General features: G+C 37.3%; 2 protein-coding genes across 4 annotated transcripts; one reads left to right on the top strand and one right to left on the bottom strand.

The window, feature by feature from the left end:
- Window positions 1–35,641: 35,641 nt before the first annotated feature.
- Window positions 35,642–37,593, bottom strand: ODA-Dnal1 (Outer dynein arm dynein axonemal light chain 1). 3 transcript variants are annotated; one of them, XM_073991402.1, is made up of 5 exons: window positions 37,441–37,593; window positions 37,315–37,361; window positions 36,321–36,480; window positions 36,141–36,252; window positions 35,642–36,079 (listed from the first exon to the last, which is right to left on the bottom strand). In XM_073991402.1, the coding sequence occupies exons 3-5, from the start codon at window positions 36,470–36,472 to the stop codon at window positions 35,777–35,779; spliced, it is 567 nt and encodes a 188-aa protein (XP_073847503.1). In that variant the 5' UTR covers window positions 36,473–36,480; window positions 37,315–37,361; window positions 37,441–37,593; the 3' UTR covers window positions 35,642–35,776. The 3 variants fall into 3 exon arrangements, with proteins under 3 accessions (XP_073847503.1, XP_073847501.1, XP_073847502.1); XM_073991400.1 differs by lacking the exon at window positions 37,315–37,361; XM_073991401.1 differs by lacking the exons at window positions 37,315–37,361; window positions 37,441–37,593 and adding an exon at window positions 36,541–36,642.
- Window positions 37,594–45,881: 8,288 nt separating this feature from the next.
- On the top strand, window positions 45,882–65,628 carry LOC141405233 (odorant receptor 85c-like). Its single transcript, XM_073989330.1, has 4 exons — window positions 45,882–46,687; window positions 60,464–60,665; window positions 60,739–60,894; window positions 65,427–65,628. The coding sequence occupies exons 1-4, from the start codon at window positions 45,918–45,920 to the stop codon at window positions 65,472–65,474; spliced, it is 1,176 nt and encodes a 391-aa protein (XP_073845431.1). The 5' UTR covers window positions 45,882–45,917; the 3' UTR covers window positions 65,475–65,628.
- The last annotated feature ends 6,461 nt before the right edge of the window (window positions 65,629–72,089 follow it).

The following is a 72,089-nucleotide window of genomic DNA, read 5'->3' as shown; positions in this document are numbered from 1 at the left end:
TATGTGGTCTGTTCAACAGATAAGTTCTACTAGTTTAGATCTACAATATTGCTAAAGACAGCAAGGCCAAGTTCCTATTCGTTTCTGAGATAAAGGCCTGATAAATGCAGTTGATAAATGTAGTTTTAGTCCGGTTTAGATGAGGCCATAAAATCCGAACTGGATCTGACAGGACAAAACCCAACTAGGGTTTTTGTAGTCTAAGTATGTACTTTCAAAAAATCCATACTAGAAATTTTTTGCATTATTAGTTAAACTTTTCCAATTTATTAACACCTACCTCCTTAATGGACTATACTATGCTCCTTCGTCTGAATGGCTTAAAACAAATGCGTGGGATGATAAAATAGCACACAGTGATGGTTAAACAATGCGGTTTGCGGTATTTTTTAGTACATACACACATGTATACACATGCATATTTGTTTCCTTCCTGTGTCTTTTCCTCTTTCCCATCTACTTTGCTTTCCTTCCTCTTTGGTGAAAATCTCAATTTATGGTGTATTCTGGTATTTTTAATAAATAAAACTGAATGTCACTTCCTTTAGCTGGAATATTTTTTATTTTTATTTTGGCAAAAAAAATATTTAAAAGTAGGAAGAACAATTATTTAAAATTTAGTATTGCCGTTTTGAATAAATGTTTTAATGGCTAATGCTTTCATGTAAGTAGCTGTTAAAATCGAAAAGCATTGTAAGAAAACTGAAAAGTCGAAATATTGGATGAATGATTGGTTATCTATCTTAAAACGATAATTTTTATGGTTATTTCAAAATATATTTCTTGCGGCAACTCTGGTACATGTACAATTTCTGCATCAGTTTTTTTAGTTTATATCTCTGAGTTGTATCCCTATTAATCTGTGATGTTAATACAGTTTGCCACATTTGAAAACCAACACAGGGTGCAATTTGCCAGTGTGGGTGTTACCAAAATCACCACCACGCTTTGTTTTGTTTTGGATTTTCTAGTCTCCAGATGCCAGCCATCCACCAGATCTCTGGCTCTGACTAGGTGTAATTTTCATTTAGCAAACAAAACATTGATACGTTTGGACTTGGCCATTTATTTCCAGTACATAAATTTTATCAATTCACTGAACCGTTAGCTAACCAGGATGGCTGGCTGGCTGGCTGGTTGGCTGGTTGGTTGTTGTCTTCCATTTTTAGGTGCACGCGAATTTTTTGCAAAGGATTTTGGTTTTGCGTCTTTTTTTGGGAACGTTTTATGTAGATTTTGTTAGCGGAAATGATAGCTTTGTTTTGTTTCGCTTCAAATGTTCAGGCATGACTAGAGAAAAGATGTGAAAATTTCGTTTAATTTTATTAAATAATCGCATTGAAACTACAACAGCAAAACATAATACAAAAATAAAAACCAATATGAAAAGATTCCCGGGGATTTTATACACCAATTGATTTGTGGCTGGAATAAAAGTGGCAAAACAATTCAAAGTAGATTAACTTATGTTTGGAAAAGAATTTGTGTGGGGGAGCTATTGAAGTGTGTATTATAAATTTCATTTTGGTTTCGTTGGAATTTTTTGTTTAATTTAGATTAAAAAACTACAGTACCTTTATTACCTATTATTTACGCCAAAGACAATAATAAGAACAAGATACAGATGCCACACTTTCATTTGTATCTATTGCTTAACAATATTATTCTAATCAAAAATCCTATTTACTTCTTTTGGCTTATTTCCACTAATTGATTTACATAATTTTTCCCCGATCTCAGCTATTAAAACTTTATAACTTTTATTTTCATTACAAATATTTACAAATCCTTATCGCCGCCCTCAAATCAAAATCCACTTTTGCTGTTGTTTTACAAAGATTTTCATTTTAATTATGTTTACCGTTTGTTAATTATGTTGTTATTCTTTAATAAACAAGAGCCATCTTGCCCTCCAAACGCTATCATCAATCCTTGAGAATATAAAATTTATACCCAAATCGAGATGCTGGTGGTGGTGGATGGGTGGAATATTAAGACTTACAAGTTAACATAACAACTTAATCATTCACAACATAATTTACCTACTCAAAAGGTTCTTTTGAATTATTCTGAACACGCGCACTTAACAAATAACAACAACAAACATACAAACAATAATCAAATGAATTGAAATATTAATTGAAATTTTTGTGCAAAAATTGAAATGAATTGAAAAGTTCAAAGTTAAAATGTATGATGTGGCATTTACTTAAAGGGGGGAAGACGAGAATGACATTCAAATACGCACTGGCACACAGTGCGAAATTTGGGAAGTTTAGTGGAACTTTAAGGGATTTTCAAAGTACATGAAATTAATTAAACTTTTATTGAAATCGTTAGCTAAGTACTCCACTGCAAATGGTCCATACTCAGTTTACCGATTTATTCCACGAAACGACTTAAAAATGCACTTAAAGTTGCACTTTTGTTTAATATTTTTTTTTTTTTTGTAAGAAATGTATTTTTGATTCATTAAATACATGGAGTGGCGCGGACAAATGGTAAGTCAGTATGCCATGATTTATTTTTCTTCATATTTTACAAAACAATTATGATATTTTACACTTTAAAAAATGCAAAAAACCCTTATTGTTTTCGTGAAATTTTAGTCGGAAAGAAGTGATTTTTCGAAGTTTTAAAAATTATATATTTTTATTTTCCGTGGACATTTCAAAAGTGAATTACGTACATTCACGTGTTAAGATATATATAATCTGAAAGATTGGATTCTCCTCTGTTCGCCAAGCTATAAAACTGCTGCGGTAACGCGCGGTCTTTGGAGATATTCAAGATTTTCTAAAAAGACTTCGGAAATTTCATTCAGTTGCATTTTCCAAAAGTGGAAGGTAAATGCGACAATGAACGCCATTGTTGACTGTGTTTTGAAGAAATGGACTCACTAATTCTAACAATGATAAATTCTGTAAAATTAAGAAACCTCTGGCAATTTTTCATAGTTTTGACCTCTAAATGTTGGTGATTTACATATAGTGCAACATTTTTAGATGCTGCGGTGCAAATACCAAAATACGTTAAAAATTGTAATGCAGTGCAGACCTGAACTTGATCTGAAAGGCATTATTAACAAAATTAATGGTACAGACCTGCTGAATGGACCAATAAACATTATAGATACAAATGAAAACAAAAAATATTGACATTTTACTCCTTAATAGATGTGTAGGGTTGTGGGGCTTCACCCAGAAGTGGACATATGATGACAGCTTTTGTGTGAGGAGGTTTTTTTATTCGCTAACATCTTAAAATTTACATTTGCATCAAAATTGGCTGCAATTTTTGTCTTTAACCTTTAAAATACCCAATATGAGGGAACCCGGCATGTGGGGGCTATTCCAAAACGCGAACATATATTGAAAATATTTTGTACATAAGTTTTCTATCCGCTGAAAACTCAATATACCAATTTGCATCAAAATCGATTGAAAAATGAATGTAAAACGTAAAAACGGCAGCCATTGTTACATGAGCGCTACAGGAAACCGCGGGTCTATGTGGCCCAATTTGAGCCCCACACTGCCCACTAATATAATAAACATTTGTGCAAAATTTTAGGAATCTGCACCTTTTCCTTTAAAAGTTATTAGTAAAGTTCCGCTAAAGTGCTCATATTTCGCAGTGTGTGGCATACACAAATGGTAAGGTAATAGAAATATTCTTTCCAAATATTTCTCTAATGAAAAACAATCCATTCCCCTTTTAAAGTTCTTCCGTAAAGGTCGCAAAAACACAATTAGTGGTTGAGCTGACCATGATCTAAAATTAGGTGAGAAAATGTACATATATGTAGTATAACAAGTAAGAACGGCGTTAAGCTCGGCAGACTGAACCTGTTATACCTTCCACCACGAGTTGTATTGAAGTAAAATAAAACAAGTAAAAAAGTATCAGTCGGCTTTGCCTCAGCCTGTGTATCAGAGATCATCAATGAGTTACTTGTCCCCGTAAGCCAATTGTGCACGCACAAGTTTTTTGGGCCTTTGCTTTTTTAATGCGTGTGTTTTCTTGCACTCTGTATTTTTTCCACCACCACCAAAAATACTTGCGACGCATCAAGACCGTTGCTTGTGCGTAATAAGTAAAACAAGTATTCATCATATTTTGCACTGTTACAAAACTCGCAATCGTAGATAGTTTGCAAAGTGACTTATCAAGTGGAAGCACACACACAACATTACAAAAAATAAACATTTCTAATTTTATTTTTTGTTGTTTCGTTTGTGTGTGATTTTCTTTATTTGCTTGGAATGTTATGCGTGCTTTTGAATGCTCTTCTAACCTTTGAAAATCAGTGTTAGAAAATTATTTTTGCTCTCATTCTCTCGGAGAACATAAGACAAACGGTTGAATTCAGTGTTGCCGTTCGAAAAATTTTTTTCGGCCCAAAATTTTCCTAAAAACTGCCCAAAACGACCTAAAACGGCCCAACATTAAAAATTAAAACAAAAATATATATTTCTCATAGATACCTTTTATTACTTTTAGAAAAATCGAAAAAAATATTGTCTATTTTTACGTAAAGGTAGTATGTCGCAAGAAATTGTCTGAGATATAGTGATTAGAAGGCAACAATTTATTGTGATTTGAATGTAGCATATAAACTTTAAGTGCGTGTTTCTCGAAACGGCGTTTTGAAGTAGGTGTCAACAATAGCTCTAAAACGAATTGACCGATCTTCATATGACCTTATTATATTATTCATGTGAGCTTATTAAATACATAAAACTCTTGCCTTTAAGCGAGACATATTAAAATAATTATTTTGCCAATTTTTTGACAAAAACAGTCAATTTGTTTTCGGTAAAGTCGAAATTTTGACTTTAACAGCTCAATTTTTTTTTAAGAATATTTTTTTTTTTAAATTCTGTTTTATTAGGTTCCTAAAACGCTTACAAAAATATACTATGATCGGCCTCAAAACGCTTATACAAAAAGATGGTTTCGCAGATAGCCATTTACCTCAAGAATATGCACTATTTTTCAACAACAAAAATTCCAAGGGTATTATAAGATGTGTTCTTTGAGATGAAAGAAAGTATAATTTCACCGAGTCTTCGCAAATTCCAATCTGTTACTATTAATTCGGGGTCACATTCTAAAAGTCTGGGAAAATGTAATACCTGGTTCATAATAGGCAAAACTTCGTTTGAGGTTACCTTATATGGAGTTATTGTATTTAGTAGTTTAAGGGCCATTATTTAGGCCTGGGTACATAAGCTGCCTCGGCTGCTTACCTTGCTTGCATCTGATAAAAGAATAAAAAAGAAAAGGGCAACCCACTTCGAAATTTATTTTTATTATGTCAGAAATGAAGCAAAAAAGCAAGGCAACCAGGCAAGGCAGCTTATGTACCCAGACCTTTACATCCTTTCTTTTGCTATTGGATGGATTTGAAAACGCAAAAAAAACAATTTGCATGCTTTAAAAGTGTACTTATCACAATAAACGTTAATACAAAGAAGGTCCTCCTTCAATTTTAATCATTACTTTCCACTTTAAGTTAGCCGAAAAGTTGTAAATCTGTACGCAAAATCCAAACTACATATAACAAAAGAAGATTTGTAATAAAGGGGGGTATTTGGGTCACTTTTATAGTCCATTCTCTTATTATTTTGATCTAGTAATTTATTATAAAACTCCAAAACAGCAAATTTTATTTCCAACTTTTCATTTTCTGTTAAATGTAATTGTCCGCTTTTGTGCCTACAAATATTTATGAAGTTTCGAGCTGGTAAGATTTATTTTTGTAGTCAATGTCAATATATTGATGCTCTTTTTTATTTATTTTTCTTTTTATAAAAAAAAACAAATTGAGTTGACACTCAGATATAAATAGGATAAACCTGAACTATCTGCTTGAAATTCATTCTTAAGATTGTTAATTATAGGTAAAATATATGCCAAAAATAGAAAAAAAAAAAAACTCTAGCTTGGCATGATTTCATTGCCACCAATTTATTATGAACTTTTTTATTTATGAACACAATGCATGAATCTTTACCAAATACTTTAGTATCACGAAAAATATAATTCATTTTTTTCAAATCCATCCAATAGTAAAAGTAAGCATGTAACAATAGCCCAAAGACTAATATTTAATATTTTATAAAATATTGTTTAAAATTATTAGCATGAAAACGGCCCAAAAGGGATTTGGGCCGACCATCGGCCCAAAATTAAAAATTATTTTTTATTCGGCCCAAATTTGGGCCGAAATGCCCAAAACGGCAACACTGGTTGAATTACAAGGGTTGAAAACAACACTTGATGTGCGATGAGCAAGAAAGTAAAACAGAAAATGTAATTGCGTATTTAAAACTACTTGGCAAAGCATACGCAAGTGTCAAAAAATATCCATTTTTAAATAACTTATTTTTTGAGTGGCTAGCCACACTCGTACATATTTCGAGAATGGCAAGCAACACTTGCATTTATTTTTTAGAGTAGCAAGCCGCACATACGCTTGTTTTTTTGCATGTGGCTTATGAGTGTCAAAATCAGCTACTTACGCAGTTCTCTGCTGTGTATATTGAAACAATTTTTTCCCAAAATACGTATGTATTTAGGGGGTTTTAAAAATGTTGGGCATTTGAACCGACAAAAATTTTGATTAGGATTAAAGATCAAAAGTTTTGCGGAGGAGATACTAAAAGAAATGGATCGACATTGACCGTTATGGAAGTGGATCTCCAGCCACAACATATGGTGCCATAGGGAGTTTTTACACTCTTCGGGCTGTTTGCTCAAGAAGTATGGACTTGCCCCTAAAAAAACTTTTACCATCGTAATTGAAGCAGCGAATACAAGTTGCTTCAAAAAGAATCAAAGTGATTCGATATTAGGTCTTAAAGTGAACCCGAAATTTTACGTGGGAGGTACCGGATGGAGTGGACCAATATAGTCCATATTTGAATCTGATCTATATCTGGTAGATATATTAGGATGTGTAAAGTATAGACCAATTCGACCACTCCCTTCAAGAGTTACCGTACGAACAATTTTTCCGAACATTTGTGGGGGAGGTACCTGAAGGAGTGGACCGATATGACTTATCTTCAAACTTAAACTATGTTTGGACAAAATATTACTAAGGCCATATGTTGGACCGAATCGGCAGATTCGTTCGAGAGTTATCTTGCGCTCCAACCACCTCACACGGTGTCATAGGGTTTTTTTGCAACTTTCATGCTATTTTCTCAGGAAGTATGGACTTGCCCCTGATGAAACTTGTACCGTCGTATGGAGGGCAGTGAATACAAGTTGCTAAAACAAAAATCAAAGCGATTCGAGACATGGCCCTAAACTGAACTTTTCCGAAATTTTGTGTGGGAGGTACCCGAAGGAGTGGACCAATTGAGACCATATTGGAACCTCATATCACTCTGGTAGAAAGTTTGCGCTATACAAAGTATGAACCAAATCGGTCACTCCCTTAAAGAGTTATCGTGCGCACAAACTTTCCGAATATTTTCGAACTTTTGTGGGGGAGGTACCGGAAGGAGTGGACCGATGTAGCTCATCTTCGAACTTAAACTAAGTTTGGGCAAAATATTACGAAAGCCAAAATTTTAACCGAATCGGTTCATCCGTTCGAGAGTTATCGTGCGCCCCAGCCAGCAGGACAGACAGACGGATGGACATGGCTAGATCGACTCCAAATTGTCTGAAACACAGTTCGTCCAAACATACTTGGGGTCTAAAACCATTATTTCGATGAGGCACATTTTCATCGTATCAAAGTGTATATGAGGAAAAGTCAAAATTTTTTAGTTTCCATGAAGCCAAGGTTTGCACTATTATAATACGCGAACTATTGTAGTTTGCCAGTAACTATGACTATTGCTGGATTAATTTAGATGTTTTTGTACAAAGCTCAAAAATTTAGCAAAAAAATTTAATTTACGTGGTAGTTACGACCGCGTAAAGGAAAAACCATAGGTAAAACACGTTGAATCTAAACAGTGTTTTTACATTGCTATTCGATTTCTGATTAAACCATTCAAATGACGGACATCTGTCCAAAGTAAAAGTTGGAGAATACAAAATGAAGATTACACTTCTAATGTATCACTTTCCAAAATTTCCACTGCATCCACCTTTTATGGATGCTGACATTTTGAAGCCGGATTTCAGGTGTTTTTTGTATTTTTTATGTAACTGGGACGCGCATTCGGATATTTCGAAAATCCAATTATAGGACTTAAGAACTCGCGATTTCGCATAATCTGATATGTATATTAAGTATGTAGCCCACACAGCAGCAGAGTAATCTACTGCCAAAGGCCAAAATTTAGTGCGATATTTTTTCTAAAAAACCTATTTTTTGGGTACAGTATTTACAATATCGTTTTGAGTGTGCTGGTACCCCGCGATATTTTAGTTTTTCGACGATCCGGATCATATGAATCGCAGATCGTAAAAATCCATCTACTAGAACGGCGGAAATGGCTACTGCAAAAATTTAAAAATTTGCGAAAAATGTTTTTCAAAATATCACTGACTAATTCGCGTTTTATGTGGATCGTTTCAATTTCAATGAAGAAAGTAAATCATCACTCGCGTTTGTGCGAAAAAAGCGGTTTGAAAAATTTAGTGGCATGGGAGCTGTATCCGATTTATCCAAAAAATACTGTGTGATGCTACATCCACGGTTCTTGATGGATTTTATTGAAATATGTTTAGATCGATGTATTTTTTCACGGTTGATAGTGAAATCGGATGCGCATAAAAAGTGTATGCACTTTGTGCAAATTATAAGCGTTATACAGTTTGTTGCACACTAAACTGCAGATTATGCTACATCTTAGCGGCCAAAGTAAATCCTGGCAAATGTGTACAAATTAAAAGAGAAGAATTCGCTGTATTGGTAAACCGCATGCGCATCAAGTGATTTTGAGGATTTCGCGATTTACACGCATTTCAAAATGAACATTGCCCGATACAATTTTATTTCAAGATTATACCCCATTTAAAGGAACCCAACATTTATTTGAAAGATATCCATATCTTCTGCTAGATGTTAGCGTGTTTTCGAGAAGTGATTAGAATAAAAAATGTGATTTATTGCGTGGAATTTAACTAAAATAGAAGAAAAACTCCGACCTATTTTTCTTACATTTTGTTCAACTAAATCACAAAATAAATTTTAATAAATATTTTCTCTTACAAAAATTTTATAAATTTCCTCAATATATTTTTTGTTTTTTGCTATAATATGCAAACCGCTAAACGGATTTGTATAGTTTTGGTTTCATTTGAATCTTCGCGATGTTTAGATGATGCATAAACAGCTTGAATTTTATTAGAACAAGTTGTAAACTACCAATTGTTTTGAATGCTTTCCTAATTTCCGCGAAAATTTACAACTTTTTCACTAAAGTTATGGGACCTCAGTAACCATATAGTATGTAGGGAGCCCCTAATTAAGAGAGTTTCTCAATATAATGATTACAGTCTTTTAAAGATTTTTTTCTTTTTATCAGAATTGAAACTGCCATAACTTTTGCGCGCAACAACCAAAATTAGTATCTCGAACAGATTTAAGAATGGGATTTTTTTCCCAATGTATGTACCAAAAATCATTCATGTAGCTTAAAAAAAATTTTTTAACTTTTTTTTTATGGAAAACTAAAAAATTTTGTCTTTTCTTCATATACCCTCCTTAGCCTAAGGGCTGAGGGTATAAAAATTAGTTTCCTTTAGTTTATGAAGAAGACAAAATACCAAATTTCAGCAAGTTCGGTAAAACAATGTGGCTAACCTTCAAAATATCGAAATTCCATGAAGGCTATATCAAAACGTTGATCTGTAACTACAAATTTCTGGCGGAAAATTTTTAGAATCAAGGAAGACTAAATATCAAATTTCCGATACTTCGATAAAACTTTAAAAATACCCCATAGAAGACTAAATAATAAATTTCTGTCTTTCGATGGGATATTGACGTCACAAACTTCAGAATTACGAAAATCGGGAGGTACCGTTCTATAGGGACTATATCGAAACGTGGACTTATACCGACGAATTTCAGTCAGATAGTCTTTTACGTCCATCAAAGGCTAAATACCAAAATTCAGCCATTTCGGTGGATCATTGAGGCAACAACTTTCAAAATACTGGAAATAAGGAGGTACCGTTCTATGGGGGCAATACTATTGCTTTGACCTGTACCGACACATTTCATATGGAACGTTTAATACCACAAATGAAGACCAATTACCAATTTTCAGCCATTTTGGTGAAATTTTGAGGATAAACCTTCAAAATACCGGCTATATCGAAACGTGGACCTATACCGACGAATTTCAGTCAGAGAGGCTTTTACCTCCAACAAAGACTAAATACCAAAATTCAGCCATTTCGCTGGAATATTGAGACCACAACTTTCAAAATACCGGAAATAGGGAGGTACCGTTCTATGTGGGCTATATCAAAACGCAGACCTATATAGCCCATTTGCAATACCAAACATCCTAGGAGTAATAGAAACTTCTATATCAAATTACAAAGCTCTATCTTAAAAATTGCGAGCTGTATCTTGATTTCAACAGATGGACGGACATGGTTACATCGACATAGAATTTTACCCTGATCAAGAATGTTTATACTTTATAGGGTCTCCAATGAAAATGTCCATGCATTACAAACGGAATCACAAATTATGGTGGAGGGTATAAACATGTCGGGCGGCAGCTTTATATGGGGGCTTTCTCAAAGAGTGGACCTACATATGTTCACAATTTTGGTGAAAAAGTTTTGTGACCACTCGGAACCTCAAATATAAAATTACTATATGTAATCAAAAAATGTGGCTAAACTCCTCAAAATACCACAAATCGAGAGCTGCCATATATCAAAATATGGACCTATTGTAACGACTAGTTCCCTCTCTACAGCTCGGATAGCTTGCTGGGGACCAGAGTCTGTCACAGAAATTTATCTTATAGTGACCGAGAGATTAACAACAACAATCGATTATTTGGGCTTTAATCAAAAAGTTCGAGTTTTATTAGGTTTTGTTGGTAGTTTGGTGGTGGATCCCTAGCGAAGTTCGAGGGAGGCCTGGCTTAGCACTCCCTATTGTCCGGTTGTTGGCTAGGAGCTGGGTTCGTACTCCTACTGACGTTCGAAGGAAACCTGGCTAAGTACTCCTTATTGTTCTGCTGCTCGTGGAGACCCGGATAAGCACTCCTAGCGGCGTACGGGGTAGGTTTGGCGAAATCCTCTTTATTGTCCAGCTGCTCACGGAGACTTGGATAAGTACTCCTGGTGAGGTTCGGTTCAGTACTCTTTACTGTCGGTTGTATGTACGTACGTATGACGGCAGTGGTCTGACACCAGGGGTAATGGAAGAGGTAGAACCTAAGGGACTTAACGGGGACAGCTTCTAAGAGGGGTTAAACGTTAAGGGCTACGAACACCACATAGGGATAAGCGCGGGGGCCGAGATCTAGATTGGGGACCCTGGGGCTACGAACACCACAGATGGTTAAACACGAAACGCAATTCTAAACCGAGGACCCAAGGATTACGGACACCTCAGAGGGTTACACTCGAGACGCAACTTTAAGCCGAGGACCCTAGGTTTACGGACACCTCAGAGGGTTACACACGAAGCGCAGTTTTAAGCCGAGGACCCAAGGGTTACGGACACCTCAGAGGGTTACACTCGAGACGCAGTTTTAAGTCGAGGGCCCAAGGGTTACGGACACGTTAGTGTGTTTGACGAGAAACGCAATACTAAGTCGAGGACCCAAGGGTTACGGACACCTCAAAGGGTTAAACGCGAGACACAATTCTAGGCCGATGACCCAAGGGTTACGTACACAACAGAGGGTTAAGACAAAGGCAGAGTTCTACGTGGGGGACCCAAGGGCTACGGACGCTACAGAGGGTATGGCGCGAGGGCGGAGTTCTACGGGGGAAAACCCAAGGGCTACGGACGAAAAAGAGAGTAAGGCGCGAGGGCGGAGTTCTAGGTGGGAAACCTAAGGGCTACGGGCGAGTGTGTGGGCGAAAACTAAAGTAGTGACTTTCGTCATCACACTATGTTGACTATTTTTTGTGTAGTTCGACCACTGGGAACCTCAAACACATGGACCTATGTTGACAAATTTTGATGGAAACTTTTTTGACCACAGGAAACCTCAAATGTCAAATTACATGTAGTTAGGGGAAAAATGTAGATAAAAATCCCCAAAATACCGAAACTCAGGAGGTGCTGTGGCTACACCAAAAAATGTTGACTATTTTTGGTAGAGATATTTTGTGGCCACTGACAACCTTAAATATCAAATTACAGGTAGTTCGGTAAAAATTATAGCTAAAATCATCAAAATACCGATAATCAAGAGGTATCGTTGTATGGGGGGTTATACCATCATGGAACTTGATCTGGCTATGGAAAAAGAAAATCGGGTGCAAAAATATGGCTTTCTAGCTTAATTATTGCGGACGCAGGGTATAAAAATAAAGAACGAGTAAAAACGGCGTTAAGTTCGGCCGAGTCGAACTTTTTATACCTTCCAAAACGAAAAATTACGTTCGTATTTCCTCCTTCTATGTAAATAGAATTTAAAAAAAATTCTTTTGAAAAAATGTATACCCCTAACGAAGACCAAATACCAAATTTCATCCATATACGGGAGGTATCGTTCCATTGGAATATACTTATTAAAACATGGACCTATAATGTGGCTGAAAACGCCAAAATACCAATACTCGGAGGGTACCGATCTATTGGAATATATTAAAACGTGGACCTTTAATGTTGTTTAAACCTTCAAAATGCCGATAATGGGGAGATACCATTCTATGGGGGATATATTAAAACGTGGACCTATACTGACAAATTTATGGGGGAAAGTTTTGTAGCCCCAAAGAAGATCTGAAACCAAATTTCAGCCATTCCGGTAAGTTAATGTGCCTGAAAACTTCAAAATATCGATATTCAGAATGTACTGCTCTATGGGAGCTACATATATCAAAACCTGGACCTCATCTGATCTGATCTGATCTGAAATACCTGTGGTTTTCGCGGACATGCTATCGAACGTTACATCCAATAGTTTGCGGTAAATTTTGGCCGGAATCAGGACACCATTTACCAATATGTTCAAGTGGAGCTTCCTTTTAGCCGTCCATGTGTTGAACAGTGTTGCAGTGAATTTTGCCGCGGATAATTTCATATTCCTTAGATGGAAGAACTACACTAAGCTATGTGGGCATTCAACCTATCAAATATGTAAGAAAGGTAGAGGTTAAACAGTCCCAGAGATATTACCCCTCCCTGTTTCACTATACGGGTCTTGGACTTGTTATTTCTGAATCCTACAAACGACTGGCGTCCACGCATACAGTTGATTATCCAACGTTTCAAATGCGGCTGGAGGGAAGTTTTCTCTATGTCCTCGAACAGCTTGACATGGTCGACGGTATGGAAAGCCTTCGATAGGTCAGGAGCCACCATGACTGGTTGGTCGCACGGCCTTTTCTGGTTCAGTCCACGACTAATATGTGTGGCTATGGCGTGTACGACTGTAATGGTATTGTGCATTTTCCGAAATCCATGCAGATGTTGTGCAACTGAAAAACTGCTTCTCATCATGCAAAGGACTAGTGTCTCTAGCATCATCGCAACAGGTGATAGGAGGGAGATCACCCCGTACGATTCGACTCTGTTGGCTGATATTGTGGATATTGTGGTACTGCGCATTTTCCGGAATTTATGGTGATGTTGGGCAACTGGGAAGTTGCTTCTCACCATGGGGAGGAGAATCTTTGTTAATAGCGACAGTTTTCAATAGCGGGACCACCCTGCCAGCTTTCCGTGCTGGATAGATTGAGGACACTTGTCGAATACTCAACTCCGGGTTCATCAAGTTGCCTAATCAATGGTAACATTGAGATTCAGCGTAGGTCCAACGATTTCGATGATTTTGCGTTTAGAATGACTGTTCAACATTGCTCATCGTAAATTGTGGTGGTACCTCCTGGGCTGAGAGGGCACCTATACGGGGTAGCACGCTCCTCTTCGTCCTATTACTCTCGGGGTGCTTTATAAATTGCCGATTAGAATAATAGCCATTCTTTCATTCTTCTTTTCCGCATCCAAGAGTTATTAAATTATTGTCCACAATTTACTGAGAGGGCACCTAGACGGGGTAGCACGCTCCTCGATTTCGATGATTTTGCGTTTAGAATGACTCTTCAACATTGCTCATCGTAAATTGTGGTGGTACCTCCTGGGCTGAGAGGGCACCTATACGGGGTAGCACGCTCCTCTTCGCCCTATTGCTCTCGGGATGCTTTATAAATTGCCGATTAAAATAATAGCCATTCTTTCATTCTTCTTTTCCGCATCCAAGAGTTATTAAATTATTGTCCACAATTTACTGAGATGGCACCTATACGGGGTAGCACGCTCCTCTTCGCCCTATTACTCTCGGGGTGCTTTATAAATTGCCGATTAAAATAATAGCCATTCTTTCATTCTTCTTTTCCGCATCCAAGAGTTATTAAATTATTGTCCACAATATACTCATTCCAGTACCGATGTTGCATCAGTTGCTCAAGCCACTTTTTCCGCCTGTTAACTTCAAGAGTAAGTTCCCTAAGTCTAGGGTCTTCTGGGTTCACTTGCCAGTTCCGTCGCCTCTGATGGCGAATTTTGTCTTATTTCGGGTTTTCGACCAGCAGATATGTAGCGAGCGGATGCAGCTGTGATACTGTCAGGGAAAGTTTTCTCAGTTAACCGGGGATCTAAGGGAATTGACAACTCTCTGAAGCGATGTTTGGTAAAATTCTCTGAACTATTCCATAATTCAGAAAAGTACGGAAGTTAGAGGTTATGACGTTGAGAGGTATGCTAATAAAGACGATGCTAAGAAGATAATCCGAGCTAAAAAAATGACGGGTTGCCAGGACAAGTCATTTATCAGACCGGGTGCCACAATAATGATGTCTGGCCAGCTGTGACAATATTCTCTTATCCTCGTAGATGCATCTGCGTTCACCGTACAAACTATTTGGTCCTTTGGTCATTGTCAAGGACGGAATATCAAAGGTCATGATGAAGTCCCCAAGCACCAGACGGTTATCGCCCTATAAAAGCAAACCAATAGAAGGCATATGTATATATTGTCCGACCGTCCAGAAGAGGAGTATTAGCTTCAGCCCATAAATCTCTGCTTCGAATAGTTGCAAAAGGTGAGTCACCAAACTCAGGTTGACGGTCAGTTAAGTTCAAGGCCTTCGCATGTGGGAAGTGTAAAATCAACACGTTCTTGACTCCCGAAGTCTAAATGCTATCCTCGTAAATTGCTATTGAAACAGTCTATGTAAAGGTTGCAGATCCAGGAAGCCTTTAAAGTAGCCTGAAGGTTGCTTTTGAATGCTCCGCGGATCAGGATTAACACAGCCCTTTGCATACTTAGTACATTCTATAGAAATATCTTGCCACCAGGCAAATCCACCATAGGTAAGGATGGACCACAGTGTGAAAATCAACACGTTATTGATTCCCGAAGTCTAAATGCAATCCTCGTAACTTGCAATTGAACCAGGTTATGTAAAGGTTGCAGACCCAGGAAGCCTTTAAGATAGCCAGAAGGTTGCTTTTGAATGCTCCGTGGATCAGGATTGACACAGCCCTTTACATACTTAGTAGTTTCTACAGAAATATCGTGCCACCCGTCAAGTCCACCATAGGTAAGGATGGACCACAGATAAGGATACACGTCATACACTGGTTGTTGTTGTTGTAACAGTGTTTATTATTATGTTTGTATGTTCCTTCCTCTGTTCAATCTGGCTATGGGTCTATCTCCAGTTCCAGGAAAGTGGCTGCTTCGATGGGATGTAACCACAGATCCAATGGAGTTAGATGAGTAGGTTTGGCGGGGCAGTTAAAAATGTGTTTTGTGTCTGCGGGTCCATGCCGCATACTAGGCAGATGTCTTGCACGGCGCGGTCGATTGGGGGATGTACTACGAGGACTTTATTCACACTATACTACATATTTGCTTATGACCTTATCAACTGCATCCGTGTGAATATTATTTAAACCTGCTTGATATGCCTGTTTATTTCGGGGTTCTCTCCTATATTGTTGGACCTTCCTCTCTAGAGCATGAATATCCTTCCTGATATTGTGTTGGCTCTCACGGTAACACCCACGCAAGTACTGCAACGTAAGCATCCCATTGTGTTGCTTTACTGGAAGAATCTTTGCCTCTTCATGTAGATGGTCAACTGAAGAATTGAGGAGACACCCTGTTGCTGTTCTCATGGCGGCATTCACATAATCCCGGGGACTAAACTGGCGCCGCATAGCGCACCACAGACCGACTTATCGCGTTGGATGTGGTCAACAAGGTTTCTTTATCTGCATCCCAAGTGCTGCCGGCTAGGGACTTGAGGACCTTGTTCCTTCTTTTCAGTATGTCGCAGATAGCTCTGGCGTGCGCGCACGACTTGAAAGTAGTGTCGAATGTGACCCCTAAAATGTTGGGGGGAATTCTGCTACCGTCGACCCTGATATTCAACTCTTTTTTATACTGCGGCGTCCATGTGGTGAACAGAGTGGCTGTAGATTTTGTGGCGGAAATCTGCATATTCCTCGAGTGGAAAAATGTGGTTAGATCGGTTAAATAGGTGTTCAGTCTCTCTCATATACTGCTTGCATGTAACAGTGGATAATGTTCCCAACTTTTGCCAATGAAAGGTCTCATTGCACTATATTCCTGCAAGAACTCATATAGTGCAATAATACCTTTCTTTGTCCGCTAACCAATGCTCCTTTTCCAGCTCATACGGTGCTCCAGGAATGTACCGAGATTTTTATCTCCCAATGAATGTTCTAATGTCACTCCATTCAGAACTGGTAAAAGGAAATGGGGAACTTCTGCTCTTCCCGATGTATAGTACGAGTTCCGCTTCGACGGGTTCACTCGCAGTCCATTGTCATGACATTAAGGTTGGTAAAATTTTATCGCCATACAATATCAGTTAGTCTTCAGATGGCCGAAGCTCAAAATTATTTAATTTATTGCCAGAATTCTGAGTACACGCAGAAAAGAGATATTGTAGGAGCAATCATATTTTAAGAACAAAATAAAGTATTTTAAAAATCGTTAAATATATATTTTTGTTTCAACCATATATTTTGTGTCAGCAACCATAACGACACAAAATATATTGTTGGACCAACAATATATATTTTCAAATTTTTAAAATACTCCATTTTGTTCTTACAATCTGATTGCTCCTACAATATCTCTTTTCTGCGTGTACATCCCCTGCGGAGTTCCCCTGATAACGAGTATCCTAGCAGAACTCCATGTGCGAATTGTTTCAACCATATATTTTGTGTCAGGAACCATAAAGACACAAAATATACTGTTGGGCCAACAATATATACTTTCAGATTTTTAAAATACACTATTTTGTTCTTAGAATATGATTGCTCCCACAATATCTCTTTTCTGCGTGTACATCCCTTGCGGAGTTCCCCTGATAACGAGTATCCAAAACTCCATGTGCGAATTAGTGACCCTGCTTTTCAACATCTCAATAATCCATTTCCTTTCTATTCATTTCCTTAGCAGCTTTCTATATGAAACAAGTAAGAACGGCGTTAAGTTCGGCCGGGCCGAACTTCTTACACCCTCCACCACAAGTTGTATTGAAGTAAAATGGAATAATTAGTTTCCTTCCGTGTATGAAGAAGACTTAATACTAAATTTCAGCAATTTCGGTAAAACAATGTGAGGCACCATTCTATGGGGGCTATTTCAAAACGTCGGTCTATACCGACAAATTTCTGACGAAAAGTTTTAAGGCTCAAAGAAGACTAAATACCAAATTTCCTATATTTCGGTAAGAGAATGTGGCTAAAACTAAAAAAATACTGAAAATCAAGAAGTAAGCTTCTATGGGAATATAGGAAGACGTGTACCTATACTGATAATACTCTTCTGGAATATTTTATAACTCTTGGAAGACGAAATAACGAATTTCAGTCATTTTGGTTGGATATTGACGTCACAATCTTCAGTATTACGAAAATCCGGAGGAACCGTTCTATGGGGGCTATATCGAAACGTGGACCTATACCGACGAATTTTAGTCAGTAATGGGGCAATATGAAAGCATGGACCTGTACAGACATATTTCTGGCGAACACTTTTATATCACATTGAAGACTAAATACCAAATTTCAGCCATTTTGGTGGAATATTGAAGACACAACCTTCAAAATACGAAAAATCGGGAGGTACCTTTCCATGGGGGCTACATGAAGGCGTGGACCTATACCGACAAATTTAAAGGGGAAGTTTGAGTACCCCCACCGAAGTCTAAATACCAAATTTCAGCCATTTCGGAGGAATATTGAGGCCACAACGTTTAAAATACCGAAAATCATGAGGTACCGTTCTATGGGGGCTATATGAAGGCATGGACCGCTACCTACAAAGTTCTGGGGGAAAGTTTTATACCACCAATGTAGACTAAGTACCAAATTTCAGCCATTTCGGTGTGATAATGAAACTAAAACCTTCAAAATACCGAAAATCGGTAGGTACCGTTATATGGGGGCTATATGAAGGTGTGGACCGATACCGACAAAATTCTGAGGGAAAGTTTTGTACCCCTAAAGAAGACTACGTACCAAATTTGAGCCACTTTGGTAGGATAATGAAGCTAAAACCTTAAAAATACCGAAAATCGGGAGGTACCGTTCTATGGGGGCTATATGAAGATGTGGACCGATACCGACAAAATTCTGGAGGAAAGTTTTATACCCCTAAAGAAGACTACGTACCAAATTTCAGCCATTTTGGTAGGATAATGAAGCTAAAACCTTAAAAATACCGAAAATCGGGAGGTACCGTTCTATGGGGGCTAAATGAAGGTGTGGACCGATACCGACAAAATTCTGGGGGGAAATTTTATACCCCTAAAGAATACTACGTACCAAATTTCAGCCATTTTGGTAGAATAATGAAGCTAAAACCTTAAAAATACCGAAAATCGGGAGGTACCGTTCTATGGGGGCTATATAAAAACGTGGACCGATATATACCATTTTTAAGTAATAAAAACTTCTGTACCAAATTTTGACTCTCTATCTTTAAAATTGCGAGCTGTATCTTGATTTCAACAGAGAGACAGACGGACGAACGAACAGACGGACATGGCTAAATCGACATAGAATTTTATGCTGTTCAATAATGTATATACTTTATAGGGTCTCCGACGAATATTTCGATGTGTTACAAACGGAATGACAAATTTACTTACAGCCTCCATATGGTGGAGGGTATAAAAAGGATGCCAAAGTACAGTTTTGATTTTCATATTCTCATCAATGTTCCTCAGGGATTTAGGGAACTATGTGTGCCATAATTTCAAGAAGAGTAACTTTGAGTATGACTCGATTTTCCCGCTTTGGGTATGTAGGCCACCTTTACCTCTTTGTATAGACCTCAACAAATCTTCTACATGCTTGGTAATATCGCTGCTAAATACTGTTACGGAATTAGATTTAACTAATCTCCGTGTAGACGTTGTTTTATTTCCCAGTACGATTTGTACCAAATAAAACAGGGTTCGTTTTAGATTACGTTTCTACAATGCTTTATTTACTTTATTACACTTATTCGGAACCGACTTTAATTACTAAGCACACAGCAAGTCTCTAGTTAGCGCGCAGCAATTCTTTAACCGATCTGTTCAGTTCAACGCTTAAAACACAACTCCTCCGTCATTGCCAGTTCCCCTGCATTTATATCCCAAAGTCTCCCTGTTCGAGAAATATCTAGAGCATATGGCAACACCTCGAATCTGTACAACGAACACACAGACGCACATTCGCACTAAGCGAACAACCATACTCACATACATACATGGGGGATGATCAATGACGTAATTACAACAACAAATAAATGTAAGAAAAGAAGTGACAAACTAAACAATAATTACATGACTATGGCAAACAAAATAAAAGCACATTAATGAAAGGTAAAGAACATCTAGAATAATGAAGATAATTCTACATGATAATTGTTGTTGCTTAAATAAAGTAACTGCGTAATAAAACTTTACGTTACAATTCAAATTTTTAAATTAACGGAAATTAAACTAAACTAACTTAAACCTATCAGTTACATTCGTAACAATACTTTTAATTCCCCCCTAATATAAGTACATACATGTTTGAACAAATATTGTATGCTAGTGTTAACTAGTTGTTAATGAGGATAATTGACAGTGACTGCATATATAAGACGGCGCCGTAGCAACAACAAGAACATTATTTATAATTCCTATCTAGCTAATTATGAAATAATATAAAGTATCAACACGAAGACACATTTGAAGAAACCAAGATGACGATGATAAACTTGTAACTATTTGTCACTTATGGAAATTAAGAAGCACACAACAACTACAAAATCGCAATTAGTAAAATATTTACCATTGTAAACATAAATTAGTTATTTATAGTTTTCAACACAACTGACAAGAGAACCATTTACACACACCCAGACACAAAGAACAAGTTGGATTTCTTTTGTGAAGTTGATAAATTTTCTGAGCCACCAAAAGGCTTTGAGAAGAAGATAAATTCAGCTCCAACAATTGTAACAACAACAGCAGCAAATAACAAACAAAACAAATATTGTTGTAGTTGTATAGTTAATACTTTTGTAATTATGTTACATCAATGCCAACATTCTAGTTTCCCACTCCCCATTCCTTGTTTTTTTTTTTCAAAGGACAATTATCATTGCAAAAATATTCAACATTCAACAACAGCAGCCATCAAGGCAATTGTAATTTTCTTCGTTTTTGACATTCACAACGTTGTCATCATCATCTTTACCAGCAATGTTTGAACATCAGCATAATAAGCCCCCTCGCATAAAAATGTTCATTGCTTCTTTTCATTTCATATCTCTGAATGTTATTATAGTTTTGTTGTTGTTGTTGCAGTTCTAGCTTTCTGTCTCTTTTAGCAATGCCATTGCCACTTGAAGAAAAAACACAGAAATGCTTTACTAATTCATGAGCGTCGGGAAAACATTTTACATTTGTTTGTATTTCGCTACAAAAAAATAACGGGGAAAATCGTCGTCGTAACATTTCAATTTAGTTTTCATAAAAGTTTCCTTTATTCATCGTATTTTTATGTGAATGCGAGAGACGGGGGTTCCTACTGCTAAATTAATACATTTAGCCTGCGTAGATGTAGAACAATTTAGAATGTTCACCATAAACAGATTTTTTGAAACAGTGGAAAAAGCAGATAAAGAACACTGTGGTCAATTCTAGATTTTATAATGTCTCAGTGCACAAAATGTGATTGGAATTCAAAAGTCACTGAAATGGCACACTATACACGAAACTACTCATTATACCCTCCACCCAAATATGGAAGGTAGAGGTCGGAGACCCTACATATATTCTTGATCTCGCACAAAATTCTAAGTCGATATAATAGAGCTGGCAAACTATCGATAGTCCGACTACCGTTTTGATTGCTGTCGAAAACAAGTAAGGAAGTATCAGTCAGCTTTGCGACAGAAATATACCCTCAGTCTATGAGAATTGAAATTTTCATCTACGGACAGATCGATTACTGACTACAAAACCAAAACTATGTCAGGAAGCATGGACTTGTCATCGAAAAACATAATATCGCTGTAAACAGGACCGTAAGGAGATGCATCGGCATAATTTTCTAAAGGATCTGCATTTAAACAAAAATATTTAACTTTTGTGCGGGAGGTACCATAAGGAGAAGACCGCTATGCACCATTTTCGAAGTTAAACTACATTTGGGCAAAATATAAGGAGATCCACATTTGGAACAAATCGGTTGCTCCGTTCAACAGATATAGCGTGTACCACTTTAGTGTCATTTTTATACCCTCCACCATATGGAGGGTATAATTAAATTTTTCATTCCGTTTGTAACACATCGACATATTCGTCGGACACCCTATAAAGTATATATATATATTATTGATCAGCATAAAATTCTATGTCGATTTAACCATGTCCGTCCGTCTGTCTGTCTGTTGAAATCAAGATACAGCTTGCAATTTTAAAGATAGAGAGTCAAAATTTGGTACAGAAGTTTTTATTACTTGCAGGATGGTTGGTATTGAAAATGGGATATATCGGTCCTCGTTTTGATATAGCCCCCATAGAACGGTACCTCCCGATTTTCGGTATTTTTAAGGTTTTAGCTTCATTATCCTACCAAAATGGCTGAAATTTTCCCCCAGAATTTTGTCGGTATCGGTCCACACCTTCATATAGCCCCCATAGAACGGTACCTCACCGGTACAGCTCGCAATTTTAAAGATAGAGAGTCAAAATTTGGTACAAAAGTTTTAATTACTTGCAGAATGGTTGGTATTGAAAATGGGATATATTGGTCCTCGTTTTGATATAGCCCCCATAGAACGGTACCTCCCGATTTTCGGTATTTTTAAGGTTTTAGCTTCATTATCCTACCAAAACGGCTGAAATTTGGTACGTAGTATTCTTTAGCGGTACAAAATTTTCCCCCAGAATTTTGTCGGTATCGGTCCACACCTTCATATAGCCCCCATAGAACGGTACCTACCGATTTTCGGTATTTTGAAGGTTTTAGCTTCATCATCACACCGAAATGGCTGAAATTTGGTACTTAGTCTACGTTGGTGGTATAAAACTTTCCCCCAGAACTTTGTCGGTATCGGTCCAAGCCTTCATATAGCCCCCATAGAACGGTACCTCCCGATTTTCAGTATTTTGAACGTTGTGGCCTCAATATTCCACCGAAATGGCTGAAATTTGGTATTTAGACTTCGGAGAGGGTACTCAAACTTCATCTTTAAATTTGTCGGTGTAGGTCCACGCCTTCATATAGCCCCCATGGAAAGGTACCTCCCGATTTTTCGTATTTTGAAGGTTGTGTCTTCAATATTCCACCAAAATGGCTGAAATTTGCTATTTAGTCCTCAATGTGATATGAAACTGTTCGCCAGAAATATGTCTGTACAGGTCCATGCTTTCATATTGCCCCATTACTGACTAAAATTCGTCGGTATAGGTCCACGTTTCGATATAGCCCCCATAGAACGGTACCTCCGGATTTTCGTAATACTGAAGATTGTGACGTCAATATCCAACCAAAATGACTGAAATTCGTTATTTCGTCTTCCAAGAGTTATAAAATATTCCAGAAGAGTATTATCACTATAGGTACACGTCTTCCTATATCCCCATAGAAGCTTACTTCTTGATTTTCGGTATTTTTTTAGTTTTAGCCACATTCTCTTACCGAAATATAGGAATTTTGGTATTTAGTCTTCTTTGAGCCTAAAAACTTTTCGTCAGAAATTTGTCGGTATAGACCGACGTTTTGAAATAGCCCCCATAGAATGGTGCCTCACATTGTTTTACCGAAATTGCTGAAATTTAGTATTAAGTATTTTTACTTCAATACAACTTGTGGTGGAGGGTATAACAAATTCGGCCCGGCCGAACTTAACGCCGTTCTTACTTGTTATATTTTTGTGGGGGTAAGGTTCCTGATGTTGTGGACCGATATTGTCCATCTTCGAATTTCAACTAAGTTTGGACAAAATAATACGAACGCCATAGTTTAGACCAATTCGGTTGATCAGTTTGATTGCTATAGAGCGCTCCAGCCACTACACATGGACTTGCCCCTGAAAAAACTTGTACCATCGTAAGGAGGCCAGTGAATACAAGTTGTCACAACAAAAATAGAAGCGATTCGAGAGGAGGTCTTAAACTGAATTTATCCGAAATTTTGTGTGGGAGGTATCCGAAGGAGTGGGTCGATAGGGTCCATATTAAAACCTCATCTATATATGGTAGAAATTTCACAATGTTCAAGGTATGGACCAAATCGGTTGCTCTCTTCAATAGTTATCGTGCGCACAATTTTTCCGAACATTTTTGAACTTTTGTGGGGGTGGTACCTGAAGAAGTGGATCGATATGGCTTATATTCGGTTTAAACTAAGTTTAGACAAAATATTACGACGGCCAAATTTTGGACCGAATCGGCAGATCGATCGTTCGAGAGTTAAATGCGCTCCAACCACTACACACGGTGTCATAGGGGTTTTATTGCAACACTCAGGCTATTTTCTCAGGAGGTATAGATTTGCCCCTGAAAAAAACTTGTACCATCGTAAGTAGGGCAGTGAATACAAGTTGTTGCAACAAAAATCAAAACGATTCGAGAGCAGGTCCTAAACTAAACTTTTCCGAAATTTTGTGTGGAAAGTTGACCGTAGTGATCGATATTGAAACCTTATTTAAGTCAGGTGGAAATTTCACGACGTGCAAAGTATGGACCAAATTTTCCGAACATTTTCGAACTTTTGTGGGGTAGGTACCGGAAGGAGTGGACCGAACTTAAACTAAGTTTGGACACAATATTACGAAGGCCAAATTTTGGACCCAATCGGTTGATCCGTTAGAGAGTTATCGTGCGCTTCAGCCAGTCAGACACACAGACGGTCATGGCTAAATCAACTCAAAATTGTCTGAAACGGATTTTGTCTAAACATACTTGGGGTCTAAAACCATTATTTCGATGAGGCACATTTTGCCCCTTAGCAAAACTGCTGAGGGTATAAACAAAGTTTGCATCGGTCACCAAAACATTATATAATTATATAATTGTTCCACAAACATCCCATACGGGACAAGGGAGACTTCTCTCATATCAACACTCGTAAGTGCACCCCGATTCATATTAGCTCAATGATATGGGACCTACTGTTTATCGCCGAGTCCGAACGGCGTGTTTTAAGACACCAGTTTGTAGAGAAGTTTTACATGGCTGAAATACTCAGGAAATGTCGCCAACATTACTGAGGGGTATTTTGCCACCGTTGGAAATTTTGATGTTGACTGGCCGGGGAATCAAACCCACCCATTTGTGCACCACGGTGGCACAAATTATTTTCCTGTTATTTGTCGTGAATTATTTGAAAAATAATTGATTTAGAATCCAATATAAAAAAGCTTTATGACAGCAGTCAAAACGATAGTCCGACTATCGATATTTTGCCAGCTTTACGATATAACCATATCCGTCTGTCCGACTGTCTGTTGCAATCAAGGTACAGCTCGCAATTTAAAATATAGACCTTTTTACTTTGTTATAGAAGTATAGTCTTTGGATGTTTAGTATTGAAAATGGGCTATATCGGTATGGGTTTTGATATAGCCCCCATAGAAAGGTACCTCCCGGTTTTCGGCATTTTTGGTTGTGGGCTCAATATCACATCAAAATGAGTTTAAAACTATCCACCTTAAATTAGCTAGTATATTTACACGCCTTCGTATAGCCCCCATAGGACGGTACCTCCCGATTTCCGGTATTTTGGAAGTTGTGGCCTCAATATTCCACTCAAATGGCTGTAATTTAGTATTTAGTCTTCGTTGGGGGTATAAAACTTTCCGCTTTAAATTCGTCGGTATAGTTCCACGCCTTTATATAGCCCCCATAGAACGGTACCTCCCGATATTCGATATTTTGAGGTTGTGAGCTCAATACCCCACCTAAATTTCGGCTCCAATATTGAAACTCGCCTATACTGGGAAGTTTGGTCTCACTTCGGATATTCAACCGGCAGGTATATAGCGAGCGGGTGCAGCACTGATTCTGCTTCCCGAAAACTTTCTGAAACATTGTCAATTAGCTTTCCCGTGATTAATAAAAGTGCGGGTTCAGATGTGATAAAATCGGGCGGTCTGCTGATGGAGACAATTATGGAGAGAGATACGACAGATTGCCAGATGACATCATTTGTTAGACCAGGTGCTTATGTCTGACAAACTGTGACTCACTCCGATAGTTCTGTTGTTGGCGTCCTCATTGACCGTGCAAATGTAGAGATATCAATATGATCAGCCATCAGCCAGCACTATACTCCTATAAAGTATATATTCTTGATCAGGGTAAAATTCTGAGTCGATATATGCATGTCCGTCCGTCTGTTGAAATCACTTTTGCATGGAGATAGGACGCTGAAATTTTGGGAAGATGCGTCTTTTGTTTCAAGTTCGATGATGGGCTACATCGGTCCATGTTTTGGTATAGCCCCCACATAACGGTTCCTCCCGATTTTTGGTATTTTGAGGATCTTAGCTACAATTTTTAGTCTGTAATTTTATATTTGAGGTTCCCAGCGGTCACGAAAATTCTGCACCAAAAATTGTCAACATTGGTCCATGTTTTGGTATAGCCCCCATATAACAGCACTCCCCGATTTTTGGTATTTTGAGGATTTTAACTACAATTTTTTAACGAACTAGCTATAATTTGACACTTGAGGTTCTCAGTGGTTACACAAGTTCTCCACCAAAAATCGTCAACATAGTTCCATGTTTTGGTATATCCCCATATAACGGTATCTCCCGATTTTCGGTATTTTGAGGATCTTAGCTAAATTTTTAGTCGAACTAGCTGTGCATTTGAGGTATAGCCCTTATATAACGGTACCTCCCGATTTTACGTATTTTTAGGGGTTTATCTTCATTTTTTGACTGAACAGCCAGTAACGTGACATATGAGATTCCCTTCAGTCGCAAAACTTCTCCACCGAAAATCGTCAACATAGGTCCATGTTTTGGTGTAGCCCCCATATAACGGTACCTCCCGATTTTCCGTATTTTGAGAATTTTAGCTACAATTTTTAGCCGAACTAGCTGTAAGACTCCCAGTGGTCACAATACGCTCTCACTTAAAAAATGCAATATAGTTCCACTTTTTGGTATAGGCCTCATCTAATCATACCTCCCGATTTTCGAACTTGCCGCAATTTGACATTGAGCTCTTAAGGCCTGCGTACATAAGCTGCTTTGCCTGGTTGCCTTGCTTTCCTACTTCATTTTTGACATAATAAAAATAAAAAAATAAAGGAGGCCGAGCAAATTTCGAACTGGTTTGCCCTTTTCTTTTTTATTCTTTTATCAGAAGCAAGCAAGACAATCAGGCAAGGCAGCTTATGTACGCAGGCCTTTATTGATCACAACACTTATCCACGAAAAGTGTTCAATATAGGTCCATGTTTTGGTATAGGCCCCATATAACGATACCTCCCGATTTTCTGTATTTTGAGGATTTTGGAATCATTCAGCTGAATTGAGCGCGGATGTTTATTTAATTCCCAACTATTTAATATATCTGATGGCCATTCCACATCCTGTGGATTCTCGCAGGTATGCGTCCATCAATCATGTTTTAATGGGACAAATCTATAGTTTGTAACATTTCATCTAACCACTGTTTTCTAAATCGCTAAAAAAGGAACTTAAAAAAAAATTTGTCAAGCAATACCAAGCAATAATTTATAATGACAAATTCTTTTACAAAGTCCAAAAAAAAAATAAAAAAAATGCTTCAAAATATGTGAAAACGATGATATGGAGGCACAAAGACCAATTCACATTCATTAGGTAAACATCATGAATGGAATATTGTTTCCTTAACATTTAGCTTGTCACCCACTCGGCGAATAAAGAATACAAAACAACGAAGCAACAAAAACATACTTGTGAACGTTTTGCGCGTAGCAGATGAATGCAAAGTTTATTCCACTAAAAAAAGGTATGCTTTTTTGTTAGCTTCAAAAATAATAAAACTTTAGTTTTCGTTTTTCTTTGCAAACGTTTGTAAGATTCGGTCGGATGTTTATTTGCTACATCTGAGTAGTATTTAGTAAATTTTCAATTACAACTTTTTTGTGTTTAGTGAGGCTGTTGTTGTTGTTGTTGATGATGTTTCTGAGCTTGTTTCTTCTGCAAGTAATTCATGTGAATAAATATGCTGCAGCAGCATCAAAGAATCCTTCTCCCTAGAAGTCCTCTTGTTTGTCGTTCAACATGTAAAATAAACGAAATTGTATAAACTTTGTCTTTTCATACATTTTCTTCATTCATTCAAACATCCTTCCTTCCTTCTTTCTTCCCGTTTGAAAGTCGCCACCAACAACAAACTATAACCTCATTCCACAATTTTGAGGGTGAATTGTGTGTACTCCAAATCTTCTTCAACAGAAAACATTTCACTCTCCTCCAATTCCTATGCGGTTTTCTCCACCACCCACTTGTTATACCCTTCACCATAGTATGGACGATATATTAAGTTTGTTTTTCCGTTTGTAACGCATTGAAATATACATTTACGACCCCTATAAAGTATATATATTCTTGGTCAGGATAAAATTCTAAGTCGATATAGCCATGTTCGTCTGTCCGTCTGTTGTAATCACTCTAATTGGGCTAGAGCGTTATGTTTTTGCACCCGATTGTTGTTTTTCGGCCCACGTTTTGGTATAGCCCCCACATAACGGTACCTTCCGATTTTCGGTATTTTGAAGATCTTAGCTACATTTTTTACCAAACTAGCTGTTCTTTTATGTTTTAGGTTCCCAGTGGCCACAAAACCTCTCCACCAACAACTGTGAACATAGGTCGGGAGGTACCGTTATATGGGGGCTAATATAATGGTACCCCCTGATTTTCGACATTTTGAGGATTTTAGCTAAAATTTTTTACCAACTTAGCTGTAATTTAAGATATGAGGTTCTTAGTGGTCCCAAAATATCTTCATAACCTCCCGATTTTCGGTACCTCCCTATTTTCGGTATTTTGGGGATTTTAGCTATATTTTTTGACCGAACTACCTGTTATTTCACGTTTGGGGTTCCCAGTGACCACAAAACTACTCAACCAAAAATTGTCAACATAGGTCCATGTTTTGGTATAGCCCCCATATAAAGGTAACTCCCGATTTTTGGTATTTTGAGGATTTTAGCTACAATTTTGTAGCAACTAAGCTGTAATTTGACATTTGAAGTTCACAGTGGTCACAAAACATCTCCATCAAAAAACGTCAACATAGGTCCATGTTTTGGTATAGCCCCCATATAACGGAACCTCCCGATTTTCGTGCATTTGGCGAATTTTAGCTACAATTTTTAACCGAAAAAGCTGTAATTTGACATTTAAGGTTTTAGTGGTAATTTGACATTTGAGGTTCTTGGTGGTCACACAATATCTCCAGTTAAAACCGTCAACATAGGTCCATGTTTTGGTATAGACCCCATATAACGGTACCTCCTTATTTTGGGGATTTTATATACATTTTTTGACCGAACTACATGTAATTTGACATTTTAGGTTTTTAGTGGCCACAAAACCTCTCCACCAAAAACTGTGATATAAGACCATGTTTTGGTTTAGCCCCCATATAACGGTACCTCCAGATTTTCGGTATTTTGAGGATTTTAGCTAAAAATTTTAACAGAACTACCTGTAATTTGACAGTTGAGGTTCCTAGTAATAACAAAACTTCACCACCAAAAACTGTGAACAAAGGCCCATGTTTTGGTATATCCCTCATATAACGGTACCTACCGATTTTCGGTATTTTGAGGATTTTAGCTACATTTTTTGCGGAACTATTTGTAAAGGTGTCGACCGTTTGAAGACATTTGTATGTAAAATAAATATATCTCCGCCTAAAATTGTCCAAAAAAAAAAAACAAATATTCTCTTTTAATCTAATCTTCTTCTTCTTTCTTCTATATATATAAAAGAGCAGTGAGGTGAGGTATTCACTGACTGACTGACTGATTCATCAGCGCCCAGACGAAACCGCTGAAGCTAGAAAGTTGACATTTTGTGTGTAGGTTGCTGTTGTTGTGTAGGGGTGAGATAAGGCTGGGTTTTTGGAAATTCTACCTAGAAGGGCACGAAAAGTACTAAAAGGTACTAAATATGGTACCCTTTGTATTAGGCAAACGGTAAGACCTAGAATTCTGAAATTTGGAATGAGGGTCACTGATGGAGAGTTAGAAAGATGTACCAAAGGGTTTTTGGAAATTCGAACTATAAGTGTACGAAAAGTACTAAAATTTACAAAATTTAGTACCAATTGTATATTTTGAACGCATATAGCTAGAATCTTGGAATTTGGTATGGAACTCGTACTAATGTGTACTAAAAGTACTAAATGGTACTAAATTAAGTACAACTTGGATTTGGGTGAACGGATAGGGATCCTGAAATTTGGAATGAGGGTCACTAATGGAAAGTAACAAAGAAAAGGTTTTTAAAATTCGAACTATAAGTGCACGAAAAATAATAAATGGTACTAAATTTAGTACAAATTGGATTTGTGTGAACAGATAGAGCTGGAATCCCGAAATTTGGAATGAGGGTTACTGATGAAAAGTAACAATGAAAGGTTTTTGGAAATTCGAACTATAAGTGCACGAAAAGTACAAAATGGTACTAAATTTAGTACAATTTGGATTTAGGTGAACGGATAGAGCTGGAATCCTGAAATTTTGAATGAGGTCCACTGATGAAGAGTAACAATAAATGGTTTTTGAAATTCGAACTATAAGGGTACGAAAAGTACCAAATGGTACTAAATTTAGTACAATTTGAATTTGGGTGAACGGATTGAGTTGGAATCCTGAAATTTGGAATGAAAGTCATTAATGGAAAGTAACAAAGAAAAGTTTTCGAAATTCGAACTATAAGCGCACGAAAAAAATAAATGGTACTAAATTTAGTACAATTTGGATTTGGTTGAACAGATAGAGCTGGATTCCCGAAATTTGAAATGAGGTTTACTGATGAAAAGTAACAATGAAAGGTTTTTGGAAATTCGAACTATAAGGGTACGAAAAGTACGAAAGGTACTAAATTTAGTACAATTTGAAATTGGGTGAACGGATTGAGTTGGAATCCTGAAATTTGGAATGAGGGTCACAAATGGAAAGTAACAAAGAAACGTTTTTGGAAATTCTAACTATAAGAACACGAAACATACTAAATTTAGTACACTTTGGATTTGGGTGAACGGATAGAGCTGGAATCCTGAAATTTGGAATTAAGATTACTGTTGGAATCTAGAATTGAGATATGGAGGTAGCTTTGGAAAATCTTAATAATGTGCACGAAGCAGTACAAAATGGTACTAAATTCGATACAATTTGTATTTGCGTGAACAGATTACTGTTGGAGTGTAGGATTGAGTTAGTTTTGGAAATGCGTACTTATGGAAAAGTGCTAAATGGAACTACATTGGCTATAAGTTGGTGTTAGGTGAACTGATAGAGCAGATATATGAAAGTAGTTATTGGAAAGTCGTGTACGAAAAGTGTTAAATGGTACAAAATTTGGTACATTTTGGTATTTGCTATATGGTGCAGAATTTTGTTCAATTTGTGATTTTGTAAAGGGGTAGAAATGGAATTTTGAAATTCGGTATTAGATTAGTAATTGGTGTTTGGAGAGGATGTAGAAAGGAGGTAAGTAAGCATTTTCAAAACCTCCTTTCTACTTATACAAAAAGTACTAAATAGTATTATAATTGGTTTAAGAGGAACAGATAAAGCTGGAAAAGTGAATTGCGGTTGGTATTTATGTTGAATATTAGGAAGTAATTTTTAAAACGTTTACCTACATATGTGTACGAAAAGTTTGGTAACATGTTGGTACCAAAAAAATTTTGGTATTGTGTAAACGGTTAAAGTGAGAAATACATACTATATGGGAACGAAAAGTACTAATTGGTACTAAATTTGGCGTTGGGTGTAGGAACAATATATTTGTTAATATTTGTTAAGAAGATCATTGTGATATTTGAGATTAAGTTCGGAGTTTGAAAAATTGTACTGAATATTGTTCTATTGATTTTATGTTAACGCGAAGGCGTTTCTAAATAATGTACTGGAATTATGTGTGAAGTATCTTTTCAAATTTTTTTTTTTTGTTTTTTTATGTTAATTTGAAAACGTGGTCCAATGCGACAATTTTGTTAACTAGGAGGTTTTTACCCTCTGATAATAAAAAGGCCTAAATTGAAATGCATCAAAAAACTTTACCGTTATATACGGTTAACATACCCGTAAAATAGTTCTTTTCTAACCTTTCATGCTACAAATTCCGAATTTCGGTCGGAAAATGTGCATAAAATCTTCAAAATACTCTAACTCTTCAAAATATCTCTTCTAATTAAAGTGGATTGAAGTAGACATTTTTTAAATTAAACTTTTGTATCCTCTGAGTATTCAAGGTACAAATTTAAAGAAAATTTGGCAATATAGATTTGTTCTATTTTTAAAATACACTAAGTCGAGGGGTACCGTTATATGGTGATATACGAATTTTTGTGGCCATTTTGAATGCCGAAAATTAGGTTCGTAGAATTTTCGGCATTCGTAGAATTTTCTGGTTCTTGGTGAACCTTGAGGGGGCGAGATACAGTTTAGTGATTGGAAATTCGTACTGGGAGGGAATGCTGTGTTAGTGAAGGGGTTAAACCAGAAGTCAAGTCGGAAATTAGCAATATGAGTCGCTGTTGGTGTATGTCTGTGATATGAGGTCGTAGTTGTGGTAATTCGAAATAAAAAATATGGTAGGGGTGCGATACGGCAGATATTTTTTTTTTTTTTTTTTTTTTTGGGAAATTCTTACTACAGTGTACAGTATTAAAAGGAATTAAATCGATTAAATGTTGATATTAAAAATAGGTTTTAGTACAACAGAATCGCCAGTGTTCACCTCTTCCATATTAAATATCGTTCATATATATTTTATTCCCTTTCCGCATACGAAGTAGCGGGCATTTGCTAGTTTAGAATATTTTATGGTGGAGGGTATAAAAAGTTCGACCCGGAACTTAACGCTATTTTACTGGCTCTGTTTCAAAGTGATTACCAAAGGCAACATACACTCAAAAAAAATATTGAAGACGAAATCGATCAGAGATTGTATCCGATAGAAATCATATAATCCTCGCCAGGGACGTAGTAAGAAATAAATTTCGACCCAACCGACAACATTTAATGTTTTGAGAGTAAAATATACAACAAATGTCTAAAAAAATACTCTTTCGGGGTCCTCCCCCCTCGCCCTTTAGTTGGCTTTTTGTCTAATTTTCCACCAACCCTTTCTGCGGCTGCCTCTGACATAATGTTTTAAATGCTTCTTGCGAAATTCAATAATGCTGACCATACTTCTTTGAGTGTATTAGCCAACTATTGCAAATATGAAAAACTGTTGACAAGTTGCTGCTGTTGGCATTTATTTTCTGTTTTGTTGTTGTTTGTTCCTGTCTTAAATACCCTTTCCATAGTAGATGTGGATGGGTGTACATTATGGGTTTGTGCCCACTTCATTCTGATACACTTTATAGAGAAGCATAAAGAATAGAATATTCAAATAGGGACATGTTTGTACATAAATACTAAACTATTCATACATACATACATATCCCTTCTGTGTACGTACAAGCATACATATGTACGTCGTTAAATCATCGTCAATGGAGGTTAAACTACTCATAGTTGTAATGTGAAGAAAGACACACAAACACTCACTGCCTTACACACACACATTTCCAAACTCATGGAAATAAATTCATCAGTTAAGGACATTCTTAAGTGCAGTATTTAAATAATATGAGATGTTTTCTTTTGCCTGTTGATATGTTGTTGTATTTTACTTCAAATTAAATTGTGAAGCTTTAACGAACATTTTTATCTAGATTAGCTAAGGACGTATTGGGTTAATTTCAAGAAAAATACACGAAATGTGATGGAACGAAAAAGGCGACACAACAACATCGAAAGGTGATGCGCTGTATTATACCTGCCGTGTAACTGGACATGATTTTAAAAATTACATTTTTCATGAATTTTTTACAAGAAATCTAACCATTTTTCGAAGATTTTGCCTTCATCTGATAGTTCACAACTTGAAAACTTTCGTTTTTTTTTTGCCGCCTACGAAACACTTTTTATACTAAAGCTATGTTTTTGTGGAATCATTAAGAACCTAATAATCTTGAACTTAAGCGAAACGGAATTAAAAAATATCCATTTTAATAAATTTGTGACTTGTCCAAGTCAAAATTTCGATTCAAACTAAAAAATAATAGTTTTTTCGCATTAATCCGTCAAAATTGTTTTTATTTAAAAAAGTCTTTCGCTTAAGTACAAGCTTTTTAGATGTATAATAATCCCACAAAAACATATGAAGATCGGATCCTCCGTTTTCGAGCTACAGTGGGCACCGCATTCAAAAATGAGAAAACCGCGTTTAAAACTTCGATGTTACTCGTACATACAAATCACAATGAATTTTCTCTTTCTAACGCTCATATCTCAGCTAAGTTTGTTAGATCGACTCGAAATTTGTTGCATCATATTTTATTCTACCTGTATTTTAAAATGAGCTAATGAAAAAATTTTCGATTTTTCCCATTTTCACAAATAGGTCCATTAATAAACCCGGTTGCAATTTCGGTGTTCATATCTTAATAACCGGTTCCAAAATTTGAATATCCGAATCCGTCTTCCAAAAAATTGGTACCGGTAGTTGTTGATCGTATTGGCCATCTTCGAACTGAAACTAAATTTGGACAAAATATGACGAAGACCAACTTTAAGTTTGGACAAAATTTTACGAAGGCAAAATTTTTTCCGAATCGCCTGATCCGTTCGAGAGTTATCTAACGCTCTAACCACGGTGTCATAGGGTTTTTTGCACCTTACAAGCTATTTTCTCAGGAAGTATGGACTTGCCCCTGATGAGACTTTTACCGTCGTATGGAGAGCAGTGAATATAAGTTGTTATAACAAAAATCAAAGCGATTCGAAAGCAGGTCCTTAACTCAACTTTTCCGAAATTTTGTGTGGGAGGTACTCGAAGGAGTGAACCGATATACTCGTAGTCAATATTGGAAGCTATTCTAAGTCTGGTAGAAATTTTAAAATATGTAAAGTATAGACCAAATGGTCACTCCCATCAAGAGTAATCGTGCGCACAAATTTTGCGAACATTTTCGAACTTTTGTGGGGAAGTTACCAGAAGGAGTGGACCGATATAAACCATCTTCGGACTTAAACTAAGTTTAGGCAAAATATTACGAAAGCCAAATTTTGGACCGGTCGAGAGCTATCGTGCGCTCCAGCCAGCCAGACAGACAGACGGAGGGACATGGCTAAATCAACTCCAAATTGTCTGAAACGGATTTCGTCCAAACATACTTGGGGTCTAAAACCATTATTTCGATGAGGCACATTTTGCCCGTATGAAAGTGTATATACCCTCGTTAGCATAAATTCTGAGGGTATAAAAACTTATTTTTCGAACTCACAACTTTCACACACACACCTTAGTAATGGGTATAATAAGTGGGTTTGCCTTGAAAAAGTTTTAAATAAATAACACATTATTTACCTGTAGGCTGACAAATAATGGATTATTTCTTTAAAACCTTTTCAACCTGGTTTGCAGTACTTGTAATGGGTTATTCGGCTCATGTAACTTCAATATTTTTGCCGAGGAAATGTACACTGTAGACAAAATTCCAAAACGTTCAAGGAGTAAATGTTAACCCAAGGGAGATAATATACCAGTGAAATTTTCAACATCACATAGCTAGGTCTTTTTTTAATATGTGTACAATCGATAGAAAAAAATACAAAAAATCTACATTATTTTGTCGATATTCCCATTTTATACCCTCCACCACAATATTCATACATATGTTTTTATTTTTTTTCCACTTCGCTTGTTAACCAAACATTCCAATTATTAATGAAGCATAACTATTGACGGTTAACGGCTCATTTCACAATTTATTTAAAAAATAAAACAACCACAAAAAACAATATGAATTAATTAATTTTTTATAATATCGGCTCTTCATTCAAAAGCACAGGTTCGCCATCTAATTTTTTGATTGTGGGCAGACGTTTAATACACTCAGCCCTCCATGTGGCCTCATCCATGCCCTCTGATATGGGATTGCCAACAACCACCAAGTCCTCCAGAGTCTCTAACTCTTGTAGACGATTAAATTCAGACCAATCCTTAATGAGATTATTGCTAATATATAAAACCTTCAATTTCTTTAGAGGCGATAGACCTTTGAGTTTCTCAATTAGGTTATAGCTAAGCCAAAGTTCTTCAAGAGTTTCGGCAACAGCTTCCTAAAAAGGGGAATTTTTCTTTATTGTTCTTTGCAAACATCCTTGCTGGAAAAATTCTTACCAAACCCGATATTTGTTTTATATAATTTCTTGACAGCGATAAGACACGAAGATTTTTCATACCATTTAAACCAAATATTTTCTCAATCATATTTGTCGAAAGACTGAGACGTCTAGAAGGAGTAAATGAAAGGTATTAGAAGCTATTAGTTAAATAAAAGAAGGAGCGTATGATACTTACTCACAATTGACCAATGTTCCAAGCGTGTTATCCATTTTTTCAATTGGTGGCCATTGGAATTGCAATTCAATAACTGTTGCCTGTGTGGCATTTTGTTGTTCACGTTCTTCCCAGCGCTTTATGGCTTCTTTTATTGTCGTTGCTTTTGACATATTGTATGCTACGGAGATTTAATTGGAACTGTTTTGTTTTTACTGCTAAATAAATGTTATAAACAAACCCCATTTGTGTGATTCGGTTGCCTAGGATTTATGTCACAGTATATATAATAATTAGCTATGGCAACACTATCTAGTCTATAAATAAACAAGTGTGTAAAAAGCTAAATCAGGTCGTAGTCTTCATTTGCTCTCAAATTTTTTTGCGCAAAATATCCATAGAAGCTTAAAAAAGATATTGTACACAGAAGAGAAATATTTGTTACTTATTTTTGATTAAAAATATATTTTGACAGAAGATGAAGAAAACTTAATAAACTCAGATAAAGTACAACATTAACCTAAAACGTGATTTTAGTTTTGGCGGATTCCTGGCGTTTAGGTGCGATTTAGAGTTTTGGTGTATTCGGGGATCTATAGTAAAATTTTATGACAAATAATTTTGTAGAATATTTTGATCTGATACGAACACATTTTAAAGGAGTTTTTAAACGTTTTTGAAAAAATGTACCAAAAAGACCCCTTTAGTGACTCGCATGAGGGTTATTTTTTCATAAAAAAGATACTTTTCATTGTTGTCAGTAATATTGCCAAAGACACTATATACCTAAAATGCAAGAATCTGATGTCGAATATTTTTTAAAACCTCTATAAATGGGCGAAACTTGACACCCCTATTTAAGTTACTTCCCGACGTAAACTTTCAAACGCCGATACACGTGTCTTCGTTTTTTCGGCCCACTTTCATAATCTGTGCGGGGTTTCTTGTAATTTTAAAAAAGTTCAATTTTGTTGTACTGTCTTATGAAAATTATTTTATAAAAAGGTCCACTTACGTAGTTTTGCCAAAAAATATATCAGTAACGGATTTTTTTTTTTTTAACTGAAAGATGATATGAAAATCTCTCAAGAAGTACAACTAGGTGCGATTAATAAATCAAAATTTACACAAGTCTACTTACATACATATGTCGTTTTGTTTGAAACACACACATACATATGTTTCTTTGGGAACGATCAAGGCGAATTTAAGAAGGTAATTCAAAAAGCGAATTCATGCCGTAGGCTTCATTTGCTGTCAATTTTTTTTTTTTTTGCGCGAAATATCCACAAAATGTAGCAGAAAACGGTAAAATATTCTTCCCGAAACTTAAATAATGATATTCTTTATAGAAGAGAAATATTTGTTATTTATTTTTGATTACAAATGCATATGTTTTGACAGCAAATGAAGACATCAGTTGGTATTATTGTGTCACCTTCTTTCTTGCACCATGGGAACGATTAAGATGCTTGAAATATCCAATGATTAAAAATAAATATTCTAAAAACCATCAATTAATTATAAGATATAAATACTTTATCGGGACTATCTTGAATATTCCCCTCGGAATTTTCCGCACGGAAAATGATTTTAAAAACTGAAATTATTTTAAAATCAATATTTTGAACCTTTGAAAACAACTAGAATCGCTTAATTATGGAATATTCTCACCGAATCGACAAAAACTTCTCATTTTGGGCATAAATATGGAAATAAAAAAATTGAAAATGGGGAAAGAGAACAAATTCCGCACGGAATTTTTAATCATGATTGCCCTGTATATTTACAATTCTTAAGCGTGGAGGTTCAGATTAGGATGTACTACTTCATCTTCTTTCACTACTTTTTTAAATCAGTAGATTGACAGTAGTGATAGATGTTCTCTTTTACACCCTCAGGCTTTAGGCTAATGAGGGTATAAACACTTTGTTACGACCAAAAAATGTTTCTCATCGAAATAATGGTTTTAGACCATAAGTATGTTTGGACGAAACTCGTTTCAGACAATTTGGAGTCGATTTAGCCATGTCCATTAGGGTTATGAATTTTTGACGTTTTTCTCAAAAATGATTTCTTGTAGCGAAAACGAATGAACTTTTGCCTATTAATGCCAAAAATAACGTTCATTCCATTTAATAATTAAAAAAGGTCACGCACAAACCACATTGAAAAAAATTAAAAAATGCTATGAAATAAAAAATGTTTATACCATCCACTATAATATGGAGGTATAATTAAATTTGTCATTCCGTTTGTAACACATCGAAATATTCATCGGAGACCCTATAAAATATATATATTCTTGATCAGGGTAAAATTCTATGTCAATGTGACCATGTACGTCTGTCCGTCCGTCCGTCTGTTGAAATCAAGATACAGCTTGTAATTTTTAGGATAGAGCCTTGTAATTTGGTATAGAAGTTTCTATTACTCCTAGGATATTTGGTATTGCAAATGGGCTATATCGGTCGACGTTTTGATATAGCCCCACATAGAACGGTACCAACCAATTTTCGGTATTTTGAAATGGCTGAAATTTGGTACTTAGTCTTCGTTGGGAGTATAAAACTTTCCCCCAGAATTGTGTCGGTATCGGTCCACGCCTTCATATATCCCATGTAGAACGGTACCTCCCGATTTTCGGTATTTTGAAGGTTTTAGCTTCATTATCACACCGAAATGGCTAAAATTTGGTCGGGGGTATACAATTTTTCCCCAGAATTTTGTTGGTATGGGTCCACGCCCTCATATAGCCCGCAAAGAACGGTACCTCCCGATTTTAGGTGAAGGTTGTGGCTTCAATATTCCTTCGAAATGGCTGAAATTTGGTACTTAGTCTTTGTTGCGGCTATAAAACTTTCCCCAAGAAATTTGTTGGCACAGGTCCACGCCTTAATACAGCACCCATAGAACGGTACCACCCGATCTTCGGTACTTTTGAAGGTCTTAGCTTCATTATCACATCGAAATGGCTTTGGTCGGGGGTATACAATTTTTCCCCAGAATTTTGTTGGTATGGGTCCACGCCCTCATATAGCCCGCAAAGAACGGTACCTCCCGATTTCCAGTATCTTGAAGCTTGTGGCCTCAACATTCCTCCAAAATTGCTGACATTTGGTATTTAGTCCTCATGTGAGGTATAAAACTTTCCATATGAAATTTGTCGGTGTAGGCCCACGCCTTCATATAGCACACATAGAACGGCACCTCCCGATTTTCGGTATTTTGAAGGTTGTGGCCACAACAACCCACCGAAATGGCTGAGATTTAGTCTACGTTGGAAGTAGAACCCTTTCCGACTTAATTTCGTTGGTTTAGGTCCACGTTTCGATATAGCCCCCATAAAACGGTACCTGCCGATTTTCATAATTGTGAAAGATGTGACGTCAATATCCCACCGAAATGACTGAAATTGGTTATTTACAGCCTGTTTCTGTATGTCGAAAGAATGTGTGCGAATGAAACACGCCCAAACTTTAGCTTTCGAAATAATTTTTACCTTTGCTTTTGCGTCAAAACAAAAAACAAATTTGAAAAACACACAAGAGTTTGGACGTGTTTCATTAGCACACTTTCTTCTTTCGACATATAGAAACAGGCTGTTAGTCTTTTAATGGGGTTATAAAATGTTGCAGAAAAGAATTATCAGTATAGGTCCACGTCTTCCTATATCCGGCATAGAAGCGTACCTCTTGATTTACGGTATTTTTTAGGTTTTAACCACATTATATTATTGAAATATCGGAAATTTGGTATTTAGTCTTCTTTGCGTCTAAAAACTTTACGCCAGAAATTTGTCGGTATAGATCGGTGTTTTGATATCGACAACATAGAACGGTACGTCCCGAATTTCGGTATTTTTAAAGTTTGCCGAAATTGCTGAAATTTGGTATTAAGTCATCTTCATAAATAAAACGAAACTAATTGTTCCATTTTACTTAAATACCACACGTGGTGGAGGGTATAACAAGTTCGGACCGGTCGAACTCAAAGCCTTTCTTACTTGTTTTTTCTCAAAAAAATTCTTTTTTGGTCTTCTATCACTCTGCATTGTGAGAATATGGTTATTTTGTTCGTGGTACCTCAAACATACACACAATCAGTGACATAGATAATAAATGTCATTATTCCACTTTTATCGTCCACTTACCACCATAAAGACTGCCTGCTTTTTTGGTAACTATTGCATAGGTATTGGGAAGCACCTTGGTGCAGTGGTATGCACGCCCGCCTTGCACTCAGATTTTCTGCGGATCAATCCCTGACCAGAACATCAAAATTTTCGGCGATGACAAATCCCTTCAGTGTACTGCCGTCTTACATTTTCTCAGTATTTCAACTTCACTAAAAAGTGGTGTCGTAAGACACGCCGTTCCGGCTCGGCGATAAGAACTATGTCCTACATTATTGAGCCAATATTAATTGGCTGGCACTCTTTGATGTTTGTATGTATTCCACTTTAATCTGCTCAACTCATGCAATCCCTCCGGCGATTTTTTGTTTTTTTGTCCACTTTCTACCAGACTTAGATGAGGTTCCAATATAGACCCAATCGATCCACTCCTTCGGGTACCTCCCACACAAAATTTCGGAAAAGTTCAGTTTAACACCTGCTCTCGAATCGCTTTGATTTTTGTTGTAACAACTTATATTCACTGTCTCCCCGCCGGGGGGCTAGACGCCACAATCTTTCTTTTCAACTTCTTAGAGTTGCAAACTTGGACTAACCTAACCTAAGTCCTTATTCTCTGAGAAAATAGCCTGAGAGTTGCAAAAAAAAACCCTATCACAACATGTGTAATTGTTGAAGCGCATTACGACGCTCGAACGGATCTGCCGATTCGGTCCAAAATTTGGCCTTCGTAATATTTTGTCCAAAGGTCCACTCCTTTAGGGTCTGTTGACTGAAATGTAGACTGAAGCTGTTCGTTATGGTCCTGTTTACAGCGATATTATGTTTTCCGTGGACAATTCCATGCTTCCTGGCATACTGGTCCGAAAGTTATACGATGACCCACTGAAATTACTAGTGGGCGCGATATCTATCGAAAAGATATAAAATCCACTTCCATAATGGACTATGACGGTCCATTCCTTTAAGTACCTCCACTTTGAACTTTAATCCTAATCCACATTTTTGTCGGCATGGTCAAATGTCGAAAAATGGCCCCAAAATTCTGAAAATACCCTTAATACATTCGATCTGTCCGTAGATGAAAGTTTCAATTCACATAGGCTGAGGGTATATGTCTGTCGGCAAAGCCGACTGATACTTTTTTACTTGTTGTATGTTCGTTTTTCTGCTTAATCTGGCTCTGGGGGTATCTCCAGTTATAGGAATGCGGCTGCTTAGTATGCAGGGCAGATGTTTTGTACTGTGTGTTTACCCTATAGGTCTCCCATCCCGAGCGTAGTTGAACAAAAACTACTCTGGTTTGTCGTGGCGGCTGACACTCCTCAGCTGCCATGGATGGTGGATGTTCTCCGAGAACCGCATTCATACAATAGTTGTTTATGGCATCTGCGACTGCATTCGTGTTAATAGGCAGCTCTTTCTAGATCATGAAGATCCATCCTGATATACCTGGTTGGGGGTTTCTATCCCCCATATGGATTAGGATGGCTCTCACTGTAGCATGCCGTTTTGTTGCTGTACTCAAAGAATATCTGTTTCCTCACGTCCACTCAAGACATGAGGAGGCATCCTGTTGCTGTTCTCAGGGCGGCATTCTAGCAGGTTGGAATATTTTTCCATTGCGTTGCACTTATATTCCCGGATTATACTGGTGCCGCATAGCGTTATATGTTGTCAACAAGGTTACTTTATCTGCATCCCAAATGCTGCCTGCTAGGGACTTGAGGATCTTGCTCCTAAATCTCAGTTTGTCGCAGATAGCTGTGACATGCGCGGACGACATGAACATGCTGTCGAATATGACCCATCGGATCTTGGGGTACTTGGTGATCGGAAGTCTGCTACCATCGGCATTAGATATTTAACTCAGTGCTCATCCCTGCGTCAATATAGTGAACATTTGTGCCGGAGATTCCCATATCCTCACGGGGTAAGATCAACCAAATAGCTGTTCAGCTATTCACATCAGAGATTTTTGAAAGGCTCAGTGCCGTCTGGAGGCGGTGGAATACAAGAAAGGTAGAGGTTAAAGAGTTCCGGAGATATCACCCCACCATGGGGAACCCCTGTTTCTCTCTACGGAGCTTGGGCTTCTTCTCCTGAATTCCACGTACGACTAGCGTCCACACATATAATTGATTATCCAATTATGTCCTCAAACAGTGTGGAGTGCTTGACAGTAACAAAAGCTTTTGATAAGTCAAACGCCACCATCACTGTTCTATCACACGGCTTGCTCTAGTTGAGTCATCGACTAATATGTGTGGAGATGGCGTGCAGCGCTGCTGTCGTGCTGTGCTGCTTGCGGAACCCATGCTGATGATCGGCAACTGGATAGCTATTTCTGACGCTGGGGAGCATTAAAGCCTCTAGAGTCTATGTTACGGACGACAAGAGCGAAATTGATCTTTACGAGTCACCCTTGATGGCATCCGTGCCTGGCTTCAGAAGCGGGACCACCCTCCCCATTTTCTGGATTTTGATAACGATGTGGGTGGCTAGCGACAAATTGAAAACTTTAGTGAGATCCTCGATTCATCCATCTGTTTCAGCATTACCATGGAGATTTCATTAGGGCTGATTTAGCGTTCTTGATGACATTCGCAACATCATCCATTCTACATTGTGGTGGTTCATCCTCGGCAGGACGATATCTAATGCGACGTAGTACTCTTATCTTCGCCCCATCAGCCCCGGGGGTGCTCGACAAACTGTCGATTAAAATAGTTGCGCACCTCTTCAGATCAGTCAGCGTGACGTCGCCAAACCTGACTAAGGTCCTATTTTCCTTCTTTCTTCGAAACTTCGAGAGTGACTTAACCGTTCACCACAACTCACTTATTCCGGCTCCAATAATGAAACTGATGTTCGCCGACCAATGTTAGCTCCACGACTCTGGGGTCACTGGGGTTGCCACGACGAATTTAATCACGGTCATTTGCTAATCCCTTCGCCTCTGCTGGAAAGTTTAGTCTCTGCCGCGGTGATAATGTATCGTAAAGTCCTTTCTGCTATCCCAACATCAGAAGGGTAGGTCTGATCTTTGAAGTGGAGATTAGTGATCTCTGAAACTAGACCAATTTCCTTTCCCCCCTTGAATGATGAAATTGTGGCATTGAGAGGTGATGAAATCGGGCGATCTGCTGATGGAGAAAATTATGGGGAGATGGTCTGACCCCAGAGATACCACGGGTTGCCAGGTGATGTCATTTGTCAGACCAGGTGACACAATGGTTATGTCTGGCAAACTGCGACACTCTCCGCTAGTTATGGTAAGGGCGTTTCCTTGACCGTGCTAATCTGCTATCACTATACCCCTCTGGTCTGCTCCGAGGACCGAATGGCACATATACCCAGTACAGAGTTTTAACGTGTCATATATATAATTGTTCCACAAACAAGAGAGTTTTCTCTCATATCAATGAGTGCACCCCGATTCATATTAGTTCAATGTTTATCGCCGAGTCCGAACGGCGTGTCTTAAGACATCACTTGTAGAGAAGTTTAACATGGCTGAAATACTCAGGAAATGTCGCCAACATTACTGAGGGGTGTCATATGGGTGTTTCATATTTTAAAACCGCATCAAATTCGCACGTTTCCGCACTTGGTAGTTTTCCATTCAAACATTGTTGGTAAACAATAATTTTCCATTCAATTACACAGATACCCGCAACGCACCATGACCAGGGTAGAATTTCAAAAAAAAAAAAAAAACAATTAAGAACGGCATTAAGTTCAGCCCGGCCGAACTTGTTATACCCTCCACCACGAGTGGTATTGCAACAAAAGTGAACAATTACTTTCCTTTCGTTTATGAAGAAGACTAAGGTACCGTTCTATGACTGCTATATGAAGGTGTGGACCTGTACGGACAAATTTCGGGGGGAAAGTTTTATACTACCAACGAAGACTAAATACCAAATTTTAGCCATTTCGGTGCAATATTGAAGCCACAACAATTAAAATACCGAAAATCGGGAGGTACAGTTCTATGGGGGCAATATGAAGGCGTAAACCTATACCTAAAAATTTTAGGTGAAAAGTTTTGAACCCCCAACGAAGACTCAATACCAAATTTCAGTCATTTCGATGGATAATGAGGACTATATAAAGACGTGGACTATACCGAAAAATTTCGAGGGAAAGTTGAATACCCCCAATGAAGACTTAATACTAAATTTCAGCCATTTCGGTGGAATATTGAAGCCTTCAAAATACCGAAAATCGTGAGGTACTGTTCTATGGGGGTTATATGAAGGCATGGACCTATACCAATAAATTTCATATGGAAAGCTTTGTACCCCAAATGAAGACTAAATACCAAATTTCAGCTATTTCGGTGGAATATTGAGGCCACCACATTCAAAATACCCAAAATCGGGAGGTGCCGTTATATTGGGGCTATATGAAGTCGTGAGCCTATACCGACAAAAATCATATGGAAAGTTTTATACCACAAATGAAGACTAAATGCCAAATTTCAGACATTTCGGAGGAATATTGAGGCACCACATTCAAAATACCGAAAATCGGGAGGTACCGTCCTATGGGGGCTATATGAAATCGTGGTCCTATACCGACAAATTTCATGTGGAAAGTTTTATACCCTAAGTGAAGACCTAATTTCATCCATTACGGAGGAATATTGAGGCCTCAACCTTCAAAATAACGCAAATCGAGAGGTACCGTCCTATGGGGGCTATATTAAATCGTGGGCCTATACCGACAAAAATCATATGGAAAGTTTTATACCACAAATAAAAACTAAATTCAAAATTTCAGCATGTCGGAAGTATATTGAGACCACAACCTTCAAAATAACGCAAATCGGAAGGTGCCGTTCTATGGGGGCTATATGAAATCGTGAAACTACACCTACAAATTTTATATGGAAAGATTTATACCCCAAATGAAGACTAAATACCAAATTTCAACCATTTCGGAGGAATATTGCGACCACAACGTTCAAAATACCGAAAATCGGGAGGTACCGTTCTTTGGGGGCTATATGAAGGCGTGGAGTTATACCGACAAAATTACGTGGAAAAGCTTTAAACCCCCAACGAAGACTTAGTACCAATTTTCAGTCATTTCGGTGTGATAATGAAGCTAAAGCCGAAAATCGGGTGGTACCGTTCTATGGGGGCTATCTCAAAACGTGGACCGATATAGCCCATTTGTAATACCAAACATCCTAGGAGTAATATAAACTTCTATACCAAATTACAAAGCTCTATCTTAATAATTGCGAGCTGTATCTTAATTTCAACGGCACAAATCTAATTATACCCTTCATTTTATGGTGGAGGGTAAAAAACACCCACAGGTGTTTCTTATTTTATCACCCAAGAATTTTCCAAAACCGCATAAAATTCTCACTCTCCTTAGAAGTTTTGAATTTCAACATTGTTGGTAAACAATAATATTCACTCAATCATTTCAGTGATTGACTCAGTAGCAACCACCATAAGAACATCATGGCCAAAGCTAACGCTTGGAAAGGTTCAGAGAAATTTGAAAAACACATAAAAGTATCGAGATTTATTTTAAAAATTCTTTGTGTCGATATAACAACCAAACCAAGACGTTATTCAAAATTTCTGCAACTAGCTATTAGCCTAAATCAAATACTAACTATTCTACTACAAATCATTTATAATATCACCACCGAGGATGAAGGTGTCGATGAATTGGCCAACGTTATTTACATGAATTATATTATTGTGGGATTGGGAAAGCTCTTAACCATGTATTATCGACGGCAGACATTGGTCCAAGTTTTGAAAACTCTAGAAGAAATATATCCCGAAAATCACACTGAGGAAAAATACAATTTAAAAAACTACTTCAAATATTATTCACGACTTGAAACTGTAATTTGGACATTTTATCGTATAGTGGGACCACTCTATACTACCTTACCGCTACTACTCTCTCTAATGAATATATTGTCGATTGGAAAATTTACTTTATTGTTACCGCTATCTCTTTGGAAAATGGGCAATCCAATGGATAATCAATGGTGGTTAAAATATATTTTCTATTACGTGATTGGAGCGTGTTCATGCATTCTATCTGGCTTGACAATAACTGGTTGTGATCTTTGCCTCTATAACCTCATTACACAGTTGTGTATGCACTATGATTTGCTATCTCAGCGAATATTGGAATTGGATCCTGCAAAGGACGAACAAAAAGCTTCGAAAGAGTTAAATGTTTTAATACGACAACACTTGATGATAACGGAGTAAGTATTACACAGTGTGTAGGATTTTATTGCGTGGAAATATAGATAACTTCGTGGTGGGTTCCCTATGGGTTAAGAGAAAAAAAACTGTCTCCATGTTTTAACCAAAGTCATGTTTTAGTTTAAAGATAACATAGTACGACACTATTTATAACAAATGAGTAAAAACGTATCAGACACAGATATACCCTCAGTCTGTGTGAATTGAAACACTTCTTTTCCAAAAACAAAATATGTATTTAGGGGGTTTTCAGAATTTTAGGTGTCTGAACTTGAGACTGAACTGAACGAAGAGTTTTGTACCAAAAGAGGTTTCAGGCAAGGAGACAGCCTTTCGTGTGAAAGGGTTATACGAGAAGCAAACCTCAAAAGAAGTAGCACAATCTACACCAATAGCCACATGTTACTTGCTTATGCTGATGATATAGACGTCATGGGACGATCAGTAAAAGAAGTAACCGATACCTTCATGAAGGTCGAAGGAGAATCTGCTAAAGTGGGTCTGGCGGTAAACGGCGAGAAGACCAAGCTGATGGTGTCGACGCGCAATGCGTCCATTGAGATCGGACCAACTGTTGAAGTTGGTTCCTATAATTTTGAGGTAGTAAAAGACTTAGTCTACCACGGCACCTCCGTAAACACAACAAATGACATCAGTTGTGAAATAAAAAGAAGAATTGTATTGGCCAACAGACGCTACTTTTGAACATAAAATAAGTTTGGACAAAATATTTCGAGATCCAAAGTTTGGACCAAATCAGTTGCTCCGTTTATGAGTTATCGCGCGTACCATCGGAGGTACCGACCTATAAACAACACCGTCGAACTTTATCTAATATTCGAAAAAATATTACGTTATGCTAAGTGTGGACCAATGGAGTATTCGGTTCGGGAGTAGTCGTGTGCACCATCCACAACATATGCTGGCCGTAGGGGTTTTTTACAGTTTTTGAGTCATTTTCTGAAGAAGTATGGACTTGCCAGCCAAAAAACTTGCACCATCGTAATAGGGGCCTTGAAACGATTCGGGAGGAGGTCCTAAACTGCACTTTTCCGAAATATGTATATAGTCCATATTCGAACTTGATCTATGTCTCGTAGAAATATTACGATGTGCGAAGTATGGGCCAAATCGGTTACTGTCTTGGAGAGTTATCGTGCGCACCATTTTAGCGAAAAATTTTTAACTTTTGTGGGGGAGGTACCTAATGGAGTGAAACCATATGTCCCATCTTAGAAATTGATTTAAGTTTGCGCAAAATATTACGGCTTCCAAATATGAACTCGACAGTAAGGATGTAGTCCAGTTATTTTGTCGGTAGCTGCCAGGGATGACGATTTAAAAGTATGGAGAAAATTCAAGTAGACATATGATGGAAATTAAGGCAGACTTAATGGCAGCGAATTCCAGAATGTTTGAAGAAATGTTAGAAGAGAACTCTAGAAAAATTAGCGAAAAACTGGAAAACATCACGATAGTAATTGAAAAAACACTAGAAAACGTGGAGGTACAAGTTATAGAGTTAGATAAGAAGATTCTGTCTGTAGACGAGAATGTTCTGGCCCATGACGTGAAGTTTGAGAACCTAGAGAAGAAAATGTCGGAACTGGAAATCAATGGTGGTCCAGCGAGGGCTATTGATAACACGCTAAAAATCGAGCCTCCTGTGTTCGAAGGCTCTACATCCTTCAATGTGTTCAAATTACAGTTCGAAACAGTGACTGCTAGAGATTCTTGGAACGACAACGCTGTAGCACTCCCTTTGACATTGAAGGGGTGCTGCTGATGTAATACAAAGTATTCCTGCCGCTTCTAGGAACAACTATGGGTATATAATTGCTGCTCTGGAATGTACGTACCGTAACAAACATAAGCAACAGTCCAGAAGGCAAATGAGACCTTACAAGACTTTGCGGCTGAAATAGAGCGGTTAGCGCAGTTGGCATATCCATTGGTGGACCGCATAAAAATTGAAACTTTTGCTAGTGGCATTCGTGATCCGTAGATAAAGTTTGCGACATATGCGGCACCAATGGGAACATTTGCAGAAACCGTGTCATTTGTGTTGGCCCAAGAAACCGGATACTGGTGAAACCTCAAGCTTACAACGTGCGGAGGTTGGAAGTTGAGCACTACAATTCCCAGAACGTTGTCGACCTGATAAAGGATACACTAATGCGGGTAATAGATAATGTAAAACGAGGGGCTGGCAGAACGAAAAAGAATTGCTATAACTGTCGGAAAGCTTGACACATTGCACGGAAATTCCGATTACGATGACCAAGACCCAGATCCGCCTACCCGCCTTCAGAAATTCTGCCAATTAAGAAAGGCCGCTGGTAGATGAAGAAAACGATGGTCGTCCAATCTCTATAGCAGAAGAATCACAACTTAACAGTTAAAGCCTCCATCAATGATGTATTACGTACCTTGCCATTGGACACCGGTGCAGCAAAGTCCATTCTTATACCGTATTTGGTAAAAGGGAAGTTATTTCCGTTAAATGGAGTCAAATTGCGGAAGGCCACAGGCGAAACTACAACAGTACATGGAGATGGGTAGAAAATCGGTAACGGTAGGGAAGCGAAAAGATCCCCCGAGTGGGAAGACAAAGCAAAGATCTAGGAAAGGTCCACTGGAAATGCCGAAAAGTGGCCGTACAGCAAGGATGGGCAAGTTCGATGAAGACCAGGTGGCGCTTAAAAGAAGGGTGACACGAAGAAAGGAGGAATAACTTCACGATTCATGGAGAGGATGCAACGTCGTCCAGAGGAGCGAAAGTCCAAGGTCAAAGCTGAAGGCGAAGAGGGTACAACTAAAGCAGTTGACGCCATTACGGAACGATAACTGTACCTAGTCAGGAGGAATAGACTTAAGCGGGAGGCAGTGCTACCAACGCCCATCCCCCCGTGAGGGAATTGTGTCTATTCGGGACGAACAGGTTTAAGCGGGAGACAATGTTACGAATGTAACTGATAGGTTTAAGTTAATTTAGTTGAATATCCGTTAATTTAAAAAATTTAAATGTAACGTAAATTGTCATTACACAGTTACTCTATTTAAACAACAACAACTACCATATAGAATTTTCTTAATCTTTCTAGTTCTTACTTTCCATGTTTATAGCTCATTTAGACTAGCCATAAATCCTCGACTGGATTCAATAAATCCAGTACAAATCTTATTGCATTTAGATATACATTTTGGAGGATTTAAATGGCAGTCAGCTGATTTTTGTTCATGGCACAATTACCAAGGTAGATGCATCAGCCCATCTGATCGAATTTGAAACATCAAAAGAATTTTTTGTAAATTGAATTCGGCCCATGGCAGAACTACCAGGTAGTGGTATCACACCAGCTGATCGAATATGAAAAGTCAAATCCCTTTATAAAAAAAATATTTTTGTTGTAATTTCCCCAACAACATAAAGAAAGTTTTGACATAACATATTCAAAATTTTACGATGCCACTACCTGGGTAATTGTGCCATGATTCGGCCCAAAAAACATACGTCAAATTACAAATTTCAAAGACATAAATACAACTAAGACATGACAAAATGCATGCAACAAAAAAATGTTTACGAAACTTTGTATAGAAACATTACCCTTAACAGGTTGCAGTTAATTCAAAATCGCAACCAAGGAGGAACATTTCATGTAATGGTATCAGAAACGAAATTTATGAATTCAAGGATCTATTCAAGAATAATTCTATGTCAATTGGATCGGTAAATTCGGTTAAATACGTAAAAATGTATAAAAGAAAAAATTTTATATCACCATATCGTGGTATAACATTATGTTAAATTCAAAAGCCATTCACTGAAGAATGATAGCAAAAAAATGTCTTATCTTGTTGTATTTATGTCTTTGCAAATTTATTGTTTAATACTAAAAATGTTAGCACATTATGCTACTAATGCTAACTAAAGAGCAAATAAATATTAATTTTATCGCAGTTTGCCCATCTAAAATAAATAAACGAATTATTTTATCGTTTATACATCGTAAATATTAGTCTTGGTTGATTAAAATCAACTTTGTACATCAAAACAAATTTAATTTTCCCCCCTTGTTTACAAATTTTTACATTTTAAATTATTTTTAGTGTAGCAATTCACCGATGCATCTACCTTGTTTCTTGTGCCAGCTTGCAACTTTTTGTATTTTCTAGCAACATGTTGCAAAAAACAGAGTTGTTACGAGGATTTATGCCAGATTTAAAATAAATCCACTCAATAGGAGGATTTATTTTTGTATAGGAAATCTGGTAGATTTTGGCTGGATTTAGCAAATAAAACCTGATAATGCGTTAAATCCGGCTAATGGTGTCATATCTAAATGGCATATTAAAAACAAATCCACTAAATACGAGGATTTATTTTTGTATGGGAAATCTGGTAGATTTTGGCTGGATTTAGCAAGTAAAACCTGATAATGTGCTAAATTCGGCCAATGAAGTCATATCTAAATGACACATTACTTTGTTATTGTTGTACATTTATCCATCATGCAATTATCGCTTAGGTGGTGTTTACACTAGCCATCCATGTCATAGGACACGAAATAAAAATATTCCATATCAACCGACACAGACAATGTGGAGACGTAATTTCATTGCATTACTGCCCGGTCATTTCATGGCTTCATCTACAGTGGGCTATTCTTAGTTTATGTTTATAAGTTGTTGGCTTCATATTTCGGATACCGATTGGATTTTCATTTTTGGGTCTTTGGTAAACTTGTAGCTCTAGCTCTGGTTAACAAAAATGAAGACCATGCCAATCCATAAAAGTGGGGTTTTAGAATGTTTCCAAAAGATTTGGTCTTATTTCCTTAGCTTTATCAGATTTTTTTCAGATTAAATTCCAAAAATTGTACCCGCACTATGGATATTAGTTACTTTGAGGATACATATGATGATTTTCGACCATTAAAAATAATTTTTGAGAAAATACCACCGATATCTTCCACTATGTGGTAAGTTTTTCCTTGAAAAATTTAATTTTTTAAGTTTATTTTTATAAACAGATAATTCCTTTAAGGATTTAAAGCAGTATTATTGCAATTTTCGTACACTGCTATTATTTTGCACGCAACTGTATATCGATCAATGACCAATCACACAAAGCCACAAACTTTTCAGCTTCTCCGAATCGTTTCATTCTCACAACCAAAACAAAACCACAAACTTTTCAGTGTAAAAAGATGAAAACCGTACGATTGCTCAAATGTACTTCCGCTATGCTTTGCCGAGTTGTTTCATTCACCACCGGAACACAAAGAATTTTTGGCAAACGTTTGCCGTGCGTTATGCAATAACACACTCAGGCACACACACACATGTGATACCAAAGTGAATATTTTATCAACCACCAAACGTTTTTGATTTATTCACACGTGTTTAGTACTATTTAGTTTTCTATCTGGTCTTGTGGAGTTGAGCACTTTTCGCTTATCGTTTTGTTCGCACTCACGAATGTAAACAAAACGAAACTAAATAGCTTGGGTTATGTTTCGTTTTGTATTGTTCCTATGGAAAATACGAAACGAAACGATTGGAAATGTTATTTAAAGTATTTTTACGTACGCTGATATCGATGTAGATTTTCATGGTGACACTGAAACCGGATGCGGACAAATATTGTTTGCACTTTGCGCAAATTAGCGATGTTTTATAGGTTTTTTAATGCTAAGATTCAGCAGATTCTAAATTAATTTCGAAAAATATATACAAATTAAAAGATATGGTCTTGCTTTACATGAAAATCACATGCGGACAAAGTGATTTGGATATTACGCGATTTAAACGTTATTTCACCCATTGTTTTCTCTTGAGTACAGACAAAAATTTGCAGGAACAGTAACAAAAGTACGCATAAATATTTTAGCACAATCAGTTAGGCAACCATGTGTTTACTTTTGCATTCTACACATTAAGTTTAACAGACAAATAAACAGACAAAATAAAAATTTACCGTTAGTCTGAATTTTGTTCTATTTTTGTAAGAATTTGTGATTTTCTCATTTATGTCTCGGGGTTTACTGGGTTAAAATGCACATACATTACAAAAGTTTCTACACTGAAAGAAAAATGCTTCGTTGTATCAATGAACGGGTTTCATTGATTATTGTTCATTGATGCTATGAAACGTTCCATTAATATAATGAAATGTTTCATTCATGCAATAAAACTTTACGTTATTTAAAATCCAACGATTTTTGGTTTCATTGTATAAACGAAACGGATTTCATTGATGCAATGAAACTTTTAATTTCTATAAATTTAAGAAAAATATGTATGTTTTGGGTGCCACCGTAGTGCTATGGTATGCACACCCGCCTTGCACGCAGAAGATCGTGGGTTCGATTCCCCGGCCAGGCAACATCAAAATTTTCAACGGTGGCAAAATACCCCTCAGCAATGTTGGCGACATTTCCTGAGTATTTCAGTCATGTAAAACTTCTCTATAAAGTGGTGTCGTAAGACACGCCGTTCGGACTCGACGATAAACAGTAGGTCCCATATCATTGAGCTAATATGAATCGGGGTGCACCCATTGATATGAGAGAATTCTCCCTTGTCCCGTCTGGGATGTTTGTGGAACAATTATTATGTATGTTTTGAATTCATTCCATGTGTTAGGTTTGCTTTAAAAATGAATGAAACAGTTTCATTAAATAAAAGAGAGAGTTTCATTAGATAAAAGAGAGAGTTTCATTAAATAAATGAAAATTTTTTTAAATTCCTTTTTGCGTTTTGTATTCTTTTGTAAATCTGTTAAGTTATAAAATTTGTCTTCTAATTATTTTGTCATTATTAAACAAATCAAATTTTTGACAATCATAAAAAGAACACATATGTATGTGCATGTAGCCAATATATACATATTAGGGTGGGGCGATTTGTGTGGAAGCAAAAAAACCTTAATGAGCCCTTCGCGTTTCTGATTCCTGGGATTGAACTGAGCAAAAAAGTCCACTGGAACATATATCTACCGTGAAAATCGAGCCTCCCGATTTTGAATTTAAGTTTTTTATTGACGTTTTTTGGATATTTTGACATATAACAGCCAAACCATTGGGATTTTCGATCCAACACTAAGACAAACATTGTAGCCAAGACAGTAATTGAAAACTCTCTAATACATCGCAAAAGCATTGAAACGCTCCTTCAGGCAGTTTTGGCCCTAAGAATGTGCAAACTTTTCGGAAAATGTCGATAAATGACATTGTGCTACAAAATTTGACCCGAAAAATATTCAAGTGTTCTGATGCAAAATTATATCGTGTTGGGATCCATGGACAACAACAATGCCTTTATTTCGTCCGGGTCACTTCGTTTTATTTTTTTATAACTATAAAAGTAGTGAAAATCTGGGTTTCTTGCATTTTCAAATTTAAACGGGTATATCTTATTTTTTCCACAACGGATTTCTTTTGGACCTTCTTCCTTTTAAAGGGGTGAATAATGTCTTTTGAATAAGCTATTATTGTTTGAAATTGGTTAACAAATGGCTTAGTTATAGTGGTTTATGTCTGAAAAACTCCACAAAAAACCTATAAAGGAATTTCTCATAATTTTCAAAAATATAATGTTTTTTTGTTTTGTTCAATATTTATTTTGATAACTAGCAGACCCCGGTCCGCGTTGCTGGCCCATCGTAATGAGTTTTAATGAAAACTTTTTATCGACTTTATGCTTGACAATTCAAAAATAGGTATTTTCTACCTCACTTCTTCGGTCCATTGTCAAACCGAGAAGGATTTTAAATTTATCAACAGATTTTGTTTGTAACCTTTCTTTTCTGTTACGGACTTTGTCGGATTTGTCGCCAATTTGTGCCTTTTAGGATTTAATATCGTCCATGTCCCAGACTTTATCCTAAAGCGATCCAATTATAAAAGTTAAAAAAATGGTTAAATCGAATTATCCCGCTTATTTAGACTTATATGTTTTAGCTTTTCATGGCTGATGTACCGTTGAACCTCACCATTTAAGTACACCATTTAAGTACATATATAGTTTTTCTTGATCGGGGGCGCAACCACCGTTGTCTCGAAAACTAATTTGCAACCTGATGCACTCATAACTTTGGCAAATATAGCGATTATAAAATAATAGGCCCCGAAATTCGTCTACAAATATATAGCATTTTGGACCACGGGACATTCCTGAACATTTTCTGAAAATTAGGTTCAGTAGTTTTGGAAAAATAATGTTTTGAAAAGAGTCGGCGTGGTCATCAGATATAACATATTAAAAAAGTGGGCCTGGTCCGGTATTTTGGCTCCAAATATGTACCTAGGGTGCACACAACTTCATTGCCTACCAAAATGTATGCTGACACCGATATAATCATGAGTGTGGCTTATACATATAGCGTTTAGCAGAAAGGCATGAGGAAGGTACCCCACCTCTTCCGAAATTCATAAAATATACATAACAACGGCAAACATTGAGCTTTTGCTACAAATTTTATGGAAATCCCTTCAGTAGTATTGGAGTTATGATATATTAAAAAAACAGGCGTGGTCGGGCCTATAGGCCCCAAAGAAGTACCTAGATTGTAGATTAATCCGTAAATTTTTATTCCGATACATACATAATTTTTGCAAATATAACGTTTTTTTTAAATATCGCATACGGGAGGTACCCCGCCCCCTAGGGAATTCAATAAAATATGTAACCTGTTTTCGGGGGCGTGGTAAACTTTTCTTTCCAAAAAACCTAAGTTGGGTTATGACAGCATTTAATTTTTATTCATAAAGGTAAGGCGTTCTTTTAAAAATGCCTCTTCAAAATTAAAGAAAATATGCCTGTAGATTCCCTGACATTTTCAGGAAAATCGGTTCAATAGTTTTGTAGATGTAACATATTTTAAAAAGTGGGTATGGTCAAGTCTTTGGTTCCTAAAAAGTAGGTAAGGTCGGAGACACAACCACAGTTGTCTCGCAAATTAACTTCCAAATAGAAACATTCGTAATTATTGTAAATATAAAATTTTTAAAAAAGTAGGGTATAGGGGAAGTACCCCGCCCTTTCCGAAATTCAACTGAATTTGTAGCATATTTTAAGCGGGGGTCATCTCTGTACATTCCCTGGCAATTTCAGTTCTTGTAAAAATGATAAAAAATTAAAATTGAAAAAAGTGTGCGTAAAAGTGGGCATGGTCAAATTTTCTTTGCATAAAAACCCAAGTCGAAAATAGGTCCAGACATTCTCAACTGATGCCATTACCAACGAACGATAGTTGATTTTTATTTATAAAGATTTAAAAGTTTAGAAAAATCGCGATTTTCGTGAAAATCCCTTCAGTAGTTTTGTAGATATAACCTAATTAGAAAGTGAGCGTGGTCGGATCTTAAGTCCCAACATAAGTACGTAAGGTTTGAGACACAATCGCCATTGACTCGCAAATAAATTCCCAAACCGATATATTCGTATTTGTTGCAAATATTGCATTTTTACAAAAATAGATCATAGGGGAGGTACCCGACCGATCCGAAAGTCAAAAAATATGTAGCCTATTTTTATCGGGGACCAACCCTGTACATTCGCTGAAAGTTTCAGGAAAATCGATTCAGTAGTTTCGTAGATATTATAACATATTTAAAAAAGTGGTCGTTGTCCAGTCTTAATGGCCCAAATAAGCACGTAAGGTCGGAAACACAATCGCCATTGACTCGGAAATTATTTTTCAAAGCGAAAAATAGGGCATAGGGGAGGTACCCCGCCCGATCCGAAATTCAACCAAATATGTAGCCTATTTCAACCGGGGGCCATCACTCTACGTTCCGTGCAAATTTTAGGAAAATCTATTGAGTAGTTCCGTAGATATAACATATTTATAAAAGTGGGGGGAAAAGAGGGCGTGGCCAATTTTTCTTTGCATAAAAACCTAAACTGGACTATGACTAACATTTCCACAAAAAATTATCCAAATCGCTCCAGCCGTTTTCAACTGATTCAATTACCAACAAACGACAACTGAGTTTTATATATAAAGATTATGAGAAATTCCTTTATAGGTTATTTGTGGGGGTTTTCAGACATAAACCACTATAACTTAGCCATTTGTTAAACGATTTCAAACAATAATAGCTTATTCAAAAGACATTATTCACCCCTTTAAAAGGAAGAAGGTCCAAAAGAAATCCGTTGTGGAAAAAATAAGATATACCCGTTTAAATTTGAAAATGCAAGAAACCCAGATTTTCACTACTTTTACCGTTATAAAAAATAAAACGAAGTGACCCAAACGAAATAAAGGCATTGTTGTTGTCCATGGATCCCAACACGATATAATTTTGCATCAGAACACTTGAATATTTTTCGGGTCAAATTTTGTAGCACAATGTCATTTATCGACATTTTCCGAAAAGTTTGCACATTCTTAGGGCCAAAACTGCCTGAAGGAGCGTTCCAATGCTTTTGCGATGTATTAGAGAGTTTTCAATTACTGTCTTGGCTACAATGTTTGTCTTAGTGTTGGATCGAAAATCCCAATGGTTTGGCTGTTATATGTCAAAATATCCAAAAAACGTCAATAAAAAACTTAAATTAAAAATCGGGAGGCTCGATTTTCACGGTAGATATATGGTCCAGTGGACTTTTTTGCTCAGTTCAATCCTAGGAATCAGAAACGCGAAGGGCTCATTAAGGTTTTCAAATCGCCCCTGCCTAATACATATGTATACATTGGCTACATACATATGTATAGAATCACATAAATATGTATGCACGAATATTTGCCAAAACTACCAGAAACGTCATCAACTATACAAAAATTCGCTATTGTCGTCGATTGGCGTTGGTATACATACATAAATATTCATCCACATTAAAAAGAATGCTCTTCTCAGTTCTTTGTTACTGTTTGTGAGTATTTAACAAGCAGAAAAAACACGTGTTGGCAAAACAACCACCGCTTTCTTAGCTACATCAAACGATGTACAAGAACATTGTTTTAGTTTGCGCTAAACCACAGTCAAGTGTGGATGAAAAAGAAGTTATTTTAGGTCTGTTGTTTTCAACTTTAAAAACTGTGATGTGTTTAACATGAAAAGAAAATGTAAATATTATTTTTTAGGTGTTCAGTTGTTCTTTTAAATGAATTTTCATTTATATTTTTCTTGTAATGGAAGCATTCAATAGAGAATCTAAAGATGCGTGGAATGGCGGAGAAACTGTTACTTAGAAAAAGAAAATGTATTGTTGTATAGTTTTCTGTCCAACGGCGAAAGTTAAAGGTAAGTTAATGTTTAGGAAGAAAGCCAGTTAAATTACTAAAAATTGTTTTATGGTTTCCATTTTTTCTTACAGATGACAACGCTCAAAAGGATAATTAACTTCGCTGAAAGTAAGTATGAAGTGTTAAATAATGTGAAATGAAAATTCAAATATTGGTTAAATTATTTTTTGTAGTTTTTATGTGTTCGTTTATTTACTTTTTTAATTTTCATTTATAGTTGCAATGGAGATCAAAAAATAGAAAATCCAATGATCAAAGGAATTACGGAGACTGTCCGTGGCCAATGAAGCACTACTCCCTTTAGGAAAAAATGCTGTATCCTAACATCGTGGACGTACTCAGGGGATGACTCAGCGGCAAAAGTTGGAGGTAAGTTATTGTTTAAAAAACCAGTCAATTTGTTTATTTTTTCAATTTTACTTACAGATGACAACGCCCAATACTATCATTAGTGTGCTTAATACCTGAGGTATTAAATATGACTTGTTGTATTAATGGTCAAAACTAATTGCAATAAAATGAAATAAACATATTTAGCATTGACTTTATTTTTGCTCATTACGTGAGTACAACAAAGAGAATGTATTCCATTGCATTAATGAAAAAGTTTCATTACATCAATGAATGAGTTTCATTGCATTAATGAAAAAGTTTCATTGCATTAACGGAAAAGTTTCATTGCATCAATGAAGAAGTTTCATTGCATGAATGAAGGAGTTTCACTGCATTAATGAAAAAGTGTCATTGCATAAATGAAGGAGTTTCATTGCATTAATTAACAATTTCGATAATTTTACTTCAATGAAACTCAATGAAACTTTTTTCATTTATTCAATGAAGCCCTACGTTGGCTCAAAATCAATGACAAATTTCATTGATACAACGTAGGATTTCATTCATATTACGTAGCTTTTTCTTTCAGTGTATGAACTCTATTTCCGTTTAAGAAGCCTAATGATTTATCACAATAACCCGATAATATTCCCCAATGAGAAACCTTCTATGTGAATGTAGATAAAGCAATATCCATCCACTTTCTTGGGAGTTTAAAGAAAAACAAAAAAAAAATACTCCTCTAGATTTTTTCCAATACTTTCAACTGTAGAATGAATGTGAAAACTATTTTTTAAAATCAAAATGTTTTGTTACCTAACCTAACTATTCTCACGATCATCATAATTTTGGTCTCATTTGACTCCCCGTGAAGTTTAAATTTAAAACTATTTTTTTTTTGTAATTTTTGACGGGTAAATAGACCTATATTCTGAAAAAGTCGGATTACATTTAAAATTTTGTAATTTTTTTTTTTAAATTCCGCAAATTCTGAGTAAAATTTAAACCTATTGTGCATTTTACTCACTGACGTCCCTTCGTGATAACTTTTTTGTGATAATTGTGCTCATTAAAATAATTAGCGTTTTTATTATCCCTCCACCATAATATGGACGGTAGAATTAAATTTGTCATTCCGTTTGTAACACATCGAAATATTCGAGACCCTATAAAGTATATATATTCTTGATCAGGGTAAAATTCTAAGTCGATATAACCATGTCCGTCTCTCCGTCCGTCCGTCCGTCTGTTGAAATCAAGATAAAGCTCGCAATTTTTAAGATAGAGCTTTGTAATTTAGTATAGAAGTTTCTATTAAACCTAGGATGTTTGGTATTGCAAATGGGCTATATCGGTCCACGTTTTGATATAGCGCCCATATAACGGTACCAACCGATTTTCGGTATTTTGCAGATTTTGGACTCATTACCACACCGAAATTACCTCCCGAATTTCGGTATTTTGAAGGTTAGCCACATTATTTTACCGAAATTTCTGAAATTTGGTATTTAGTTTTCTTCATAAACAAAAGGAAACTAATTGGTCCATTTAACTTCAATACAACTCGTGGTGGAGAGTATAAAAAGTTCGGACCGGCCGCGCTTAACGCAGAAGTAAAACCGCGATAACTTTTGTCAGAAACAACCAAGAATTTGCTCGCGAGCTGAATTGTACTGTACTGTACTGTTGTACTGTTTTTTTGTAACCTATATACAAAAAATTATTGATGTAGCACGAAAAGAAAAATTGAAATTTTTTGGAAATGGATAATTAAAGAATTGGCAACATTTTCCATATACCCTTGTCAGCATAAATACTGAGGATATAAAAATTTCGTAGGCGATGTACATAGGTGCTCAAAAAGCATTTTACGGAGGGGATTGAGATTGAGGGTTCTGGTGCTTACCACTGCACCATGGTTGCTTCTAATAATAAATATGGTTCCAGAACTAAAAAGTTTTACAATTCTTACCACTTTTACACATTTGTTAATTGTTCCAGTTTTTTGACGTTTTATTTTTCTATTTTCCGTTCCTGTACTTTTTGTATAAAGTCGTGTGTCTATCTCATTTTTCACAGTTCGCACTTTTACTAATTTTACCATTAAAAAGGTACGGGAACAAACATACAAACACAAACATAATATTTTCAATTTTACAAAATATTTCCCCTCTTGTTTCAGCTTGGCCAATGAGACCAACAATTTATTTGGTCTATCGATTATATTCTCGGTTATGTCATCATCTTTCACCCTGTGTTTAGTAGCCTATCAAATGCTGGATGATGTTTCAATGCTAACCATTGTCAAATCCTTCATTCTGTTGCTATACGAAAGTAAGCAGGTGATAATCACCTGTTATATTGGACAAAAGTTAAAGGAATATGTAAGCATCAGAAGCGGGTCATACCTAATACAAAATTCTAGATCTAAAAAACGCACATTCTTGTATTTTACAGAGCTCCCTCGTCAATGAATCACTGTATGCCCATAGGTGGTATGATGGTTCCACAAAGTACAGACGTTGTGTACTTATTATGCTCGCATGTACCAGCAAACCATTTGTTTTGAATTTTATTGGAATTGCTAATATATCAGTAATAACACTCAAGGAGGTAAGTAGTTATAATAGGTTTGTCTGGTTACCCTAAAATTTGTAACAATATGTACAATTTGTTGCTGGAAGTCGTCTGTTAATACAAAAATCCAGCAAATGAGAGCGATTCGAGAAAGACATGTTGATAATGAGAGTCTTCAAATTCTTGCTGGACAAATGTCTTCTTGCAACAACTTGCAACACATCTTCTTCATGAAAATAATCAATCATGTCGAGTCCTTCCCGCGAAAAAGATGTAAGCGACAAAAGCAACTTTTACAGGAGACGGTTTTTATTGAATAACTTTTGATCTAACAAAAATTTAATAAAAAAATTTTTATTCTTATTTACTAAAAAATAAATAAATTCTGTAATATCTTCAATATAACGGTAATTTGTTGCATCTTTTTCGCTGTCACGTAATCATGTTATTACATTAAAAAATTTACTTAAAACAAACCAATTTTAGAGTAATTCAAGAGTTAAGTTTTACTTTTTTTTAATATTTATAAAAGATATGAAAACAAGTTTTAAAAATGCGACGGAAACCCCTTAAGGAAAGTTTATACAAAATTCTTGGGATAAATAATTTTTTTGCTTTTATTTTGGCATTAATGAGAAGAAACGCCAGGAAGCTGTCCAATGAAATTGCTGGGTCAGATTTTTTATGGAGTGCAGTAAGTTTTTTCTTACCTGGTTGCACGTTTGGTAAATTTGACTGATTTTGAGCTGATATTAGAGCATTTTGGGAGATGTGGAGAGTTTTTTTTTTAAACTACTGACATACTTTAATGTCAGTATTATTATAATTTATCATGTATGTTTAACTATACAGATTTTTATTACTGTCCGATCTTCGTCTACATATCCTTTTTCCGCGTAACACGAGCTACAAGCCAATCCATTTGCCCTGATTTGGAATATATTCCCCAGTAAAATTCATTTACAAGTTGTCGGTCTAACTCTGAAAAAAAATTAGGACACATTCATTTCCACATTTTTATTTCTGCAAGTGTTAGTTACAACCGACTTGTCTCGTTTTGGTTGTGTCCTAACAACACTATGCAACACGAAAATTATTAACCATTTTCAGACAGCTCAGTGTGTTAGGCCAAAAATGAGAAGACACGTGTCTTGCCGTTTTTTCCTATCTCATCAACTTTCGCGGTTATAGGCATCCAAAGGTTTGTGGCTTTGATGTCAAAAGGGACCATTTTGTCAAAACTATATCTTCCAAACCCTTAGGAAATTTGAATTAAGAACAGAGGCAAAGTTGTCTAACTCTATATTGATGTCGTTGTATAGCAGATACAGCTCGTGGTTCATACGACGTCGATATTCACCGTCAACGCAGATCGGTCCGTAGATCTTTCGACGAATTTTTCTCTCAAACACGTCAAGCACTGCCTTATCTGCTTGCGCAAGTACCCAGGCTTCAGAACCATACATCAGCACGGGTAATATCAGTGTTTTGTAAAGTTATTTTTGTTTGACGAGTTGTGGCTTTGTTTTTAAAGTGCTTACTTAAGCCAAAGTAGCATCTGTTGGCCAATACAATTCTTCTTTTTATTTCACAACTGATGTCGTTTGTTGTGTTTACGGCGGTGCCGAGGTATACGAAGTCTTTTACTACCTCAAAATTATAGGAACCAACTTCAACAGTTGGTCCAATCTCAATGCACACATTGCGCGTCGACACCATCAGCTTGGTCCTCTCGCCGTTTACCGCCAGACCCACTTTAGCAGATTCTCCTTCGACCTTCATATAGGTATCGGTTACTTCTTTTACTGATCTCCCATGATGTCTATATCAGCAGCATAAGCAAGTAACATGTGGCTATTGGTGTAGATTGTGCCACTTCTTTTGACGTTTGGCTCTCGTATAACCTTTTCTATCAGGATGTTAAAAAGAGCACACGAAAGGCTGTCTCCTTGCCTGAAACCTCTTTTGGTACAAAACTCTTCGGAGAGGTTCTTTCCTATTTTAACTGAAGATATTGTGTCAGTTAAAGTCATTTTACAAAGCCGAAAGAGCTTTGCGGGGATACCAAATTCAGACATTGCTTGAAATACCTTTGAACGTAGCGGGCTGTCGAAGGCTGCTTTAAAATCGACAAAAAGGTGGTAGGTGTCGATCTGCATCTCTTGGGTCTTCTCCAGAATTTGCTGCAGGGTAAATATTTGGTCTATAGTGGACTTGCCAGGTCTAAAGCCGCATTGTTATGGTCCAATTATTTCGTTGACCATGGGCTTTAGTCGTTCGCACAATATCCCTGACACTATCTTGTAGGCGATAGGGAGAAGAGTTATGCCCCTATAGTTGGAGCATAAAGTCTTATCTCCTTTCTTATGGACGGAACACAGGATGCTCAGGTTCCAATCGTCGGGTACGCGTTCTCTCTGCCTGATGGAGCTAACTAGCTGATGCATACACCTTATCAGCGTGTCGCCTACGGTTTTAAACAGCACGACTGGTAGGCCATCAGCTCCTGCTGCCTTATTATTCTTCAGCCGGTTTATTGCTGTCTTTACCTCATCTTGGCCGGGTGGTATACATTCAATACCATCTTCTGGGATTGGATCTGTGGTTTCTTCGTCGACTTCGCTACTATTGGATACCAACAGTTTGGAAAAATGATCTTTCCATATCCTTAGCACACTATCTGTATCAGTTACCAGATTACCTTGCTGGTCTCTACAGGAGGATGTGCCAGTTCCAAAGGCATCAGTTTGATGTTTCACTCTTTGGTAGAATTTTCGGAGGAGGTATCTGGTATCCAAATACTGATTTTGCGGCTGTTTGCATGGAGTGGGCAATGTTTTGAAATATATGATATGTTATCTGGACGAGGAGTGCTTTGATTAAGCAGTTGGGCCAGTTGAGTGGAATATGCTGTGGCTATCTGTTGTGATTGCAACTTCCAACTTCCGTGTTGTGTCTGCTCGCACTTTGTTTGCTACGTTTAATCTGGTACGTACCTTTGCTGCAACAAGGTAGTGGTCCGAGTCTATGTTTGCACCTCGTAACGATCGTACATCCAACACGCTTGATGCATGTCTTCCATCTATCACAACGTGATCAATTTGATTTCTTGTTCTTTGATCTGGCGACAGCCAGGTGCCCTTATGAATATCGAGATGCTTAAATTTGGTACTGCTAACTACCATGTTTCTTGCAGCAGCAAAGTCTATCAACCTCATACCATTGTCAGATGTTTCACTGTGGAGACTGAATTTCCCGACTGTTGGGCCAAAGATATTCTCCTTTCCAATTTTGGCATTAAAATCGCCTAGAATGATTTTAATGTCATGGGCAGGGCAACGGTCATAAGTTTCTTCTAAGCGCTCGTAAAATATATCTTTGGTCTGTTCGTCCTTGTCTTCAGTGAGAGCATGAGCGCAATAAAGCTATATTTATTGATTATTTTATTAATCTTTTAAATATTTCTTATTTATTTTACTTGAAATTGAAGAAGTTTTTACTGCCTTTGATTTAGTTTCTCTTTCATACATTGGCGCCAAAGTGTTTGCTGTGGTAGTCGACTGTTATCTTGCTAAATTTTACGAAATGCTGTCTTTTTTACCTTTCTCTCTTTTTCCGTATAATTGTTCTTACTCTCTGAAAACAATTTACTGAGTAAATCTTACTGAAAAAGTAAAAAGACACGGCAAATAACGTAGCAAAGTTATCAGTAAACAACTTTATGGAACATACGAACTGTCTGTGAAAGGTTCTTAAAGGTCAAAATGGCAAAATACTTTAGAAAATATTAGATTTTTATACTTTTTTCTCCAATTCTGGTCCATAGATACCGAATCGTCCAAAATTTATGAATACAGTGAACTACAAAAGTGTACCTAAGATTTCAATAAATAAAACTACTTTCTAGAACATCTGAACATTCTCGAAATGACGCTTTAAGCTGAAATTCACAAACAAATCAATTAGGTCCCCTACTTACGTCTGTAAATAACAAACTCTTCCAAATTCAATAAAATTTTAAAGGTCATGTTTTTACGGACCTGGACAGGAAAGAATGGGCAAATATAATAGAACTTTGAGCTTGAAGAACCGTCCCTAGAAAGTTCAAATGTTCTAGAAAGTAGTTTATTGAGATCTTAGGTACATTTTTGTACTCTCTGAAAACAAGTTACTGAGTAAATATTACTAAAAAGTAAAAATTATTCGATGGTTTATATTTGGGCACATTTAAAACAATTTTATTGTGAAATATCAATCTTGATTGTTTTGTGTGTGTGTGTGTTTTTTTTTTTTTTTTTTTTTTTTGAAAAAGTTGAAATGGAAAATTTCTTTTGGGTAATTTTCTTTTTTATTTTAAAAAAATACAACATTTTCGCTTGTTTTGGTTCCTTTAAAGGTTTGGCAAAGCAGCTGATTGCTTGCAAGTTTTTGCAGGGAAGGTGTCAGTTTACTTTTTACGTTTTTCTTGCAAAAGAGAATAAAAACTCCTTGCTAGGAAAGTAACCAGACAGACCAAATATCAAATTTTAAATTTTAAAATTATTGATTTTTGTTTTTATTTTTTTCAGGTTTATGGAAATGCTTATAGACTGTTTACAGTCTTTAAGAGCGCTTAAGTGAAGAGAGGGGTTTCTTCACAACCATTTTACATAACATGCATTTTATTTCACAGTTAACGATTTCAATTTCTTGCACAACTATTTTTTTCTGAATGCAATCCTAAACTCTCCTGGTAGTTGGCTTAATAAAATATTTATCGTATAAAACCAACATTGGATGACGACCGATTTTTTATAAACTTTATTTTAAAAAGAGAATGTACTTTTCCTACTAAGCGCATCTTCCTGGATGGCGGATGGGAAAGGGATTTTTGGGACATGTTGAATCAGAACTGTCTGAGGGTAGCCTACGACAGACCTCATCCAACATGCCTCTTCAACATTGGGGAGCTTTCTGTGGTTAGAGAAGTGGTATTTAACTGAGAATAATTTGGAATAAATGTTTGCTCCTCCGCCTACGAAAAACCCTGGATGACAGGGGAAATTCGAAATAAATGCAAGGAGGTCCGCAGACTTTATAATAGGGCCAAACGTAAAAAAGCAGCTGTATTCTGGGACAACTATCAGGCAAAATTAAAGGAATACAACAAAATAACAAGAAACGACAAACGAAACTCCTGGAAGCTTTTCTGCGAACAGGTGGATAGTGTAAATGACGTTTCAAAGATTAAAAAGTTTCTATCTAAAACTCATACACAGACCGAGCAATTGGTCGATGGAAATGGAAAAAGGATTGAAACAACAGAAGAAACTCTAGGCCTTCTGATGAAAACGCACTTCCCGCAGAATACCATGGCTAACACTGAGGCATCGACGGAATGTATTAACTCATCGGAAGAGGCACCAAAGATCGACAGCTTAATGGTCCAACAAGCCATTTTAAGCTTTTCACCATATAAAGCAGCTGGACCAGATCAGATCTTCCCGGCTTTACTACAGAGGGAAATGGACTTTATTGCGTCCAAACTGGTCGGGATCTTCAATGCATGCTTAAAATTTGCATACACTCCTATAGCCTGGCAGGAAGCAAGGGTAGTCTTTATACCCAAACCTGGCAAGGCAAGTTATGCAATACCAAAATCTTATCGACCTATAAGTTTAACTTCATTCTTACTCAAAACAATGGAACGGACAGTCGACACCATGATAAAGAGTAAGATCCCCAACGATATGCTTAAATTCAAACAACGTGCATACGTTAAAGGCAGATCAGTGGAAGCCGCATTGCATGAGGTAGTACACCACATAGAAAGAACCTTCGAAATGAAAATGTACACACTTGCTGTATGCATCGACATCGAAGGCGCTTTCAATAACGTAAGCACCGAGACACTTATCCACTCCTTAGACGAGTTTCAGGTAGACAGGGCCTTAAGGAACTAGATAAACCACATGCTAAAGAATAGATGGATAAGGTGGGGGCTATACGACGTGAAAATAAGAGACAAAGTTGGACAAGGAACGCCACAGGGAGGGATACTTTCACCTCTGTTGTGGGTTACCACCATAAACAGTCTCTTGAGGACCCTAACCGAAGAAGGATTTGACCCAGTCTGCTACGCAGACGACGTTATAATACTTCTGAGGGGAAAGAATCCGAATCAACTCTGTCGAAGAGCAGAAACGGCTCTAAAAATTGCTTTTAACTGGGTCAGGCCGAGAGGTCTGAACGTCAACCCGGAAAAAACAGAATTATGTCTATTCACTAGAAAAACGAAAATGGGACACTACGAGGATCTAGTTTTTCTAGATAAGACAATAAATATCTCCTGTACAGTTAAATATCTAGGAGTAATTCTGGATAGGAAACTTAAATGGAAAGACCATATACAAGAAAGGGCTAACAAGGCCCAAATATGTTGGTCAACCTGCAGAAGGGCGATAGGCTCAAAATGGGGGTTCAATCCTAGGATGATACACTGGCTATACAGAAGCGTAATTAGACCAATTCTAACGTACGCGTCTGTGGTATGGTGGACAGCCATGGACAAAAAATGCAATGTGGAAATATTGCAAAAGGTCCAAAGAACATGCTGCCTAAGCATTAGCGGAGCAATGAGGACCACGCCGACTAGGGCTCTAGAAACAATTTTGTTTCTACACCCAATAGATATTCAGGTAAGGTATGAGGCAGCCATCGCAGCTGTAAGGCTAAAGTCGATGAGCGAGTGGATCGAAAAGAGCCACCAAACATACCACCAAAACATATTAAAGGTCACAACGGGTGAATCTATAAATCAGGTAGTATCGGACCGTATACCTGAAACTAGTGAAGTAGCCTTGTGTGAAGTGTCAATACCTGACAGAGACATGTGGATCTGGGGAGCTCTAGCACAGATTCCCGCTGGAAGCTGTGGGTTTACGGATGGGGCTGTGCTAGGGGGGAGAACCGGACTGGGTCTTTATATAATGGAACCGGAAACGGAAATCTCCCTCCGTCTGCCGGATCATAACACGATCCTGCAGGCAGAACTCCGGGCGATAACAGAGTGTCTGCTTTGGTTTGATACTCACACAAGGGCTACCACTGTAAATATCCTTACGGATAGCAAAGCAGTTATTAGAGCTATATCAACCAAGACAGTGAAATCTAGAACTGTCTTGGAATGTATTAAATCTATAAATAATTACTCCCAACACGGTAAGGTAAACATTATATGTGTACCAGGGCATACCGGGATTAGGGGTAATGAAATAGCAAACTCCTTGGCAAAACAAGCCAAGGAGCAACCCACGGTAAGTCTAGAAAACGCTAAGCCGTTTAAAGCTACGCGACTAGAACTAAAGACATGGGCAAAAAATGCACATGTATCCCTCTGGAGTAGTGAAGAGAAGGGAAAAAACACAAAAATTCTATGGGGAAACCCAGACGAGGACAAAACAAAAGAATTACTTTTACTAAGTAAAAAAGATATTAGTAGACTGACAGGAATCCTTACAGGTCACCTAGGTCTAAAAGCGCATCTGCACAAAATAGGTTGTGCAGAAAACAGTGAATGCAGAGCATGCGGAGAGGACGACGAAACGTTGGAACATTACCTCATTGTCAAGCCTTCACAAATCTGAGAACCAAGTTACTAGGGAATGACATTATACCAGGACTCGATCAAATTAGGACAATCGAGTTCAAAAAGATCAGAGACTACGTAAATAGGAAAAAAAAGATAATCCTCCATAACCCAAAAAAAAAAAACAAATTAGAGCGCACAACAGGCCTACTTATGGCTTAAGTGTATGTCCACATGGGCATGTGGTGATCTAGGATCACCCCTCTTATCAACCTAACCTAACCTAACCTTGCTCCTCTTTCCTCTGAACTTTACGGATTCTTTGCATAAGCCGTGGAGCAAAAATGGATCGGGGTAGTTCCCCTTGGCACCTCCAGTCGTATCTGCCACAAATGCACCAAATGATATGAAAGATTTAAGACCAGGCCTATGGCTGAAAGGCCCGACATTTTTAGCGAGATATAGCTACACGACAATCTGAAAACTATTGAAGATAGCTTAGAGTAACAATGTAGGGAACCGATTAGTCATACATATCTTTGTATTTGCATTTGTTGGGAGCAGCATATCCCGGAATGCCCGGATTCTTTTGGTCCGTGCTGGAACGGAGGAAAATCCAGGACCACTATGAATGTGTTCCGTTTGTCACATCCGCATCCACCACACTCAAACTTCGGTAAAATAGATGTCGGAAGTGGGTGCATCTCAGAGGTTATTCTGGACCCGTCCATGGGAGGAACTACGACAGGGACTATGTTGCTGCATGATGACCATTGCTGTTACAATCCCTTAAAATACATCCTTTTTGCAATTTAATTGCAATGGACTCCGAGGTAAGTTCGAGGAAATAGTGATTTCATGAGTCGGAAGAATATGAAGGTCGCGGCGGCGCAGGAAACGATATCAACAACAACTGCAGCTTACTTCGTTGTGATGGTTACATCGTACTGAGGAATGGCAGCAGCATAAATGAAGGTGGGGGACTAGCTTTGCTGTTGCACTGTTCAATACAGATCTATCTCGCTTTAGCTTTGCTCTATAATGACCCGTACATGGAATGGGGTAGAACTGCCGAGGTAGAGTTGCTGAACGTATACATTAGACCATATTTAATATGTATTTGGGTCAAATGGAAAAAATTAGGGAGAAGCAGTTCCAATAATTTTTTTTTTGTGTTTTTGGGGCGGTCCCGACAGCCCGACATTAGCCCGCCTTTGGAAGGTATAACCGTCTGGTCTTGGGGGACTTAAATGCTCATCATAAGTTGTGTCATCCGTCCTCTGAAACGCCAAGAGGGGTGTAGTGCTGGCTGAGCTGATTGATAGCTATACGTTTTGCACGGTCAATGAGGACATCGCTAGCAGAATTAGCGGAGAGTGTCAGTTCGCCGGCCATCGTGTCACCTGGTCTTACAAATAACGTCACCTGCAACCCGCGTTTCTCTTGGGTCAAATCATCTGCCAATAATTGACTCCATCAGTGGACCGATTTCAGCGCACCTCTGTACTTTCATCAATCATGACCTAGTTTCAAAGAGTTCACTAATCACAGCTTCAGAGATCTGCCAAACCTAATTATGCAATCCCATAGCTTTTCGGCCAGCGGCTGTCAACCCAGCATCAAGCCTATGCTTCTGCGTAGGTTTCATGCTGCAACAACAACAACCTTCTTATGTTCGGGTAGCACAAAAGACGTACCGAGACATCACCACTGTTGCAGCCGCCGCTTGCTATATACCTGCTGGTCGAATACCCGAATTGTGAACAAAATTTCCGGCAAACGCAAAGGGATTAGCAAACGGGTGTGATGAGCTTCGTCAATGCAGCCTCAGTGGCCCCAGAGTTAGGAAGCTGACACTGGAATTTAACTGGTTGGTCGGTGAGTGTTGCAGCATTTGAGCCGGAATAAGCGAATTGTGAGCAACGGTTAAGTCACTCTCGAACCCTGGAAAGAAGGAAGGTAGGAATTCAGTCACGTTTGGCGACGTTACGTTGACTGGCCCAAAGAGGTGCGCAAGTTATTTCAATCGACAGTTTGTCGAGCATGCCCGGGTGGAATAGGGCGAAGAGAAGGGTACTACGTCGCATTAGATCTCTTCCTGCCAAAATTTACGAGACAGAACAAGTCGTGTGATAGATCAGTGATAGTGACGCCTTTGATACTGACAAGCACTCCACGCTGTTTGGGGACATCTATCAGACTATCCACCGGGCAATTTTTAATCAATTATATGTATGGACGCCAGTCGTATGTGAAATTCGGGAACAAGAAGTCCAAGCACCATATTTGACCTCTACCTCTCCTGTATTCCAGCCCACTCCAGACGGCATTGGCATCGTAACGTATTTGGATGATTGTACGATCTTGGCATCAGGTATCTTCCCTGATGTCATCTGGCATCTTACCACCTATTTCCACGCGAGGAATAGGTTAATATCCGCTACTAAATCAGCGGCCGCTCTGTTCACCACATGGACTGCAGCGGTGAGCACCGAGTTGAATGTCTTGGTCGATGGCAGCAGAATTCCTATACCAACCTACTACGGTCTGTGGTAAGCTACTGTAAGTGCAACATCATGGACAAATATTCAAACATGTCAGAACGCTGCCCTGAGAACTGCATGCTCCTCATGTCTTTAGTGGACTATCTACTTGAGGAGATAAATATTTTCCAGTACAGCAGCACAATTGCAACAGTATGCCTCCTCATGTCTTCAGTGGACTATCTACTTGAGAAGACAAAGATTTTTCCAGTACTGCAATTCAATTGCATGCTTTCATTGCAGTCCTTACTCGGGAGTTACAGTGAGAGCCAACCTAATCACCATATGGTGGATAGAATTCCCCATCCAGGCATGTCAGGAAGGATCTTCGCGATCTAGAAAAAGAGGTCCAAAGTTACAAGAGAGAACCCCTATGTAAACAAGCCTATCAAGCATTTTTAAATAGCATTCACACGGATGCAGTTGCAGATGCCATAAAACCAGAGTAGTTTTGTTTCAACTACGATCAATATGGTGCAGCCATCTAAATTCATATAAGGGCAGGATCAACGACACCGTTCAAAACATCAACATCTGCCCAACATGCGGCACAGGCCCACACGAGACACTGCATCTTTTCAACTGCCCTGCCAAGTTTACTCAAATAACACCAGTAGATCGTGGCTACATCCTATCGAAACAGCCACATTCCTAGAACTGAAGATAGACCCAGAGCCTGATTAAGCAGGAAAACCAGCATACAAACATGTCAAATACTGTTACAACAACAAGAACCAACAACTGCGGACATGGGTCCCTTTATTATGTAGCCCCGATAAAACGGCTCTGTCCGATTTCCGATGTTTCGATGTTTTAATCGAGATTTTCGGCACAAATTGTTGTTAGTTTAGCATTAAGAGATCAAAGTGCTTAACAAAATTCCAAGAATTGGTACCTGAAATTTTGAGGATTTCGCTATATTTTCTGAACGTATTATCTTTACTTTGGTATTTATGGTTCCCAGTGATTGGCCGAATTAGCTATAATGTGGCATTTAAGGTTCGAAATGGTCAAGAAACTCCTCCACCAGAAATTGTGGACTTAGGTATCGCCCGATTTCAGGTATTTTAAAGTTTATACCGACATGTTCGGTCCAAAATGGATGCTATATGGCATTTGTA

Source organism: Musca autumnalis, unplaced genomic scaffold (assembly GCF_047663935.1).
Source record: "Musca autumnalis isolate F117 unplaced genomic scaffold, ASM4766393v1 scaffold_5, whole genome shotgun sequence".
Lineage (NCBI taxonomy): Eukaryota > Metazoa > Arthropoda > Insecta > Diptera > Muscidae > Musca > Musca autumnalis.
This window is presented reverse-complemented; position numbering and strand designations above follow the sequence as displayed.

Excerpts from the sequence above, each read along its gene's own strand:
- ODA-Dnal1 (XM_073991400.1), bottom strand. The coding sequence starts at position 37,477 with ATGTATGTGTGTGTTTCAAACAAAACGACATATGTAT. Across the intron at positions 36,481-37,440 it reads AAACAAAACGACATATGTAT|CATACAATATGTCAAAAGCA; the intron begins GTAAGTAGACTT and ends AAATCTCCGTAG. Across the intron at positions 36,253-36,320 it reads GGAACATTGGTCAATTGTGA|ACGTCTCAGTCTTTCGACAA; the intron begins GTAAGTATCATA and ends TACTCCTTCTAG.
- LOC141405233 (XM_073989330.1), top strand. The coding sequence starts at position 45,918 with ATGGCCAAAGCTAACGCTTGGAAAGGTTCAGAGAAATTTGAAAAACAC. Across the intron at positions 46,688-60,463 it reads CAACACTTGATGATAACGGA|CTTGGCCAATGAGACCAACA; the intron begins GTAAGTATTACA and ends CTCTTGTTTCAG. Across the intron at positions 60,895-65,426 it reads CAGTAATAACACTCAAGGAG|GTTTATGGAAATGCTTATAG; the intron begins GTAAGTAGTTAT and ends TATTTTTTTCAG.